Source organism: Pelodiscus sinensis, chromosome 8, assembly GCF_049634645.1.
Source record: "Pelodiscus sinensis isolate JC-2024 chromosome 8, ASM4963464v1, whole genome shotgun sequence".
Classification (NCBI taxonomy): Eukaryota; Metazoa; Chordata; order Testudines; family Trionychidae; genus Pelodiscus; species Pelodiscus sinensis.
In genome coordinates, this window is record NC_134718.1 from 13,989,501 (window position 1) to 14,061,007 (window position 71,507).

At 44.4% G+C, this 71,507-nt stretch overlaps 2 protein-coding genes across 3 annotated transcripts; both read left to right on the plus strand.

Moving 5' to 3' along the window:
• Positions 1-30,404: 30,404 nt before the first annotated feature.
• On the plus strand, positions 30,405-40,604 carry LOC102456804 (pulmonary surfactant-associated protein A-like). 2 transcript variants are annotated; one of them, XM_025188140.2, is made up of 5 exons: positions 30,405-30,424; positions 33,559-33,774; positions 36,182-36,301; positions 38,095-38,172; positions 40,017-40,604. In XM_025188140.2, the coding sequence occupies exons 2-5, from the start codon at positions 33,603-33,605 to the stop codon at positions 40,391-40,393; spliced, it is 747 nt and encodes a 248-aa protein (XP_025043925.2). In that variant the 5' UTR covers positions 30,405-30,424; positions 33,559-33,602; the 3' UTR covers positions 40,394-40,604. The 2 variants fall into 2 exon arrangements, with proteins under 2 accessions (XP_025043925.2, XP_075790902.1); XM_075934787.1 differs by lacking the exon at positions 30,405-30,424 and adding an exon at positions 31,785-31,928.
• A 5,052-nt stretch (positions 40,605-45,656) lies between these two features.
• Positions 45,657-58,226, plus strand: LOC102456554 (uncharacterized). The gene is made up of 8 exons (XM_006129929.4): positions 45,657-45,764; positions 46,742-46,917; positions 50,109-50,180; positions 51,673-51,744; positions 53,764-53,838; positions 55,280-55,363; positions 56,652-56,726; positions 57,709-58,226. Exons 2-8 carry the CDS (start codon positions 46,755-46,757, stop codon positions 58,086-58,088), a joined length of 921 nt encoding a protein of 306 aa, XP_006129991.2. The 5' UTR covers positions 45,657-45,764; positions 46,742-46,754; the 3' UTR covers positions 58,089-58,226.
• Positions 58,227-71,507: the final 13,281 nt, after the last annotated feature.

Consider the following 71,507-nt stretch of genomic DNA (forward strand, 5'->3'; position numbering starts at 1 on the left):
CCAACCATCAGTTCTTATTGGCCAGAAACAATCAGCCAATAAGAACGGACTTCCACCAATCTCTCAGCTCCTATTAGCTGAAAACAGCCAGCCAATTGGACCTGAGTGATTGAGGCAGTGCAAGTCTCTTTCCCATGCCAAGTTGAGAGCCACATGGTGGGAGCAGCCTGTATTTTCAAGTGGGCTAGGGCTGCAGCAGGCAGGGAGCCCAGCCTGCCTTGGGGGTGCAGCAGCCTTCTGGCCAGGAGACACTTAGATAAACTCCTCCCAGCCAGCACCTGCCTCTGGCACCCCAACCCCTCCTGCACCCCAACTTCCTCCCCCAAATCACCATCCAAACCCTCTGCACCCCCTGCCCCAGGTGACAACTCCCTCCCAAACTCTGTACTCCCTCCTATACCCCCAGAGCTCTCCTGCACTCACACTCCCTCCCTGATCCTACACACCGATCTCCTGACCCAGGTCACAACTCCCTCCTCCACCCAAACACCCTCTCGGACCCTACACCATCTCCTGAACCCCAGTCCCTTTCTGTGGCCAGACAGCCTGCCTCCATATTATCCATCTTATTTGCCTCTCTGAAGCACAGGACAGAGAAGGAGCAATAATATCAGCATAGTCTATGCTGGCTCATCTGATCCTGAGAAGCTGAAACATAGATATGAGGAGAGATCAGGATATGTGAGACTGCCACCGGCTGGCATCTATGTTGATTCGAACACACACAGTCCCAGGAAGAGGAATTTCCCACTGAGAAAACAATGTCCTGTACTTCAAAATTTAATCATCTCAAATCTCTCTTACAAGTGTAAATTAAGTTCACAACTCCCTTGTAAGAACTGGTCTCACAGCAGACAGACCAGCATCAATTGGCAATTAAGATAAGAAAGAGAAATACGTGACCCCATGATTATAAAAGTTGGGCCCAGCACACACTCACTTTGAGTGTCATTCTACCCTCTACCTGCTGGTCGGGTTAGGTGTTTGACCTCCCGAGGTTCTATGGGGACGCCCACCTCGTATTTTCGTCTTTCCTAGGAATTGAGGGACCGGCCCTGGCCTGACATGCTGGAGTCGAGAGGCACAGAAGGGGGTAAAAATGGTACCTGGATGTGGTCCTCTGTCTTAAGTGTACACATAGAAAGAGTAAGCTGTTACTTGGTACCATTATTTCTATTTTTCTATCTTTATCTTCTTTGTAACCATTTTAAGACCTATATTTTGCTAATAGTTAAGAAATAGAACAATAGCCATTGCAACCATATGATTTATAAGCTTCCTCAATAAACCTGTAACTGTTTAAGCTTTAACCTGCCTCCTTCAGTTGCTGTAACAGAACCAAGCACAATTTAAAAGAACTTCAGCCGGTCTAAAGGGACAGTTATAGGAAGAGCTTGGGCGTTTGGATCTGTGTCACTCCCAGGTGACAGGACCCACTGGGGCATCTTTCAGTCTTTCCTTAAGGCTGCCCGCTGCGAAGGAATTATGAAATTCTAGCAGCTGAAATCTAAGATGTAATAAGCTCTTCCTATATAACGGGGCGTCTGTTGGCCTGCTGGCCACCCTCTGCGATGGGACCCCGGTCCTAGCAGTAAAGGCACGGACGTTAAACCTTTTCTCGGAAACATACACACACACACTGCCCTGACCGTCGGCTGACACTTTCCCTGTGCATCCTTCTGCACCCAACCTCCAATCTAGACCCCTCTCCCCCTCCACAGAAAAATGCAGCCCTTGACCACTTTCTAAAACTTTGGAATGCCCCCCCACCACCAAAAATTATTGCCCACCCCTGGTTTATTCTGAACTGTTCTGTGCACATCCTGCTAAAGAGAGTACCAAATAACCAAAACCAGCAGCTTGATAGTTATTTTCTCCATGCCATCTGGAGAGTCAGCCTAGAATTCCCTAATGAAAACTTAAAGCTAATTGTTCTTACATTAGGAATTAAGTTGCATTACGTATAAAAACACTAATGCTAATGAGCTGCTTTGCTGCTGGTTGATGTTACCTTTATCAGGGCATCTGTGTAAATCAGCATAATAATGAGCCAACATCCCTTGGTTGTTCTCTCTAGGAACAGTCACAGTCCCTAGCATAGAGTTAAGATGCAAGCTTGGTGCAGTCTCACTACATCTTGCTATTAGTACATTCTTGTCCCTTTGGTGTGCAAACAACTGGCAGTGCATAATGTCCATGGGCCTATGTGATTTCAGCCTGCAGTGATAACATGGCTCCTAATGTGTGTTTACTCTATTATTAAAATGAACTGCATTAATTGTCAGATAGAAGCTTGAATGCTGTTATGGCCTATGGACATTTGTGCTCCATGAAAAAAAAAATTAACATGCACAGCATTCCTGGAGAATTAGCCATTTTCATAATTTACCATGCAGCTAGAGAAAACTGCAACATGCTATAAGATAGATATTAAGCGGTGTGGCTGATTAACATGCACAGCATTCCTGGAGAATTAGCCATTTTCATAATTTACCATGCAGCTAGAGAAAACTGCAACATGCTATAAGATAGATATTAAGCGGTGTGGCTGATTAAAAGAATAAACTATTAAACTATATTTAACCGTGTCCTATGTATAATCAGAATTACAATCCAAAAAGAAAATGCTTTTTTTAATCATCTATAGCTTAACAAGCATTCGAATGCAACAGGCTCTCAATGTTTGATAAATTATATCCAAATGCATGTCTCCCTCATAATCTCTCAAAATGGGCCTAAACATGACTTAAGTGACTCATGGATTATTGCTGGTTCTCTGTAAAGAGGAAACTTTCACCCCGTATGCACTGTAACAAGGTGACCACATCTCACACTGGATTACACAGAGCAGAAGTTATTTTCCTGAAAAGGGCGCCACACTGAAGACTTTGTCACTCCCTATCAAACTTCCTAGGTTTGGTAATTAAGGAAAATGTTTCCATCTGGGCATGAAAATGGACCAGCTTTTGGTCTTGACCAGAGAAAAGCAGGAATTGTCCAGCTCTTTCTCCCTCTAGTCTGAGGACACATCAGAGCTAAGCAAACCTCAGAACTGAGAGCTCACGGGGGCTGGAATGCAGACTACTGCAGTCCTGTCAAGGGACTGTACCATTGGACTGAGTCTCACAGCTATGGTGTTAGGTTTTTCATTATTTGTCTTAGGAACAGACAAGCCAACTTGTGTAGGAAGGGTGAAGAGCATGTTTGGATCTGGAGCATGTGACTGCTTCACAGCATGTAGTTAGATGAAGAGCACATGCTCTCCTATGTATTAGTGGTTCTTCTTGAAAGTGAAGAATGGGCACCCTTGCAGCCATAATGGAAAGACTTGCTGAAGCCTCGCACTGTGTTTGACTGGTGTGGTTTTCTGTTTGGACTCGTGCGCCCTGGAAGGGGGTACACTTTACTTTGGCTTGAGAGAATGGTCCTTCCAGCGGAAGAAGACTGTACCATCAGCAACAGGACACTGAGGAGATCCGGCTGTTGAAGAGATAAGACAAACCTGTACCGCTCAAAATGCCATTCTTATCTCTTGACTTATCGTACAATAGTTCTGAATGTACAACTGTCCAAGCTACATCATTAGCCTGACAGCCAACACTGAAATCCCCCACACCATGAAGAAATTCAGATGGCACCTACTATATTCCTTTCCCTGATCCTGATTCTCCAAGGTGCTGAAAACCTGTATTTCCAACAGAAATCAGTAGGAGATATGGGTGCTCAGGCACTCAGAAAATCAAGCTCTAGGTCGCCTATTCAGCAAAGCACTGAAGCAACTGCTTAAGTGTTTTTCTGAATCAGGGTCACATCCTAACAAACAGAAATAGCCCCCCTGACTTCTCTTATCCTTTCAACAGGCCTACTCCCAATCACTTGATAGTGTTTATAAGACTCGACCCTTAATTTTTCCCTCTTCTTCAGGCAAAATCCTCTAGTAAAATCCTTCTGGGAATCTGGATACATACACTTGTACCAATTCATGCCAACCAACTTCACTCCACTCCTGTTGTCCCCTTACCACTAGGTGGCACTAAAACACATACCATGTACATGCAAAACCATGTAAGAACTCCTTGTCCCAAACCAGTCCACCAGAAAGGAAAGGCCAACTAGACTTTTCTGTCAGGAAGAAATTTGAATTTGAATTATCTTTTCATTTGTTCTGCCAATTGGCAGATAATCAGCCCTTTGGAAGCCTAAGAGTTTATTAACCACTCAAAATGTATAAGTGTTTGAGTTACAAAACTCATTGAAATGTACAAAGCCTGTTCCCCTCAAAAGCAGTATTACTCACCCCAAGCTTTCAAAAATCATGAGTCGGGAACCAAAAATGTATCAAATTAGCTTTAAAATTAGTTTTTTACACATTTCTTTGAGGGTTGTCTTTATTTGCCTCCTGGGTTATGAGCCTTTCAGATTAATATTTTCAACCTTTTCTCTGTAGACCATGAGGGCGAGAGAACCTTTTTCTACTTTAAGAGATGAGCCTCACATCATTGTCTGGGGCAAGAGTTGTCAACTTTCTAATCTCACAAACCTGAATGCCCTTCCACTGCCCTCTGACCCGTCCCCTCTGGAAGGCCACACACTGCTTTGCCCCTTCTTCGAGGTCCCACCCCCTCAATATCTCTCCCCTCCCTCCATCACTCATTCTTCCCCACACTCATTCACTTTCACTGGATTGGAGCATGAAGCTGGGGTGTGGACAATGGTGAGGACTCTTGCTGAGGGTGCAGGCTCCAGGTTAGGTCCAGAAATGAGAGTTTCGGGAGGTGGGAGAGGACAGGGGGTTCAGGAAGGGGTCAGGGCTGCATCTGAGGCTGCAGATTATGGGGTGGGCCTGGGGATGAGGAGTTTGGAGTGCAAGAGAAGGCTACGGGCTGGGGCAGGGAGTTGAAATACAAGACAGAGTGAGGGATGTGGGCTTCGGTTGGGTGGTGCTGACAGTGAGCAGATTCCTGAAAGGAGCAGTATGTCCCTCCAGCTCTTACGCTGAGGGATGGCCAGGTGTCTCTCTGTGTTGACCCTGTCTGCAGGCACTGTCCCTGCAGCTCTCCCATTGGCTGGGACCTGTGGCCAATGGGAGTTGCAGACTCATTGCTCAACTCGGGGCAACACACAGACCCAATGGCTTCCTCTATGTCTAAAAAACGGCCATGACAGCTGCTTCCAGGAGTCACATGTAGCCAAGGCAGGTAGGGAGCCCAGATTAACCCCGCTGCCCTGCCGACCAGATAGTTATTAGCTATCAATGCTGATTCAGGAGTCGGGAAGGGTCGGCAACCTTAGCTGGGACCTTAGGAAAAACTTAAAATAGCATGAGACGGAGCAATACTGCGTAGTGTAACACTCTTTTTTTCCAGGATGACACAGTAGGAAAAATGAAGGACACGTGTGTTCCCAGCTGAAACAATCCTTATATCACACTTAAGGAACAGAATCAAAACCCAACAATTAACCTGATACAAGCTGGCCCTTGTCAGTTGATTTCCATGTAAAAGGTGTCCTATTAGAGTTACATTAAGATACAAATGTATATCTGTCCAATTTAATAAATAGGCACATTTGTATGTTTTTCCCCTAATGCTGTTTTAGAATATGCATTGTGTCTAGACCACTCCACTCCGGGCCTTTTGGTATATTCGATAGACTAGAAAGAGAATGAGAGAATACTAGATTTCCTCGCTGCAAATGCTGGGTCCAAAAAACAGAGGTAGAGAGGCCAGGCATGAAAGAGAAAGAGACAGAGAATGAAAATGCAAATTATTGCTAAAAATTTGTGTTGTGTCAGGGAAACAAAATTGACTAATGCGGGCAAAATAAAGTTGTTGAAAATGTTGAGCAACATTTTTTTTAGCAGTAACCTACTTTCCCTGACGTCTAAATTCACTGTTCTGGGGCAATCCTATCTTCTTCCAGGATACAGTAACATGTGGTAGTCATGTTATATCCTCCGTACTATGACTAGTGATTTTTTTTCTCACAGACTAGGCCACAAGGAGTCACATTACAGCAGTAGAAAGGCAATTATTGGAACTGGAGAAGGATTTGCATTTTCTAGAACATACAGCAGATCTGCAGTATATTTTCCTTGTCTTCACTGCCAACACATCTCTGTAATTTTCAAGTGAAATGTGTTCCTTTTCTTTGTTAATTGGTGTCCTGCAATTATGAAAATGAGGGCTTTTAAAACTTGTGTGTGCGTTTTTAGTTTATATTTATGATATGGAAATGAAGGAAATACTTCTGTTCCTAAAAGGCAGGCCTCAGATATTTATAACAAGACATTCCACTGGACAAGAAAATCCTGTTGTTCTTCCAGCTATAGGGCGCAGAGAGTAATTCAGTCTCCATACTTATTCAGGCTTTGGCCTCTTGTCTGAGACTGACTCCAGAGCATTATGGTGAGTTTTGTGACCTATATATTTGGCGTTTAACAAAGATGATGCACATATTATATATCCAGTAGGCTTTTGTCACCAATTAGCACCAACTCTTAGTTACTGCTCAGTGCTATATTTGGACAAGTATCTTGCAGAAAACATGAATGGTTCCATCTCTAGTGGCCAGTCATCTGAACCATACAGTTTCCCACAATGAGCACCAAAGATAATCTAAGATATGCCACACACACGTGACAGACTGAGAAATCTCTTTTTTGGCTATGTCTAAACTACATCCCTCTTTCAAAAGAGGGATGTAAATTAGATCAAAAGTGCAAATGAAGCAGGGATTTAAATATCCCATGCTTCAGTTGCATAATTGCATCACAGTGTTCTTTCGAAAAAGGGTATTTCGAAAGTGAAACAACTGTCTAGACACGGTCCTTTCGAAAAAAAACCCCTTTTTCAAAAGATCCTGTACTCCTCATTTTTACAGGATCTTTTGAAAAAGGGGTTGTTGTTTTTTTGACTGAACCGCGTCTAGACAGCGGTTTCACTTTCAAAATACCCTTTTTCGAAAGAATGCTGTGATACAATTATGCAAATGCAGTGCAGGATATTTAAATCCCCACTTTATTTGCATTTTTGATCTGCCTAATTTATATCTTTATCGAAAGAGGGATGTAGTTTAGACATGCCCTTCAAGTGTGAGCAAGATTCATGCCTGCAAATTATAGAGACCAGCTATATTTGTTTACATGTCTCTCTTTTTTTAATTCATACTTTGTTTAAAAAGAGTTTGATTTGAGAGTCTAAAAGTAAGCAGCAAAAACCTTAAATAGAGGAATAATTTCAGAATTCTCTGCCTCCCATCCATTTTTTGTAATTCATTTATATTTGCAATTATTTTTACTGAAAACAATGTGATAGAATCATATATAAGGTTTTGTGATTTTGAATAATTAGGAGACAATAAATATGGAAATTAAATATCCTTCTGGGAAATGTAAAAATTTTAAAATGCAATTTTGTATTTAAAATAGGATGCTCCATTTTTTAATCCCATCTCACCCCTAATTACATTTAGACGTTGCTGGTTTAATAATGAGGGTATTTATTTCACTGACTGATACCAAGAAAAAACACTAAGGAGTGGTATAAAAAGAGTGGTATAAAAGTTGTGTAACTGAAGGCTGACCCAGACAACTATTTTGCCTCTTTAAAGTGCATGGTCTGTGAAATACATTTTGAAATTAAATACCCCCTGATTGCAATGTAAATGAAAATGTGCCTGGAGAATTCTATATGAATATGGAATGCAGATTAAATTTAGTGAGGTTTTGGGATGATTTGCACAAACAATGAAATATTCAGTATTGTTAGAAACATGTTGAGCTTCTTGTAACCATAAGGTGAAATTGCAGCTGTACCAAACACTTCACACATTGTGCATTAGCAAAAGAATAAGATGTTGTCAACACAAACGGATGGATATGGACTGCAGCCAGCTACAAAAACACTGCAGTTGCAAACCGTGTCAGAGGAAAAATTTGTTAAACCCATCAGCTGCACTACTCTTTAAGTAGAGCTAGGCAGAAATATTTTAGCAGATAGTAAACTTGCCCCCAAAAAATCATTTCTCAGAGCACCAAAACAATTAGCAAATTTGACTAATAACATCCATTGGAAAAACAATTTGAAAACAGCCATTTCAGAAATGTTGAAATAATGTCAAAAATGACCAAATGAACAGCTTTGACAGTTCACTTGAAAATGAAATGATTCTTTGTCTCAGGTGACAGAGCCAACATATGAGACATACCTACAGTTTTTGGAACTGAACAAAAGAAATACATACAAAGGTTATTTTCTAATCACCTGATTCTCCCCCTCCCCCCTTCCTGTTTTTTTCTTGATGAATTGGAAAACCAATAAAAATAAAAAATAATTATTCTGCTAGAATCCAACATTTAAAAAATATCGATTCAATCCTTCCATCAGTTTCCCTCTCAGGGTATGTCTACACTACAAAGTTAGTTCGAACTAACGGACGTTAGTTCGAACTAACTTTCCTATGCGCTACACTAGCGCTCCGCTAGTTCGAATTTGAATCGAACTAGCGGAGCGCTTAGTTCGAACTAGGTAAACCTCATTTTACGAGGACTAACGCCTAGTTCGAACTAGCTAGTTCGAACTAAGGGCTGTGTAGCCCTTTAGTTCGAACTAGTGGGAGGCTAGCCCTCCCCAGGTTTCCCTGGTGGCCACTCTGGCCAACACCAGGGAAACTCTATTGCCCCCCTCCCGGCCCCGGACCTCTTAAAGGGGCACGGGCTGGCTACGGTGCCCGTGCCAGGTGCAAGCCTGCCAGCACCCAGCTAGCAGACCCTGCACCTGGCACGGCATAGAGCCACCCACCCGATGCCCCCCAGCCCACCCCCTCTTGCCGGGACCAGGCTGGCGGCTCCCGGGAGCTTGCCCTGGACCGCAAGAGGCGGGCACCTTCCTGGGCTAGTGCGGACATCGTGGACCTCGTCCACGATCTCCGCACTAGGCACAGGAAAGTGGCCGTCTAGGGCAGGAGAGCTGCCAGCCTGGCCACCCAGGACCAGGTGTGCATGAAAATCAAGGGGGTCCACTGAGACCCCCGACACTGAGCCCTGAGCTTACAATGGCCGTCCTGGGTCAGACCAAAGGTCCATCTAGCCCAGTAGCCTGTCTGCCCACAGCGGCCAACCCTAGGGACCCTGGAGGGGATGGACCGAAGACAATGACCAAGCCATTTGTCTCGTGCCATCCCTCTCCAGCCTTCCACAAACTTTGGGCAGGGACACCACTCCTACCCTCTGGCTAATAGGACTCCATGGACCCAACCTCCATGACTTGATCTCACTTCCCTTTAAACTCTGTTCTAGTTGTAGCCTTCACAGCCTCCTGCAGCAAGGAGTTCCACAGGTTAACTATTTGCTTTGTCAAGAACAACTTTCTCTTACTAGTTTCAAGCCTGCTACCCATTCCTTTCCTTTGGTGTCCTCTAGTCCTTCTTTATGGGAACTCATGAAGAACTTTTCTGAATGCACCCTCTCCACCCAACCCCTGCTTTTAGAGACCTCTATCCTGTCCCCCCTCCGTCTCCTCTTTTCTAAGCTGAACAGTCCCAGTCTCTGTAGCCTCTCTTCATCTGGGACCTGTTCCCAACCCCTGATCATGTTAGTTGCCCTCCCCTCTCCCAGCCTTTCTCTTCCCCTCTCCCACCTCCTTTTCCCAGTCTCCCCCAGTTTTTTTCAATAAAGACAGAGTCAATGTTGGAAGAAACGTTATCTTTATTTTGTACATCAATAAGAAGGGGGGCTAGGGAAGGGCAAGTGGAAGGAGGTGAGGGAGGAATGGGGTACGAGCCCCCGATGGGGAGGACTGGGCTGGCTCTGCGGGCTTCTGGGGGTGGAAGCTCTCCTGCAGCCCCCCAATTACTCCCTCTCCCCAGATGGCAGCCTGCGGCAAGTGCAGCCGGGCTGATGGCCGAGTGGTGTGTTGTGCCCAGTGTGGGCACTCAGGGCACTCCAAGCCAGAACTTCTTTGCAAGCGGGGCACCCCTTAGAACTGTGTGTCCGGGGTGGGGGTCGGGACCCTTTAAGCGCAGCCCTCGGCTAGCCTGAGACAGTATCTCCATGCTCTAAGTCCTCCTTTTATGCCCTGCCGGCACTGCTTCCGGCCATCATTAAGCCCTGTTCAGAGTCCACTCAATGTGGACTTACTAGTTCGAACTAGCAAAACGCTAGTTCGAACTAGTTTTTAGTTCTAGATGCGTTAGTTCGAACTAGCTTAGTTCGAATTAACTAATTCGAACTAAGTTAGTTCGAACTAGCGCTGTAGTGTAGACGTACCCTCAGAGAGTGCTAAAATCTGATTTCTTAGGCCTGGATTTGATCCCATTCTCTTGTTCTGAAGCTTCAGAGGGGTTGCCGAGTTACTCTGTAAAAGGAAAAACTAAAAAAAAAAATAATAATCTAGTAGCAAATTTAAAGACTAACAAAACATGTAGTTGGTATCATGAGCTTTCATGTGCACAGCCCACTTCTTCAGATGACCCTGGACAGTCCCTTAGGCCATGTCTTCACTACGCAGAAGATTGACATTGCTGTGATTGATCTTCTGGAGTTTGATTTAGTGGTTCTAGTTAAGACCCTATAAATCAAATTCAGAGGTACACCCTGTCAGCAGCCAGTACTTCTAACCCTATAAGAAGTAAAGGAATCCAACAGCAGTGTTTGCTCCCATCGGCCTCCTGCTACTAATTAACAGAGCTGGGGTTGTGTATCTTGATTCAACCTTCCTGTACAGTATAGACCTGACCATAGTGTTCCCATGTGTTCTGCTTGAAATTATCTCCTCTAGAAACAGCAGCTCCTTATCTCAGCTGTGCCAAAGCCATCCTTCTCTGGTCTGCAGTGTTGCCCTTGCTAATAAGAGGCCCAGCTCTGGTATAAATCTAAAGCCGTGGTGTCCAACCAGTTCTGAAGCAGTAGCCACTATAGCAAACTAGCCACACTCAACCAGCCAAATAGCCACATTGTTCAAGCCAACTAGCCACACTCAATTGGCCAGATAGCCATATTTGGCTAGTGGCTAGCATGTTAGACACCATGGGTCTAGAGCATCTCAAATGGCTTTAATGGAATTTCTCTGGCTATACACAGATATTAGTGAGCATAATTTGGCCCAAACGATCTGTGGACTTGCCACTAAATTATGCTGTCTAATCAACTATACACAAAAGGAATCCGATAGCTGCAGTGATGAATTCAGTGAACCTCTGTCATGTTGTAGATTGATAGCTGGCTGTCCTCAGACACAATCCCTTCAGGGTTATGGAGGGTATGGAAAATAGTAACCAGTGTGTTCATTAAGAGTAATTACTTGAAACTCCTTAGCCACTAACTGCAAGAGTTCACTCACTATCCTGACCTTTTCACTGCACCCTGTAGAGTTGCTTTTTATTTTTCAGCAGATCCTAAATGGCGGGGGGGGCGGGGAGGTAGGAGAGGAGGAAAGAAGGGGAAAGTGTGTTTTCTACTAAGCGGGAGGAAGCTAAATGTAGAATCCCTGGTGACCACTTAATTGTTCATTAATTATAAAAGAATGTGTATTTGCTATAATAGCACTTAATGAGGTGGCTCTAATTAGTGACAATATGAATGGCTGAGGATGTTTCTGCTCAGGAATTCCTGTGTAATACAGCCAGAGAGCAGAATTTGTGGCTGGCTTTCTAAGGAGGGTGTATCGTATGAAGCGGAATGCAGCTTTGGAGGAAAGCTTATCTTGCCGCATGTGGAAAAGCACCTGCAAAAGCTCTTTCCTTTCACTGTATTTTCCAAATGTTTGTTCTAAGTTAAAACTTCAAGACAACTAGAAAATTGTTTTGTTTGCAAATAGCAAACACCATCCACACCAGCTAATGAAAGCCACCAAATATTGCTCCTATTGCTCCCATTTCAAAACATAAACAATTGACAGAAAAAGTTGATTGGGGCATCAAGAAAGTTAATCGTTCTGTTATGGCACGTTTCCTTTATGAAGGAGAATGAAGCATCATCCATGGGGACCCTCTACTGCTGCTCCATCTGAAAACACATGGAAGGAGAAAACATACTCTCAAAACTCCCTGGCTTTACTGCATGGTCGTTTGCACTGGGTCAGAGCAGCAGCAGTGCACAAGGAAGGATTGGCCAATGGTTCCTTTCACATCCCCCAAGCTGCTCTCTGCCGCTTTGCTTGTGTTTGAACTCCTGTTGTATAGGTGCTTTAGCAAATGAAGGAGCTACAGTCCTTGACTAGTCCTGTTTGTTTACATCTCTGAAACTCCTTCCTCTACCTTCTGGTTTGTGCTTGAAAAAATCCCAGAAAAGCTCCTTGAAGAGACAATCCAGAAGGGAGGAAGACTGAGCTATTCAGTCCTGCTGTCCAGCTCTATATTGTCTGCCATCAAAAATCCAAATACTGTGCACAATCCCTATCCAAGCTCTGCCCTCCCTGACTGGATGTAATGTACACCGCTGGAGATGCACTGCTAAACACAATCCCTTCTCACCCTAAAGGGCTGGAAAATATTATTGACCTCTGGCTTTAGCATGAAGCATGCAAGGGGGAAAGCTCCCTTTGCCCTGCACTTCCCTTCACACACACACCCTGAGAACTTGCTATACAGCCAGCTGCACTCTAGCCCTGGGCTTTGCCTACAGAGGTTACCAGTTCAAGGTAGTTACCCCACTGCAAGATCCTTTAAGATAAACAGCCCAAGTTCTTGTCCATATTTTTATCTTCAATCTCAAAATTCGTAGCTCCTTAATCCTGAGAAGTTTTAAGGAACACTTTGGGCTTGATTCTCTCCTACCTTGTGAGGTCAGTCATAACTAGGCACAGTGGTGTAACCCACAGGCTGGTGAGAAAACCCACAGGCTTTCCATTGCAGATTTTCTTTTTCTACAGAAAAAGGGGGAAAGTAGAGGGGAACAGGAACAGATTTGCTTGAATTGCACACACAGTTAGCAGGGCAAGGTGTTGCAGAACATGGGCTAGCTCTTCTATGGCACTGTTTTGCAGTGGTTCTCCAAGCACTTTACACAGCAGGTCAGTACACTACCGTAGGGACACTGAGGCATGGGGCAGTGAGGTGAGTTGCCCAATATCACCCAGGAGCAGTCAAGCCTAGAATGCAGGTCTGAGTCCTACTCCGGTGCTTGATTCTCTCAGCCACTGTGACTACTCTAAGCAAACTGAAGAAGGGTACGGTTCTTAGTGGGCATGCTCACTAGTTTTGATACCTATGTGCTAAAGTCTAGAAGTGTTCATGTTATGCTGCAACTTTTGACTGTAATGTGTGGTTAATATTTGGCATTTGAGTCACATCCACAAGGGCAATGGTGAGAATCTCAGTTTTCAATTTGGAGTAAAGTACATTTCCAGGCCTTGTGCTTGCGGGGAATGAGTTTACAAACATAGCCCAAAAAAAGGCTCAAAAGGAAGAACCTAAATGCAACGACCCCCCAATATATTTTAAAATAGACTTTTGTGAATTGCAAACTACTCTCATGATCTGGGGGATGGAGCTTTTGAACGCTTGGGGTTGGCTATATCAGGAAAAGCAGCAGAGTCATAAGACTCCGTCGAGGAAGAAACACAGGCAGGCTTACATTCCCAATGGCTTTAGGTTTTAAAAGCTATTTAAGAACTATTTCAAACACTGTGTAAAGTGTTTTTGTGCAGGCTATGGGCGCGCTTATGAAGAGTTGTGCAATCTCCTTTCTTTAAAGTTGACTGGGTGCTGTTACTAACGCCTGCATTCAGGGCTCTGGATAACATTGCCTTGATGTTTGGCTGTGAGCATTGCTCTCTGAAAAGTTCAGAATCAGGCCTGGGACTCATCTGTGATGCAGAGATGCAGGAAAGTGGGGGAATAATAACGTGCCTCCATCACAGTAGCATTTTACACTCCCTTGCTGGAGGGGTAAGTGACTAAACAAGGCAGAGGCTAGCAGAGAATTGGGCCTCTTCTTCGTGTGGCTGCATCTGAAAATGAAAGCCAAAGCAACAGACTGACAGGGGTGATGAAGACATGAGCGAGGCAAAGGGAGAGAACAAGAACACTCTGCATTAAAGCCTTTGGTGCAATTAGCCCAGCAACACAATATTTGCTCACCAACCCCGACGCTGTAACATTCATAAGTGCAACCCTCTTCTGAAGGTTTTGCAAATGAATAAGAAAGCCCATACTCGTAATCCACTTAAGCTCTAGATTAGTGCCATGTTGCGAAAGAGAGATCAGCCAACAGGGGAGCCTCAGTCTGTTCAGCAGGCTGGCTCGACACTGGGCCGTGTTGTTTGGAGGCAGTAGCACTCAGGAAAAGTGGCTATTAAAACATAATGTTCACAAATGGCACCTGCCCTTCTCTTTTGAGGGGTTTCTCCTATGGTGCAAAGCGTCTGTACTGCCTGGCTTTGCGGGCTGGGGTGGGAGCTCCTAAGAGGGCATACTTGGCAAAAATCTACATTGGGCTTATTCTCTGATTTAGATGAGTAGATCATGCCGATTAAAGCAGCTGGAATCAAGCAAAGTGCTCCATAAGTGTAATGCTCCTCTACAAGAAACATCATTCCATAGCAATATCGAACAATGCCACGTTCCCAGTTTCTCTTGTGGCTGTCCCCTGAGGAGACATATCTTTTTTTTTTTTTTTTACATTTCTCTCCCCGAACAAACCCAGGCTGTATAAGACTATTGTGTAGACCCCACGCAGCAATCGGTTTCGCTTTGTGGAGGATCAGCCTCAGAAAAAGGCTGGCATGCCAGGCTGCAGGTGCAGAAAGACTCTGGGGACTCATGCAGACCCAAGATATAGAACAGAGGAGAAGGCAGTAGAGCAGAGGAACAGATTATTACCTGGGAAAATAGGTACCTGAAACTGATATGTGGCTACTGCTCTAGCACAGACTTTGGGTGCCTTAATGGGTATGTCTAGACTACATGCCTCTGCCGACAGAGGCATGTAAATAAACTAGGCTACCCAACATAGTCAAAGAAGCCGGGATTTATATATCCCCGGCTTCATTAAAATAAACATGGCTGTCGCGCTGTGCCTGCTCAGCTGATCATCGGCATGTGAGTCAATGCGCGGATCGGTCAACAAGGGACGCCTTTGTCGACTGCTCCCTTATGCCTCATGAAACCAGGTTTACAGGAGCGGTCGACAAAGGCTTCCCTTGTCGACTGATCCGTGTCTTGACTTGAGCACTGTGCCAACGATCAGCTGAGCCAGCACAGCGCGGCGGCCATGTTTATTTTAATAAAGACGGGGATATTTAAATCCCAGCTTCTTTGACTACGTCAGGTAGCCTAATTTACATGCCTCTGTCAGCAGAGGTATGTACTCTAGACATACCCCAAGGGGGCTAACAGGATCAGTGAGGAGGGCGGGTGGCTTTCTACATTCATTCAGGAACCTACAGATACTGCCCCCAGCAGCTCCGCTCAGTGCCAGAGCCTGACAGGAAGTGTGGAGCTGTCAGGGAGGGTTCAGGGTTTATGTTGGGCTCGGGAAGCAAGCCAGGCTGCTGTCGTTTGGCTTGGTGGGGAAATGTAGGGGTGGGGAGGTCTTGTCCATGCACTCCTAAAGCTACACTTCCCCCTTACCCACCACGTAAGCCCACAGGCTGCTCTGGTATTAGTGACAATTTCCATTATAACTAGCACCCTCTCTCTCACTCCTCCCCTCAGTGCCTTGCTCCAGCAGCACAGCATTGCAATAAATGATGCATACTAGCCCCTCCAATACACGTGCTCCCCTTTCCTTTATTCGCCCACATGGGGATAGAGCCCAGGCCCTGATCTCCTCAGAGCACAATCGTTCTGTGAACGTCCTGAAACCAACCCTCCTCACCTCAGCTCACCTACACACCTCTGCCAAGGCGCGCCACCTCCTGCTTCCACCATTCAATGCTGCTCACGCACGCAATGCAGCTGCCGTGCGTATGGAGAATCAACTCCTCCCGCACAGGTGGGGGAGCAGAAAGGTGAGTCCCAGTTCATGTTTTTATCATGGACCCCGTCCCTCAGATTCAAATGGGGATAACATTTATACACATCAAATCTGCCAGGCGTCAATTCAGTACTTCCCAGCCCCCGAATGATAGCGTCTACAAAACAGCGTACAACAACGTATCATGGTAACGATTTTCTACTCGCCTCTTTGAATACTGCATCTTAACTTGCCCTGCCTTCAGCCTGAATAGCATCCAAATGGGAAATGTCAAAGTCAGACATGGACCCTTTTTTCCATTTATGTTGCATTGAAAAGAATTACACAGCGCAAGCTTCTAATGCTACACCTTTCTGTACCAAAGGATGTATTTAAACTGCATTCACTAAAGATGTGTTATTAATGCCTTTTAGGAACACGATACTAGAATCTTATGTGAGAAGAGCTAAGTGCCGGGGATATATATGGTTCTGAGAGGGGTTTCAGCATTATTTGAGAGAGGGAATTGGGTATAACATCTTGTCACAGATCTACATACAAATGTGGCACTGTATGACTAAGGGTATGTCTACACTGCAAAGTTATTTCAGAATAACGACCGTTATTCCAAAATAACTATGCAAGCATCTACACAGCCATTCCCTTATTTCAAAATAATGGACGGCTTATTCCAAAATCTGTAAACCTCATTCTATGAGGAATAATGCCTATTCTGGAATAGATATTTCGAAATAAAGCATGTGTAGACACTCCACTTTTGCTATTTCAAAATAGCCATTTTAAGTTATTCACCAGAGCCATTCTAAGTTATTCCTGCCCAGTGCCTCCTGGGGCTCTAAATCGAGATAGCACATCTACATTAGGGAAGCCTGCCTCAGGCTAATTTTGAGGCTTCCCTGCAGAGTAGACGTGCTATTTTGAAATAATGTATTTCAGAATAACTATTCCAGAATAGCTTATTTCAAAATTGATGCTCAGTGTAGACATAGCCTAAGAAAAAACTGTTTTAAAATGGAATGGTCTATAAAAGAAACAAGGTGCTTTACTGTAGCACAGTGAATTTAATGAATACAGATACACTGACTTCTTAGTGCCCCTGAACAATTAAGCAGTTTAATTTACAGACAAAAGTAAGAAAAACGTGTACAAAGCACATCAAGCATCATAACTTGGCTATAAATAATACAGCTTAGTAATTTCAAGGCTGTTTATTTTTATAGCCAAATGGCATTTTAGCTTTTTTTTTTATCTCTTCCTCTCAGTGGTTGCGTTACTGAAACATAATTATATAAGACATAGTGTACATAATGACAGTAACAAGTAGAAATGGTACAACTAAAACAAGCTTAAGAAAGCAGTTACTCAAAAAGGAGTCAAATACATTCTCCCAGATGTATATGTCAATACAGTTTTTACCTTCTTGCTAATCTCTTTTTCAATGTTTTTACCAACACTTAACACAGCAAATTACAGTCACAACAGTGACTTTTAGTAAAGACCATTTGCAGTTTCCAACAATTTAGAGATACTTAAGGGCAACCAAATTGAAACTGATATGAAGGATGGGCTGATCCGCTGATCTCACACCACTGACGTGACTCGTTAATTGCAGAGAAGCAGGTGCACCATAGAATTTAGCAGAATGACAATGAGCCAGGTTAAATGTCCTCACTGTACATTTTAAAAAATAGGGAGAGAAGATAAACGTTAATTATAAACTGTCAGCTGAGGAAAACTATCAGTTACTAAAAAACCTGACAAAGGCGCTACATGCATCCTATAAAACTCATCTAAACGAAAGCTAAGAGCATTAAATTCTCATTTCATATGCAATTAAAGAATATATAAGTCCGATCAAATCTGCTACCAAAAAATAGCGCAATATTCAAGGAGCCTGATAGCCATAGAAAACAAACAATAATAAGCTTACAAAGAAATCAATGATAGAGATGTAGCCGTGTTAGTCTGGTGTAGCTGAAACAAAATACAGGACTATGTAGCACTTTAAAGACTAACAAGATGGTTTATTAGATGATGAGCTTTCGTGGGCTCATCATCTAATAAACCAAAGAAATCAATGTTCTCTAAAACAGACTGAAAACCTAAAGCTCAGTTCACTTTGGTGGCTAATACTGAGACTGAATATTTAGGTAGAAATTATATTTGATATAGGAATAGCAACACTGCAGCACTCTCAGTGGTGCAGGAAACATACTCACTCGCTGCTAAAACGTTTGGTCTAGGCCAGGGGTGCGGAACCTAAGGCCCAGTGGCCAGATGTGGCCCCCAGCTTGTCTGGATCCCGCCCCCAAGGCTCAGGGCTTCTCCTGCCCCCGCAATAGGGAACCCGCTGGTGCTTCAGAACACAGCCCTTCCCTCCCCCTCCCCCCACCCCCAATCTCCCCACACGGCTGGAGCACACAGTTCACTAGCCTGAGCCACACTACGCTCTGGTGTGTGAGGGGAATGTGTGTGTGGGGGGGGGGGGCTGTTTTTCCTTCTCAAGCAGGGGCCACATCAGTAAGGGTGGGTTTTTTTATTTTTTGCTTCACACTAGTGTGTGATCCCTGACTGATTTCCCTGTGTGTCAGCAGCCTCCAACTGAAGAATGGTTCCCCACGCCTGGTCTAGGCCAGAGCTGCATCAAATACAGGTTCCCCCAACAATTCAAAAAAAAGAGCAAGAGTCACCAGGATGGGCAGCTTTCTTAATAACACAGGGGTAAGGCAGGAGGCGCTAGTCTGCATCATTTATTGCAGACAGATATTGAGCTTTGATACAGGCTGAGTTTTGGTACCTGATTAGCATACCGAAGCTGTAATGTCATAGGTCAGAAGCAGAGCTGGAGAGGGTGACACCAAAGATTGGTAAGTTTATATACCTGAAGAGTCATTCACCCGACCTCTGTGCCCCACATCCAGGCCTGCTCCCCACCTCCGGCAACCCCCAGAAGGGAGTTACCCTCATAGCCTGGAGAGAGTCAGGCTCAAAAGACTACTGGTTATCTTCTTGAGTTATCCAGCCAGTGTGAAGCTTTGAAGACTAACAATTCTGGTTAACTCCTCTGTCCGTCCATGCTCCTGGCAGTCGATTACACACTAGACTAGGCTTATAAGCCTAAGGCTGTATCTGCTTTTGTCCGTAAAGCTTATGTCACTCAGGGGTGTGAAAAAACACACCCCTGACCAACATGAGTGACACTGACAGAAGTGTTGGTGTTGTCAGCACTATGTTGGTGGGAGACATTTTCCCACTGACAGCTACCACCGCTCCCTGGGGGTGGTTTAATTATGCCATTGGAAGAGCTCTCTCTTTCCAGCACAGAGCAGGTCTACAGGAGACCTTAGAGTGGGGCAACTGAATGACGCGGCTGTGCCACCGTGAGGTCTGTAGCGCAGACACGGCCTAAATGCACTTGCGCAGAAAAGCAAAATCTTGTAAAAGGAATGTTTTAATTTGCTCTTCCTGAAAGGCTGGTGAGTGAACATTACTCATGTTAAGAACAAAAGAACAGCCGTACTGAGTCAGACGAAAGGTCCATCTAGCCCAGTATCCCGTCTGCCGACAGTGGCCTAAACCAGATGCCCCAGAGGAAGGGATAACAACAGGTAAACCTCATATAATCCCTCCCCTGTCACCCATGTCCAGAGAAACAGAGGCTAGGGATACCATTTCTACCTATCCTGGCTAACAGCCATTGATGGACCTAGCCTCCATGAATCTATCTAGCTCTTTTCTGAACCCTGTTAAAGTTCTAGCTTCACAGCATCCTCTGGCAAGGAGTTCCACAGGTTGACTGTGCACCGAGTGAAGAAAAACTTCCTTTTGTTTGTTTTAAACCTGCTGCCTATTCATTTCTTTTGGTGACCCCTAGTTCTTTTATTGTGGGAATACGTAAATAACTTTTCCTTATTCACTTTTTCCATACCAGTCATGATTTTAGAGACCTCTATCATATCCCAGCTTAGTCTCCTCTTTTCTGAAATGAAAAGACCAAGCCTTTTTAATCTCTCTTCATGCCATGCCATGCACTCTGATGGGGGTGACCCTCCAATGGCTGAGATCCCGGTGTGAGGCTCTGAGGCCTGATTTGATCTTTATCTAGGAGCAAAATAGTATTGCCAAAATGTGCCCATTTAAGAAAAGCTTTTTCCGGATGGCAGTAATTTGGGAATCCTTGGAGAAATGTCCCCATGTTTTGATCACTGGCCATATCTCAGGCCCACACAAGAGATCATAGCCTACTGGCAGCTAATGTTATTAATAATCTTTTAGAGCTTCTCTTTCCGGATAATGAGAACTTCATACGCTTCAAAACTACTCATGGAATCAGTAAAAAGAATGTAGAAACAGAACCCCTGGAATAATGAGAAGCACAGAGTTGCCGTCTGTGGTAATCAGACATTCCAAGGTTACTAAATACTCTCTGATACATTATGTAACCAAGAGCTTTAGTGTGTGTTAGCAAGCTATCTCCAAGTTTCTTTTTGAACCGTGCTAGCCTCCTGCATTTACCAAGATGTCTTAAAAGGGAGTGGATAGACCCATAGAACTTCCCTTGTTTTCTTTCTGTTTCTCAGGGGCTTCATCTATCTCTTGTCTTTCTGTGGTTGATGAGCTCCAGGGCATTTTAATCAGCGAACTTAAAATAAAAATATTCAGACCAGTTAAAAGAAAATAGCCCAGAGCTAATTTCTACAGCTATAGCTGTCAGCCTATGCTACAACATCCCCAGTGCAGCAATATAAGGGAAAATATACTCACCAGCTACACATCATCTGCCATTCTATTAAGGGGTCCCTGTGTGACCATAGGTGCAATACTCCACCATTGGCATCATTATTCCATCTTCTGCTCCAGATCATGCTAATTTCCAGCAAAATTTCAGCCCTAATGAAGTCAATGACAAAATTCCCATTCGCTTTAATGGAGTCAGGAGAATGTACAGGAGGTTTTACCATTTATTTTAAAGGAATAGGTATGGACTCTTTAGGGATGCTTCTGGATCATTTTTTCTTTCCCCACTTAAACATGGGGTATTTTTAAAAAAATCTCTCCCTCAATCTATGCCTCATGTCTTCCTCTTTTCAGTTACTCCATTTGTTTTTCACCTTCCTCCTTTTGGATACAAGAGGAGATTTTCAAAGATGCAAAGGGCAGTTTAGGTGCCCCATGTCCACTGCAAGTTTGTAACCAAACTCCTATTTGTGCCTTGTGACTTTGAACATCTTACCTTTGATCCTTTTCTACTGTCCAGATTCACAGATGAGAATTTACACTCAATATCTGAAGAGTATATTGTGATATTTGATGATACATTTGCTGACATCACTTGCAATGTGTACTTTCTTCTTCTCAGATTCGTCACAGGGTAAAAAGCCAAATATGACCCTGTGCAAATGTAGGATAGCTAATAAAGACAACTGAAATGTTAGTTACTCTTTCCTGGCCTATTAGCATGGTATTCTCTGGCTTTGTCTACACTACACGTTTTTGTGGCAGAAAATATGCTAATGAGGGACTCATTAGCATGAGTTGCATCATAATTAGCATATTTTCTGCCACAAAAACATGTAGTGTAGACGGAGCCTCTGAATATTTTGTATTCAGCCCAATAACATTCTATCAAAAACCAAAAAGAGAACATCCTAGAGAATAAGTCAGGACTTTGTTCTCTGTATTTCCTGTGGGTATTTCTTTCTGAAAGAAAAAAAAAAAGGCAAGGGGATGATAAAAAAAAAAGTTGCTACTGTAAGTATCCTTTGAAGTAAAGTAGTCTGAGAGGATGAAAAGAAATGCTTAAAGTAAGTAGTGGCAAAATTGCAGCTCCAAGAAGCAAGCCTAAATACATAGTTACCTAGCACTAATTTTCTCAACTCTGGGATTCTGATTTTCAGTCATCATATTTTATTATCTGGATGGGAAATCTTGCAATAACAATAAGAAAAATGATGAAGTTTGATGAAAGATTAAGGAGACCTGATATAGTAAACTTTACAAACAAGTACACATCCATATAAGATGAGCCACATTTCTTTTCAGAAAAGTCCCTTAATTATTTTAACCTATTAATAGACCAGATTTCCAATAATGAAATTAAACTAAGCTTATTTTTGTTTTAACTGCCCCTTACCTATTGTCTCAGTTAGAAGATCAGTAACTTTGACTAAAACACTCAATCAACTATACATGGAAATACAAATAGTTTTGCATCTGATGAGAATTTGCATGCAAACTGTAGCACGGTAATCCTTGCAAAAAGTGTGGTATGGGGAGCAGCTGGAGGCACGGCAATTAAGTGATAAAGCTGTGACCACTAAAAATTGCATTTCACACAATGACACGGCCTGTTTTTTCAGCAGATACCGAAAACTCAATGTGTCACAGTTGGCTGACCAGGCAAAAACTAGAAAATCATTTACTCTGGCAACATCCGTATGTTGCACTTATTCGTGTGTGGCCGCCAGGATTCTCAGCTGTGACCGGCAAGGACTCACTCAGTGAAATTCGTGCAAAGGATGTGTAAAAATGCTGACTTTTTCACTGCCCCAATTCCCTGGGCTAGTTGCATGACAGGCCACTGCTAAGTAACAACTTAGAGGAACCTTTTAAATTACTCCAGCTGCCCACAACCCCCAAAGGCAGCTAGGGATCAGTAAGAGAAGGAAATCCTGGCCACTACTGCATGCAAGCTTTATGCTATTGCTAGAACCCTTCTGAACAGGGCAGCTTGCTACTTTAAGAGCTCAGAGGCCTTAGACCAGTCAGCTCCTGTTCAGTCAGCCCTGCCTCGCTACAACTGTGCAGCGTGTGAGACTTAAAAAGAGGCTGGGTGCCAACTGTGGAGAAGAGTGGGCAGGCTACCCAGTATGGGATAAGACATTGGGCTTGTGCTAGACTGACAAACAGGTAAATCTGAGGGTATGTCTACACGCCACACTTTGTCCAAGGTGTGACGCAGAAATAAATCCGCCTTCTGTTCACACACAAATCAGTCTGACTTGGGTCCTGGGCCCCTTCTAGAGGGGTTGGTCAGAGACTATGGGTGTGTCTAGACTACATACCTCTGGCATCAGAGGCATGTAGATTAGGCTATCCGGCATAGGGAAATGAAGCAGCGATTAAAATAATCGCAGCTTCATTTAAATTAAAATGTGCCGATCAGCTGTTTGTCAGTTCAGCGTGGTAGTCCGGACGCTCCACGGTTGACATCAAAGGAATTTGTCGACCTCCCCGGTATGCCTCGTGGGATGAGGTTTACCGGGGAGATCGACAAATACTTTTGATGTCGACCGCGGAGCGTCCAGACTACCGCGCTGAGCCGACAAACAGCTGATCAGCCCAGTGCGGCAGCCATTTTAATTTAAATGAAGCGGCGATTATTTAAATCGCCGCTTTATTTCCCTATGCCGAGTAAACAAATCTACATGCCTCTGTCACTCGAGGCATGTAGTCTAGACATACCTTCAGTGTCCTGCTATGTACCAGGCCCAAGCCCTGTCATTTTGCTGTGTGGCAGCAGACCTCAATGTGCATAGTGCAATACTGATGAGTTAGCATGGCTGTAAAACCCAGGTCCAGCAATTCTCAAACCAGATTTACAATGGGCTTGGAACCACCGAGTCCACATGCCTGGGAAGCCAAAGCCTGAAGCCAGGAGGAAACTGGTGAGGAAATAGGGAGATACATTGGGGAGATTGTGATGGCACGTTGGGAGTCCCCCGTCTCCTGCACCCCCGGAATGGCACGAACAGACTCCACCAGCCAGTAGAATAGAGGTGGTTTATTGCTTCTCCAGGATACAGCACAGCACAGATGTCATCAGGTTACAGGGCAGGCCTAGGATGCCTCAGCCCCCCTTGATATGGGGGGGGTCTTGGCTTCTAAACCCCCCAGTCTGTTGCTGAGGCTGCTTCCTCCATGCTCCCAGACCGAAACGAAACTAACTCTCCTCCAGCCCTGCCCCCCAGCCAGGGCAGCATTCCACCTTCCTTTGTTTCTCCCCATGGGGGGTAGCTGGTCAGACAGATTTGGAGCCCCCTTTGCATAATGACCAGACAGCAGAGGTCGCCACAGCCCTAGCAAGGCACCCCCACTACGTCACAGAGATGTATAAAGACTTGAACCCAAGAAGAGGCTGAAAGTGGTGAGCTGGACTAGAACCTGGGAGAAAAGCCCAACAGTCAAGGGCTGGTTGTGGGGAGAACAAACAGGCTGCTCCAATGTGAGGCAAGAGACAGGCCTCAAGCTAGGAACTAGCCAGCGGTGCTAGTAGGATGGTAGGCCTGACCTGGAGGGTTGGTTTGATTGGAACCCAAGAGAATAGACCAAGGAGCTCCTGGGTGCCTGCGTATAAGGATGCTTGAGCCAGTGGGCTTGTTTGATATTGGTTTTGGACTAAGGGGCTGTCAGCTCAATGAAGTCTAATGCTCTGAAGTAGCTGTGCCAAAGGGCCAAATCACCGCTGTGGGGCTGCTGGGCAGAGATAGTTGTGGGGAAATTGAAGCAGAAGGTCTGCAGCCCAAGTCTTGCTGTGAAGGGAGGCTCTCAGACAGAACGTCTGTTATACCCCTCTAGTAGGGTCACCTTTCCACAGCTATTGAAATCCAGGGTAGGGCTAGAATCCATCAGAGGCGCAGGGCCGCACAACCCTCCAGGAACCGGGTCAGTATTTTTACTTAATGTTTTAATCACAGTGTGACTGGAGTTCTGTCTGCCACGGAGAAGAGCATGTGATGTCGGGTTCAACCTCGTTGAAACTGGTGAGGTGAAAAGCTCCGCTTCATTCAGATTAAATGAGAGAAACTCTAGGCGGCCTATACCCAAAACACAAGTGCATGTCATAGCCCTCAACTAAGGCATATGCAAGTCTGCCCAAGAAATAGAACGATGTGGGTGGAGGACTTGGCTAATCATTGTTTGGGCAGAGGTGGGAGAGCAAGAGAGCCAGTACAGAGACAGCCACAGAAGAAGCAAAAGCCACACACAGCCTGACCCAGGACTGAGTGTGTGGTCCTGCAAAAACCTAGAGAAAGGGCTGTTGGGGGCTGGCAAAAGGAGACATGGAGCTGTGAGCCCCTGTTCAGCTCCTCCCGATTCAGGGAAATGAGTCCATGCAAGATCATGTCAAAAGTGCCAGACTCCATAACCAGTGTCCCCTTGTAACTGAAACAACTTGCGAGACCCTGAATTTTTGGTTAACCGCTCAGGCCAATGCAAATTTTAACAGCAAAGCCTGTCAGTCTCAAAGACAAGTTAGATGCAAGGCTTTCTGTGGTACACTGGTCACAATCCATTCACGAAGAGTGCGCAGGCATTGCAACAGAAGCAGCATATATGAACAGCTGCAACAGCCCAATTAGCTATAATGCACAGCATTCAGCATTCATTCCCTAGAAACTCCCTGTGCTGACTGAAAATCCATACCCCCTATTTCATCTTCATTTTCAGCTTATAAGATCAATAATCATCCCTACGCAGGACATTGCTTGGTAATTGCCAGATGAGGCCCCTTAGTGGAGATTGTAGAACAGCTTCTTGTTATGATAATCAGGCTTGAAGAGCAACATGGTGAACTTACTTTACCACGGAATTGATATTTATGGCCATGTGCTTTCAGTGAGGAACATTTCCCCAGTTCCTCGATTTCCTACACAAACAAAACAACTGTTGACAGTGTCTTCAGACATACTTTGTACCAATCGCTACTGAAACATTAGAGGGCTCAGCATTACCCATGCAACAGGCTACACAAGGAACTGGTGTCATGGGTTAAATTGCCATTAGTGGACTTGATTATCTTTATTGTACACTGACAACAAGTAGTAGGTGGCTGTTAATGGGGCAAAATATTAAACACAAACACATGGTCCCAGGCAGTTTTGCCTGAACAAACACTTCATTCTTCATTCTTGCCTCCTTTGATAAGATAGTGAGAGACTCTGTAAAGGTCACCGCTTTAGGAGTATGATCTGCTGGGACGCCCCAGTGATTACTCATGCACAGTATTTTCCATTAGCAAGGCAGCATTACTCAAGTATGTCACTGTGATCACTGAGCCATTGTAAGTAATTTCCTCTCTTTGGAAAATGAGTATCTTCGATACTGCCCTGTAGCAATGCTGAGCAGGGAGAAGTGAGTCAGGATGGGCCAGGAGGCTCAGGGATGGCTAAGTTTCAGGTTCAGTTTTATTCAAACCAAGTATGGAGGACAGAGTTTGGAATAAAAATTATCTCATCTCTAAATTCTCTATTTTCTCAGTCTATCCAGTTCATTGCCAGGCCACTGACGTAATCAATGATCTCACATAATTAAGGTGATAGAGATGCGGCCGTGTTACTCTGGTCTAGCTGAAACAAAAGACAGAACTATGTAGCACTTTAAAGACATGGTTTATTAGATGATGATCTTTCGTGGGCCAGACCCACTTCCTCAGATCAAATCAAGTGGGTCTGGCCCAAAAGATTTTTTGGGCTTAGAAAGGGTTCAGAAAAGGGCAACTAAAATGATTAGGGGTTTGGAACGGGTCCCATATGAGGAGAGGTTAAAGCGACTGGGACTTTTTAGTTTAGAAAGAGGAGACTGAGGGGGGATATGATAGAGGTATATAAAATTATGAGTGGTGTGGAGAGGGCAGATAAAGAAAAGTTATTTATTAGTTCCCTAAATAGAAGAACTAGAGGACACCAAATGAAATGAATAGGTAGCAGGTTTAAAACTAATAAAAGAAAGTTCTTCTTCACACAGCGTGTAGTCAACCTGTGGAACTCCTTGCCAGAGAAGGCTGTGAAGGCTAGGACTATAATAGATTTTAAAGAGAAGCTAGATAATTTCATGGAGGATAGGTCCATAAAAAAGGGATAAAATGGTGTCCTTGGCCTGTGTTTGTCAGAGGCTGGAGAGGGATGGCAGGAGACAAATAGCTTGATCATTGTCTTCGGTCCACCCTCTCTGGGGCACCTGGTGCTGGCCACTGTCGGCAGACAGGATACTGGGCTAGACGGACCTTTGGTCTGACCCAGTACGGCCGTTCTTATGTTCTTATGAAAGCTCATCACCTAATAAACCATCTTGTTAGTCTTTAAAGTGCTACATAGTTCTGTACGTAATTAAGGTGAGGCTGTGGGTGGGAAGATTAACAATGGCTGTGGTGGGGGATTTTTACCTGCAGGGAGGGGTTATTTCATTGTACTCTAATTGTGTAACTCGAGTGAAAGTACATGACGTTGCAAAGTTCTATCCTATTCCTCTTTTAAAATACATTGCCATATATTCTGCCTAGTTTCCTAATAACACTTAGACACTTATGTGTCTAAGTGTTATTACTAGACCCTTTCTTCTGTAGCTGTTGAAAGGTTTATTTAAACACCACTTTCATGAGAAATCTTTCGGGAATTCAAATACATTCTTAGCTACCCTGCAGTGCCAGGTAAACATAAGTCTCCACAGCTATCGGTCAAGTAATGGCTCTGGGGATTATTATGCTTGAATCATAAGCAGGGAGAGCAGTATGCCATCATCTGGATGACTGAACGATATGTTCTTTTTTCCTCCACAAAATTTTTTTTAGCTTAATCTTTACTTGAAATTTTATTCTATATTAACACTTTATATTTCTTCAAAAGTGGGAAACATCCATTGGTATGATTTGGAACATGGAATTATCTTATGCAGAAATGAGTCCTGCCTGCTTTGAACCCACAAAAGCAAGGAACATTCAGGCTTTGTCTACACTGCCAGCTTTTGCCAGCAGAGAGTATGCAAATGAAGGGCTGATTAGCATTTTGTCCCACTTCATTTGCATAACGTATTTGAGCTGTTTTTGCGTAAAACCAAGCAGTGTGGATGTTTCCTTTTTGTGCAAAAAACCCTTTTTGTGCAACATCCTTATCCCTCACACACAGCCCCCAGGAAGGCAGAGGGACCAGAGAGGGGAAAAAGTGGCTACCCTGCAGGGAGACAGAACAGTCAGAGAGATTAGGGGTCATCTTCCCCCAACCATGGTGAGTCAGGAGCTCTGCCTCTTCCCCTTCCTGAAGGGCAGCTGCTTATTCCTTATTCACCTTCCACCACCACCACCACCCACCCACACACAAACACACACTAGCCTTTCCTCCTGGCCCTCCCAGTGCTCCCTGGGGCTGCACGTGCTGGGTGTAATGCACCCAGGGGCAGCCCGTGACTATAGGCTGATTCAGCCATATCCTAGGGCGCCGCCTTCAATGGCACCCAATGATGACATCACGGGGTACCCAGGATACCCGATGATGACATCACTCCATTGACGGCCATGCAGGCGGGGGTGCCAGCTGCCGCAGCCCGCCTCGGGTCACTCCTGAATGCACCAAAATCTGGCTGTGGGCTTGTGACCAGGAAGTAGTTCTCCTGTCACAAAAAAGCTTCTTCTTACAGGTCCCCATTGCAAACCTTGCAGGCTGTCTGACAGGGAGGTTTACAAACTGGTATTCAGCAGACAACGGGTGTGCTGGTGTTCGCTGCTGCAAGTTTGCAAAGGGAGGCATGGGGGTTCTCTTGCCACGAGAGTGCAATAGACTGTGCCATAGACGGGTTGCATAGCGAGGTCTAAGCAAGTTGTCTGAAGGAACAATCCAGAGGCTTTCCTGGGCCCAAGTCAAGCCAGACTGTGTGGATGCAGGAAAAATACAAGGCTTGAACCACTGGCTTGGACCCTCCAGCCCTGCAAGGTGCTGGAACCCCAGGTTAAAAGCCCTAGGATAACACAATTGGTGTGTAGATGCAAAGGAGCTTACATTGAGGGCTCACAGTGTGTAGACATACCCGATGGGATCATCTCAGGTCTCCAAAAGCTAATGTCTGCAATGGTCCTGTGGTAAGTTTAATGAACCAATAAACAAAGAAAAAAATCCTCACACAGACATTATCAAGGAAGCACATCTCAGTATAAAGAATAAGAGCGACTGAAGAGAATGTGCATAATGAAGCACTCGGTTACCATGGTGATGAGTGCCGCATTTGGACATGGATGGCTACGTAGAGAATGGAATTGTGTGTAAGCTATCACTGAGGTGGGAAACAAATTTGAGGTCTAAATTCAAAACCATGGGTCAATAGGAGTCTTCCTATGGACTTCAGTCACCTTTGGATCACATCTGACATGTCATCCCACTTACTACTAGCAAGAGCCAAGGTGGCATAGATACAGCATGTTTGAGGATACTCTCCCTAAGAGCCTTTCTGAAATATGGATTGCACCACCACCACCTCCTCTGAAAAAGGCAGGCCAGAAGAGTCTCAAAAAGAAGTGTGATAAAGGCAACTTTTCCATATAATCTAGGTGTATGCTATACATGCACACGCCATATTAGAGGAAGTGGAAATCCCACCAGTTGAATTTTTGGCAAGGTAGCTAGATTTATGAATTAATCCATCATTTATCTTGTGCAGTGACAAGTAGTACATGTGACATATATGCAAGTAAAGTCCATCACATAAACTCCCTCATTGCCTCTGAAGTAACAGATCTACAAATTCATGTATTCTTTACATAAACGTGGCCTTTAAACGTGTTCTGCGTAGAACCCTGGTTTAATTAATTATTTCCCACCTCACAATCTAAGAAATGAGTTATGGTAAGCCAATGGTCCCCACCTCTTCTAGACCATTCTTCATTCAATGGTTCTAATGTCATATAATTCCCTGAGACAATGAACTCTTTTGTTATGCCGCATGCAGGCCACTTGAATTTGTGGTTTTAGTATGGAACTTCATGGAAATAAGAAAGCAGGAAAAATATTTAAGCTGAAAGCAAAGGACAAGTAGCTCTTCTGTTAATTTGGTTAATAAGGTTATATATTTCCTACAGTTAAGAAACCACACCTGCCTCTTCCCACAGAAGTTGAAAAAAACCACATGCTCTTTTTTTGCATTCTATCATTGGCATTTGCTTTTCCTAGAAGAGCAAATAGATGAAAGGGGCTGAATTTTATAAGGGTGTCTACCTGCTTGAAGATTTTAATTTTTACAGTTAACTTAGATGTTATGCAGTTTATTTTTACAAATGTGATCCTGCGACAGAAAGCTCCTGTGTTCACACTCTTCACACTGTTCTGTGATCGTTGTACAAAGTATGCCTTGTAAAGTATCATTTGAAAACTATGCTCATCAGTACTATCCTGGTAAATTATGTGGGGCAACAGTGTGTGTGATGTTATAAGATTCCCCTGTTTGATGGTGTAACACATGTTCTAAACCCTGCAGCCCTGCCCAAATAATGTTGGTAAACAGACCAAGCTGACATATCTGGGTGCTCTATATGGGGCAACACGTTACATGCATATTACTCCCTTAAAGGAATAACGGGCTTCATGTTTTCATACTGTTGAGGAGAGGACTGGACAGTACAGGATGTACATTTCTGGAGGCATGCTAGGTGTTGTGCTGGTATGAAGCCACCTGGGGCCATGGTGGCTCAGCACCTCTGCATCTGACCTGAATGAGTTCTTGGTGATTTTCCTGAATTCCCACTAGGTAAGAATGATTTTGTTTTTATTGTTAGCAGTGAGACTGTGTCTTGTGCAATACTGGACAAATCTGACGCCTTCTCTGTATTAACATAAAATATGGACTGTGCTTGTAACAAAGAACCTGTCGATGTAGATACTGTCTCCAGTGATTCACTCCAGCAGCGCAGCTGTGCCTCACTAGCAGTTAAAGTGTAGCAATACTCTTTGGCCCCTCCTCGACCTGTGTGCTACAAAGTTTCTCACATTCCAAAACTAGAAGCCGTAAAATAGACAATACATTCTGTAATTTGGGGAAAAGACACAAATTAATTCAGGCATCTTTCACACATAGGAGGTCATTGTGGTTCACTGTTTGTTACTCTTTCCGCAGGCTACATTTCACCAATACAGAAATTGGGTTGCATGGTAGATTGCAAGTCTTTCTTAACCTTGATTGTTTCCTTAGGATTTAGTGTTTGTCCTAGTTGCTATTTGACATCAGCTATGTGGGGCTGGCTTTTTTAAATGACCATTTGGTGGTGGTGGTGGTTTGGGATATAAACTCTTTTAAGGGGGGAAATTATGTAAATCTCTAATAAGTGTTACAAAGATGTACACATATCTGATTTCTGTTTCATGTGTATTCTGACTTGTGTGTGATTCGTGAGCTACTCACAGTCACGGTACTGCTTATTACTACTGTTACAGAAGCACCTAGAATACCTGGCCTAGATTGGGGGCCCATTCTGCTAGCTGATCTATTTACACACAGTGAGAGACTATCCCAGTCCTGGTGATACAGCTAAACAAGTAGACACTAGACAGAGGACAGAAAGTGGTATTAACATCATTTTACAGATGGGAAACTGAAGCACCGAAAGATTAAGTGACTTGCCCAAGTTGACAGTGGAAGTCTATAGCAGAGCCTGAAACTAACCTGAACCTGGTCCAGAGCCTTAGAAGTAACACCAAGTGCTTAATGGTTGCCTTCAGTAGGTTTCAAAGGAAATCATTGTCATTATCCCTTTTTTATAGTTTGGGGAAACTGAGGCACAGAGATGAGAGGTGATTTGCCCAACCTCACCTAACAGACCATTTGCAAAGTTGGGACTAGAACCTTGGGCCTGGGAGTTACAGTTCAGTACCGTATCCAATAAGTCACAGGCTGCCTCACCTATCTCCAAGATGATTCTGCTTTGTAACAAAGATTTAATCTTTCAATTATAACAAAGATTTGTTTTCAAAATTAGATTAACTGAAAGCTCCATAAAATTTTGCATGCTTTAAATTACCTCCCAAAATTTCTTGAAGACTCTCTGTTCTACTTATGAGCTTTTTTTCTCTGTTAAAACATAACTTATTATAATTGAGAAATTCAGCATCACACAGTTCCTGAAACTTTTCTAAGTATTTGTACAACAAAGTAGGTATGTGAACAAAATAAAAAAAGAATCATGTGAATCATGCTTATCAAGCTATATAAATGACACTTTTGAGGACTCTTTTTCAGTCTACTTCAGAGCAGAAGGGTGAGTAGAACTCTTTATAAAACTACAAAGAAGCTCACTTAGACCATGTGTAATCCTTTCCCTTTCCCTTTTCAATTTGTTTTTCAAATGTTGGGTTATATATTTACTTGCCTTGTTACTAGTCTAGACTACTTATAGTAGTGATTTCATCAGATGTGGAATTGCTTGAAAAATGCTGAGATTTTAGGAGTGAAGTGAGAGTAAGGGCAACAATTGGGGTATATTTATACTGTAGTTGGGACACCCCATGTAGGCTTGCCATAGCTACCTTTGAGAAAGCTTGTGCACTAAAAATAACATGGTAGCCACAGCAGCTTGGACTAGCCACCTTAATATGTACCAAGGATATGGGTGGGATTGTACTCGGGTGGGTATCCTGAGCCATTGCAGGTGCACAGCTCTCTTTAGTGAGTAGCTTGATTGAAGCTAGGTCAGGTATGCCTCAAAATTGCTGAGTCAACAAGCCCTTAGAGTTGAATACAGCTGCTTTTCCATCCTAACATCGAAAGAATCAGAAACCCGACACTACATCAAGATCCACTAGTTTGGAGTCAGTAGGACTCTAAGGGTACGTCTAGACTACAGGCTTTTGTCAACAGAGGCTTGGACTAGACTACATCCAGTTCTGTCCACAAAGCAAGCCGCTTTGTCAACATGAGAGTGTAGATGCAAAGGTTAGTGTAGATGCAATAATGCTTTCTGTTGACAAAAGGCGTTATTCCTCGTAGAATGAGGTTTACTGCTGTTGACAAAACTGCTGAGTTCTGTCGACGTTATGTCGCCAGAACTCGGCGGTAGTGTAGATACAGGTATAGTTTTGTCGACAAAAGTCCACTTTTGTCGACAAAACCCTGTAGTCTAGACACACCCTAAATGGATGCAGAAGTCTAACATATTATATGAAATTGAACCTATCAAAGACATGGTCACACAAGGTAGGATGGGAGAGCCACACCGACAGCCTGAATCCATCTCCATCACTCATACTATTTTAGCTGAATGATGCTAATAAACCAAATAAGAATTCAGGCTCTAATGGCATCCACTTATGTCTCATTAATTTCTAACTCGATTGTAATGACAGTGAGCCAGAAAACATTTAGATTTGTTTTAATTGTCCACAATTTGAAAATTTGAAAATTTTCAACCAGTTGCATAGTTGGTCAAAAACTGGGAAGAAAGTTCTGTCCAAAATGTCCTGTTTAGTTTTCTCCTCTTGAATCATTTTAAGCTCTGGATTATAATATTATTTTGTAAATGCAACCACTCATCCATAACACGGGAATCCTTCCTTGCTTGCAAGTTAATATTTGGAACTGTGCGTTTTTCAAGAACTGCCATGTAATATATTACATTTGATTTACACATGCCAGTTTTAAAAAGAAGATAATTTATTACCATTGCCACCAATGAATGGCTGGTTGGTCATTTTTAATATTATCTCACAAGCTTGGGTCATTTTACATATACATTCATAACCTCAGTGTAAATAAGGGGGGCAAAGAGACAACCCAAAAAGTTTAATCCCAAATTGAACATTTCATTCAAGGTCAAATGTGTAATTAATAATGACGCCTTCATAAGCATGTTCAGTTAGAATAAATCAGCTCCTTTTTTTTCCTCAATGCAGCATTGCCTGGTAAATGCACCTGGCTTTTGTGGCTGGCCTGTACCATGCTGTCGCCCCAGTCTCTTCACATACTAGCAGCAGCAGCTGTTTTTTTGGTGATGTGCCATGGTGAGGAGAAGTGTGCAGGAGCTCCTGGAATCCCTGGTACCCCCGGAGCCAATGGATTGCCTGGGAGAGATGGAAGGGATGGTATGAAAGGCGACCCAGGCCCACCAGGTACCATGAGTTATTGTCTCCCGTTACATAGATGTATTAAGGTTGCCAGGTATCTGGTTTTTTACCAGAAGGCTTGCTCAAAAAAGTACTCTGGCAGCTCTGGTCAGCACCACTGACTGGGCTATTAAAAGTCTGGTTGGCAGCGCAGCGGGGCGGCCCGGCGTGGTTCCACGCACCTCCAATAAACAGCAGCATGTCCACCCTCTGGCACCTATGCGTAGGAGCAACCAGGAGGCTCCACACATGCCCCATCACAAACACCAGTTCTGCCAGGAACCACAGCCAATGGGAGCTGTCAGGGCAGCCCCGGTGAACAGGACAGCGCAGAGAGCTGCCTGGTCACACTGCTGCCTAGGAGCTGGAGGGGTTGCATGCTGATGCTTCTGCGATTTGCTTGAGGTAAGTGCCACCTGGCACCTGACCTCCTTCCATGCCCCAAACTTCTGCCCCCATCCTGATCCCCTTCCCACTATCCAAACACTTCAATCCCAGCCCTCCTGTACCCCAAGTTCCTCATCGGCAGCCCCACTACAGAGCTCACACCCCTATCCATAGCTCTCACTCTCCCCAGTATCCCAACCTCTTCCCCTAGTCTGATGAAAATGAGGGAGGGTGGAAGGAAAGAAGAGAGGGAGAGGGCTCAAAACTGTCAAATACCCAATTCTGATATTTTCTAAAAGAAAAGTTGGGGTTGTGGATCAAATTCAGTTTTTATTTCATTTTTTTCTAGTTGAGTTGTAGTGTTAAGAAAAAGAAGGGTGCATAAAAAGGACAAAAGCAAAAAGTTTTGAAATTATAGAAATAAACACTTCAGTTGATGTGCCTCACTTTTTTCTGGCTTATCAGTTCATGATTTCTGCTTTTTATCCTGATTTGGGACTGCAAAGAAAACTGATCTCTCAAAGACTCTTCTGAAAATTTCCCACTCGGCTTCCAGCTGTTAATTTGCCTCCCTTCCAGTAACAAGCTTCCAGAACAATTTTGTGACTCCTTAAGCTATTTTTAAACCCACTCTCCATAGTAAAAGTTAAGTGGAGAGCTGGTCTATAGTCCACATTCATTTTTGCAAGAAAAGGAGATGAAAGCAGCTGTTGGACACAATGCAACAGCTGATCTCTTGGGCATAGGAGGAGAAGGCAACAGGGCAGGGTATTTTTGAATAAGAGAGGATTTGGGCAGAAATTCACTCACAAACACAGCTTTCCTCATCTCTTTTCTATCACTTTTTCAGTGGGAACTACTTTTCATGTGGAAGGATATAGTCTATCATGCTCAGCAACACTGGATTTTAAAATAAATGAGTGATCATGCAATGCCAGTAAGCTATAACATGTCAGTGTAATAGGCAGGATTCTGGTGCACTTCTCAGGCTATTGAAGCCAAGAGTCTGTATGCACCATTGGTCTATTCAGGTACCACCTGCAGAGGCTGACTGTTGCAATATGCAATAGTCCTTCCATGCATGAGGGCTGGCCAGAAACTTGCTGCAGCTCCATTACTAAAGCTGCTCAAAGTAGCTGCGGTGCTAACATGCATTTGGTTACTCATTCCAGTGGGGTCAGTGCTTTGCCTCTGTTATGAAACAGACAGTCACCTGAGGCTTGTGCATTTAGGAAGTGATTCAGCAGCACAATCCAGTTTGTTGTTTGCAGGCCAGCAGCTGTTAAACCTGGGCTTATTCTGAATTTTCCAAAAAATGCATCAGGTGAAAAGAAGTGTTGTACAAAACTATGGTATGCCCATATCTTGAATACTGTGTACAGATGTGGTCTCCACACCTCAAAAAAGATATTTTGGCCTTGGAAAGGGTTCAGAAAAAGGCAACTAAAATGATTAGGGGTTTGGAATGGGTCCCATATGAGGAGAGGTTAAAGAGACTGGAACTTTTCAGTTTAGAAAAGAGGAGACTGAGGGGGGATACGATAGAGGTATATAAAATCATGAGTGGTGTGGAGAGGGCCGATAAAGAAAAGTTATTTATTAGTTCCCTAAATAGAAGAACAAGAGGACACCAAATGAAATTAATGGGTAGCAGGTTTAAAACTAATAAAAAAAAGTTCTTCTTCACACAGCGTGTAGTCAACCTGTGGAACTCCTTGCCGGAGGAGGCTGTGAAGGCTAGGACTATAATAGAGTTTAAAGAGAAGCTAGATAATTTCATGGAGGTTAGGTCCATAAAAGGCTATTAGCCAAGGGATAAAATGGTGTCCTTGGCCTCTGTTTGTCAGAGGCTGGAGAGGGAGGGCAGGAGACAAATCGCTTGATCATTGTCTTCGGTCCAACCTCTCTGGGGCACCTGGTGCTGGCCACTGTCGGCAGACAGAATACTGGGCTAGATGGATCTTTGGTCTGACCCAGTACAGCCGTTCTTATGTACATTTTTCCTTTGTATGTTTCTCTTCTCCAGGTCCGCAGGGACCACCCGCTGGCATTCCAGGTCTTCCTGGAAGAGATGGGCTTCCTGGGGCACCAGGACTCCAGGGTGAAAAAGGGAACCCAGGAGAAAGAGGAGAGCCTGGACCACAAGGTGAAGAAGACTTATCTTTGTTTAGTCCAAAAACTACATAATTGTGCTATGTGTAAAGCATTCCAGGGAAAAGTAATTGTGTCTATTAAAGTGAAGTTTGGCTATTAAAAACCGACTATGTGAAAATGGTGCCTTTATCATTCAGATGATCTGTTCCCTGGCTGTGTCAATCAGATCTGCTGACTGTATTGACTACAATAGGTTTTACTCCCTGTAACTCATTTTACACATGCAGCAGCAGCTTAGCTCTGAGATAGCAAGAAGGAATCATCGACTCCTTGTGCAACAGAATTCTGTATTGACTTCCCATCAGTTACAGTGATTCTATCCACTAATAGCATAATTTAGCCTATAGAAGCTTTATTACTGGTGATGATTTGTATGAAAGAAAATAGCCAGCTAGATTCTCAGATCCCATGCTAAACTTGCATGCTGGGAGGTTTTGTTCTTGTTTTAAATCTCTTTGCCTATAAGCGATGGATATTTCTTGGAGAAAACCTACACAGAATCTGTAACACAGTGTGACTCGCCGCCATGGTGCCTCCATGGGGAATTAGCTCGATTCAGCCCTGGAGCGCCCCCCTCTGGCTGGTGTCTCACCTGCTTTTCCTGTTTGTTCTACACCTTGTATCAGGACCCATGTCCCTCACAGACTACAGTGCCTTCCCTCTGGGCACTGCACTGCTCCAGTGCCAGCACTCTGGGGACTTCCCCTTCAGGGAACCCCCCTTTTCCCCTTTGCCTCAGTGACCCACTGCCAGTCATCATCTAGCCCCTGCCTCAGGGGCAAACTGCCATCTGAAATGGCTTCTCATCACTGGCAAGGGGGTGTGGACCTGCTGCCATCTTCTATCCTGGCTGCCTCCCTACAGCCCTAGTACCCACAGTCCTTGCCTCAGGCCCTGCAGCCTGGGAGTGAGGTCAGGCCCAAACTCCCCAGCACAGCTCTGTGTCAGGAAGCCTCCAGCTTCCCTGGCAGCAGGGTCCTTCCTGCTGCATAGCTAGCATGTGAGTGAGTGGGGGGGGGGTTTCTCCTCTCAAGATCCCTTATTTATACGGCCCTCAGCTGGGCTCTAATTGGCTGTATCTGCCACAGCTGCTTGCTCCACAGCCCCAGCCCTCTCCCAGGACTGGATTTAACCCTTCTAAGGCCAGTGCAGGGCTGACGTCATTAGACCTTACAATAACTTTTGTGCAGAAGCACGCTGTAAACTTATAAGAGTTTAACTGACCATAAAGGAAACTGTCTGAGCAGAAAAGAGTCTACTGTCTACTGTTACTGTTTCAAAAATATTAACCCTTTCACAGGTATCACAGACACAAAAGACTTCTGATTAGAACAATGCATCTTATGTCACATGTAACATGCTTTAAGTAACTACTCTCCAGAGCTGGAGTTTCAATAGGCATTAATTTTATATATTATATACAGGAATAATCAGTATGAACAAGGAAACACAATTTTCTACCACAGAAAATGAAACTGGCTTAAATTAAGTACAAGCCAATTTTAGAAAATTGTTATTAATTGTATATAGGCCTGCCAACAGGCCGTCAAAGGAGGCAGCTGCAGCAGGGCCTGGCATTTTAAAAGGGCCCAAGACTGCAGCCACTGCTGGTTCTGGGAAGCTAGCCCCCAGCTCTGCCTCTTCCGCCCAAGGGGACCACCTCCCACCTCCATCTTGCCCAGGTGCTTGGCAAGTCTCTTGGCCACCCCGATTGCATAAAATGAATTTTTCATATCTGTGAAGTCCAGTTTAAATCAACTGTACAATTATTATTTTTATCTCTAGGTCATCCTGCTTCTGCTGATCCTGAATTACAAGAAATCTTCCAGTTTTTAAAACATCGAATTACAAGTCTGGAAGGAGGTAATCTTTCTGCTTTTCCTCTTTTCCCACAACTTGTGTAAAATTCAACGTACAAAGTTAACCAACTTAAAGTAAGGCACATTTCAAAACTTGTATTCTAAAACTTTCCTTGAAGCACTTCTTTTCAAACACCAGTTAAGGTAGCTGCGGTCTTTGTTGCACATTGGAAGAAGAGAAAAGATGATTCAGCAGCCCATCCCGAGCTGTAGTAAAGCAGGGTTCAATTCCTGCCCTGCCACAAACATCTTGTGTGACCCTGGGAAAGTCATTCAGTCTTTTTGTACCATAAGAAAATATTAGCACTTCCCTCTCACAAGAGTGTTGTGAAGAGAATCTGTGAGGCATTTAGACACTACTACAGTACTACGGGCCATGTATGTACCCAAGAAATATTAGTCAGTGTATGTGTCAATGACACTTGGGTAATGCAAAGGGCTGAGCATATGGGGCATAGGCAGGTGTTTACATACATGCAACATACTACAAGGTGAGAGAAGTATAAGAACTCACACAGAAAAGATTCAAAAGGGACTAGGCTCCACATAGTGCAAAGGGCTGTGCTGTGCATGTTCAGCATGGAGGGCAGCGCATTCAGGAAAGATGTGAACAAACTGGAGAAGGTTCAGAGTAGAGCAACAAAAATGATTAAAGCTCTAGAAAACATGAACTAAGAAGGAAGATTAAAAGAACTGGGTTTGTGTAGTTTGGAAACGAGAAGATGGAAAGGGAACATGTTAACAGCTTCCAAGTCTCTACAATGAGGAGAGTGAAAATTATTCTACTTAACATTCGATGATAGGACAAGAAGCAATGGGCTCAAATTCTAGCCAGGGTTGGACATTAGGAAAAACTTCTTAATTTGTCAAGGTGGTTAAGCACTAGAATAAATTGCCTAGGGAGGAATCTCCATCATTGGAGATGTTTAAGAACAGGTTAGGCAAACACCTGTCAGAGATGGTCTAGATGGTGCTTGATCTCGTCATGAGTGCGGGGGACTGGACTTGATGACCTCTCAAGGTCCCTTCCAGTTGCATGACTCTCTGATTCTATATCTTCAGTAGGCCACAGCCATTCTAGGACATTACAGATGATGGGGAAAATTGAGGAGATTTTGTTAAAATTACTTTCCTTTTCTGTTGTTAAAATGTTCAGGATCCATAGGTGAAAAATTATACAAACTAGCTAGTGGGATTGTGACTGGGGTTGTTCTTCCTTTTCTCCTCCTCTTCCCTTTTTTTCCTCTGTCTCTTTTTACTCCTTTTTCCTTTCTCCCTGGCTGCATCTAGAATGGCATGATTTTCCACAAATGCTTTTAACGGAAAAGTTTTCAGTTATAAGCATTTGCAGAAAAGAGCATCTAGATTGTCATGGACGCTTTTCCGCAAAAGCACTTTTTGCGGAAAAGCGTCTGTGCCAATCTAGACGCACTTTTGCACAAAAAAAGCCCCGATCGCCATTTTCGCGATCGGGGCTTTTTTGCGCAAAACAAATCTGATCTGTCTACACTGGCCCTTTTGCGCAAAAGGACTTTTGCCCAAACGGGAGCAGCATAGTATTTCCTCAAGAAGCACTGATTTCTTACATGAGATCGTCAGTGTTCTTGCGGAAATTCAAGCGGCCAATGTAGACAGCTGGCAAGTTTTTCCACAAAAGCAGCTGCTTTTGCATAAAAACTTGCCAGTCTAGACACAACCCCTGTATTTTCTCTTGCTTTCCCCTTTCTATTTTTGTCTTTTCTTCTTTTCCACTTTCTCTTTTCCTCGTGGCTTTTCTGCCTTCCCAGGAATATAGTAGTCTGAAATAAGTCAAAAGTACTAACCAGACCATTTCAATTTCCTTTTTAGTCCTTACTTTGGAAGGAACAATAACAGAAATCGGGAGAAAAATACTCGCTACCAATGGGAAAGAAGTCAATTTTGAGAGCGCATTAGAGTCATGCAAAAATGCTGGTGGCTCCATTGCCATCCCCAGGAACAAGGAGGAGAATGATGCAATCTGGTCCATCGTGAAACGGTTTAACAGATATGCATATCTGGGCATAAGAGAGGGTGATGTGCCAGGTGAATTCCATGATCTAGAGGGAAACCCACTCAATTATACCAATTGGCGCAGTTATGAGCCAAATGGAAAAGGAGGGGAAAACTGTGTGGAAATGTACACCGATGGGGGCTGGAATGACAAAAAATGCAACCAGTACCGCCTCACGATCTGTGAATTTTAAATCATATCCTTGCAGGTGATTTCCTAGTGCAGAGTCCAGGCAATATTCTCTGTCAAATGTAAACAGGAGCATGTTCTTTCAGTAACATAGCTAATGTCTTCTGTGATTATTGTATCTTGTCCAATTCCTTTTTGCACCTCCCCATGTGAGGTTTCGTGAGCCCTAGAATGAACCTGGATAAACAATAAACCAAATCTGGCTAAACCACTGAGAGGCCTGTTCCAAACCTTTTTTCAGAATCATCAGTCATTCGTGATTACCTTCTCCTAACCACGGTGGGAATGGCTGTTACGTGTACTGAGGTAGCAAAGTTTATGAAAACTGATATTTGCCCTGTAATTTTGGAGACAAAAGCACACAAAGAAAGCTTGGTGTCTGTACTCAGCTGTGTGAAGTTAATTAAATGTTCCAGGTAGCACCAGCAAACAGTATTTATTCAGAAAATGATTTTTTTTTTCAGAAAGACATTTGAGAACCAGGAAGTGAAGTGTAGTTTACTCCTAACAGGAAGTCTGTCCAGCTCAGGTTGCCTCTCATGGTTGGAAAAGGCTTAACTCCACATTGATCTTTGAATGTCAAAAGGTGCCTCTATAGCATGAGCTTAGTTTCTGAAGCTTTCATACTCTAAGATAAATAGTAATCAAATAGGCAACATCAAGTCCTGTGGCCAGGGGATTAGGACAAGTATTTCTTATATTGTGTTCACCAGTCATTTCTAAACCCATTTGAAATATCAGAATCAATGGGGCCTCCACTTCCCTTGGGAGCCCATACACATTCAAATAGATTTCATCATTAATGAATGTTCCCTGATATTTAGCCTAAATTTCCTCCCTGTTCTAGACTCCATCCCATTACTTCCAGCTGGACCAGTGCTAAACAACTCTTCTTCCTCTTTGGGATAAACACCCCATCACTGATGTGATTGGAGGTCTGGGATGGGCCACTCTGAAAATGCCACATTCGGGGGAGACACTCCCCCCAAACTGGTGGTTTATTCTATTATTAGATCCATCAAACCAACACAACACATCAAACCAACAAGCTGCTTTGTCGACATGGTAGTGTAGATGCAAAGGACAGTTTACATGCAATAACACCTTCTGTCGACAGAAACTCTGTCGACAGAAGGCATTATGCCTCGTAAAATGAGGTTTACCAGCGTCGACAAAACTGCTGAGTTCTGTCGACGTTATGTCGACAGAACTCAGCGGTAGTGTAGACGCAGGTATAGTTTTGTCGACAAAAGTGGACTTTTGTCGACAAAACTCTGTAGTCTAGACACACCCGTGGTTAGGGAAATCAAATGACTCTGCCACTCTGTTCTTCCCTCTGCCAATGGTACTGAGCAAGTCACTTACATTTAGTGGACAGCTATGAAAAGTTTAGTTTGTGTGCCTTTTGGTGTGTCCAATGGGGGATGTTTGCAGCCAGAATTGCTGAGTGATCAAAACTGCAACCAGGAGTCAATTGATACTGTGCTTTCAGCATATAAAGTTCTATAAAATCATGGCCTACTTGCACCAAGCTGGGCACTCAAATTTGACAAGCCCTTTGGAAAAGTTTAGCTTTAGTCACTCAGCATTTCATGTCCCCATCTGTAAAATAGGGAGAGCGCCAACACTTCAAGTCCATAGATGTTTGTAATAAGAGCCCCACTACAGTTTATGAAGTGCCTATATACTGTGGTGAGAGCACCATAGAAATGCCCAGTTGAAAATTAGAGGGACAAGCATAGTTCCTGTTAAGGTGCGTGCCTGTGCAGCCATGGCACAAAAAGAAATCGTCCCTGGCTCACCTCCTCTGCAGAGCTGTGCAGCAGCACTCACGCAGCAGGTGGCTGCTCTGGTGGGTGGGGCCGAGACATGCCAGATGGCCAGAGTTGGGAGGTAGGGTCAGCTCTGGCAGCTGTGAATGGGATATGCTGCATGGCAGGGGACAGGGGGCATCTGCTCCAGTGTCTGGGATGTGTGTGGGGGGGGGCACACATCCAAACCAGCACACATGACCTCAATATTGGTACATAAGCCAAAACGCACTCCACTCATGGTTGGAAAATCTTAAGCTACGTCTACACTGCAGCATTTGGCGCAAGACCATATGAAAATGAAGCGCGGATTAGCATATTGCCATGCTTCATTTGCATAACTTATTAAAGCCGTTTTGAGCAAAAAATGGCTTGATTAAATTATGCAAATGAAGCATGGCAATATGCTAATCCATACTTCATTTGCATATGTTCTTGCGGCAAATGCCGCAGCGTAGTTGTAGCCTTAGAGGGAACACTGGAGACAAAGTGGGTGAGGTAATATCTTTTACTGGAGCAACTTTCAATTTGAAGAAGCATTCTGTGGCACTCAAAAGTTTGCTCGCTCACCAACAGAAGGTGGCCCAGTAAAAGAGATTACCTCACCTATGTTTTGTGTCTCACACTCTGCGACTCAGATGGCTATAAGAACACTGCAAATGGGAAATGTAACACACTTAGACCTCTTTAATCCAGCAACCTTGGGGAATACACTATACTGGATTATGAAGTTTTCTGGAAAAGCCGCGTTCTTTCGATTTAATTTCGAAAGAACGCGGCTTGAGTCTGGACGCAGGTGAGGTTTTTTCAAAAAAAGGCTACTTTTTTCGAAAAAAACGCTGAGTCTGGACACAGCCCTAGAGAGAACCGACCGCTATTTGAACAGCTGATGGTTCCCTCTAGGAGGTGCGTACTCCTGGCAGTGGGAAGACACTTCACGTGCTTTAGGCCTGGGGGCAGGAGAGCAGAAGGGTGGCCACAGGCCAAATCAACCAGTTTGGTGGGCCAGATCCAGCCCATGGAGGCTCCCTTGCAGAGCCCTGTCCTAACTTGTGAGAGAAGGACTTTTTCTTAACATAAGACTAACCATACAGGACCAGAACAAAAGTCCATCTCTCCCAGTACCCTGTCTTCTGAAAGTGGCCAATGTCAGGTGCCCCAGAGGAAATGAAGAGAACAGGTCATCATCATGTGATCCATCCCCTGTTGAGAAAAGTCAGGGACACCAGTCTTGCCCTTCCTAGGCAGTAGCCATTGATGGATCTATCCTTCATGAATTTATCTAATTCTTATTTGAAGCCTGTTATAGTCTTGACCTTCACAACATAGAATCATAGAACATTAAAACTGGAAGGGACCTTGACAGGTCATCAGTCCCCTACCCCCACAGCAGAACCGAGCACCTTCTAGATCACTCCTGACAAATGTCTGGCTAACCTGCTCTTAAATATCTCCAGAGATGGAGATTCCACAACCTCCCTCAGCAATTTATTCCAGTGTTGAAACACCCTTACAGTTGGTAAGTTTTTCCTAATGTCCAACCTAAACCTTCTTTGCTGCAGTTTAAGCCCATTTCTTCTTGTCCTATCATCAGAGGCCAAGGAGAACAGTTTTTCTCCCCCCTCCTTGTAACATCCTTTTAGATACTTGAAAGCAGCTACATTGTCCTCTCTCAGTCTTCTCTTTTCCAAACTAAACAAGCCCAATTCTTTCAGTCTTCCTTCATAGGTCATGTTCTCTAGACCTTTCATCATTTTTGTCGCTCTTCTCTGGACCTTCTCCAATTTCTCCACATCTTTCTTGAAATGTGGTACCCAGAACTGGACACAGTACTCCAACTGAGGCCTAATCCGCCTAGAGCAGAAGAATGACTTCACGTGTCTTGCTTACAATACACCTGTTAATGCATCCCAGAATCATGATTGCTTTTCTCCTTCAAGTGTCACACTGTGACCCCTAGATCCGTTTCTGCAGCACTCCTTCCTAGACAATAACTTCCCATTCTGTGTGTGTGAAACTGATTGCTCCTTCTTAAGTGGAGGACTTTGCATTTATCTTTATTAACCTTCATCCTATTTACCTCAGACCATTTCTTCAGTTTGTCCAGATCATTTTGAATTATGACCCTATCCTCCAAAGCAATTGCAACCACCTTGGTATCATCCCGAAACTTAATAAGTGTACTCTCTATGCCAATATCTAAATCATTGATGAAGATATTGGACAGAACTGGTTCCAAAACAGACCTCTGTGGAACCCCACTTGTTATGTCTTTCCATCATGACTGCGAACCATTTTTTTATTTTAACTTCTAAACCTACCCCTTTTCCACTAGCATTCACTATGTTGGGCATCCTGTCACCATCAATCTTGTTGACGAATACCAAAACAAAATAGTCATTAAGTACCTCTGCCATTTCCAAGTTTCCTGTTATTGTTTCTCCCTCTTCACTGAGCAATGGGCCTACCCTGTCCTTGGTCTTCTTCTTGCTTCTAATATAGTTGTAGAATGTCTTCTTGTTTCCCTTTATGTTTCTAGCTAGATTGAGCTCATTCTGTACCTTTGCTTTTCTAATCTTGCCCCTGCATACTTGCGTTATTTGCTTATATTCATCCTTTGTAATTTGACTTAGTTTCCACTTTTTATATGACTCCTGGAAAAGAGTTCCACAGGATGACTGGGCAATTGTGAATATATACTTTCTTTTGTTTGCTTTAAATCTACTGCCTGGGGGGTTAAACCTCCTTGTTTCCACCACTTATAAGACCTCTTTAAATTTCTTTTACAAAGCTCTGGCAATGAAATCTCACTGAGAATCTGTCTTATTATTCATGGGTGATATTATCCTCCCCTCATATTTTCATGTTAATTGGGAGATTATGTTCTTAGTTAGATATGGAATTCCCCTTACAATATTTTGAGAAGCATACATTTTTACATTAGTGCATCAGCTAAATTCTTGCCTGGGACTTACTCTGAATAGGGTAGATGTAGAGACAGTGTTTCCTGTTTTGTATGCTTTGTCACAATTATGTAGGATTGTATTTACCCATACGCTTTCAGCTCCAATCACTGATGGGCATATAGTGCTTTTACACTATGGTATGTGAGAAAATAATATGTAGGTAATAAAACCTGTGTTCTGGCTTGTTTGTCTTCTGTGACATTTACAATCACAATGGAGATATAATTATTTAATAGAGCACTATGGACATGTTATATCCTGCAAACAACTCATGATAGGCATCTCTGCAATCATCTATTCTTCTGCACCAAGACTGTTCTACCCAATTAAAATGTAATGTCTTAGTTCAACAAAATGGGAAAGCATCGGCGCATGCGGACTTTTCAAATATTCTTGTGCAATGCTTTCAACATGTAAAGAAAAAAAATGTTTTAAATCATTCAAGATAACTTATCAAATGACTATGATGCTAGCCAAATGTATATCTAATTACACACACAATGCATTTCAATCAACACAAAAATTCATCTCAAATTATACAACCTATAAATTGGACCTGAATCACAGTCCTGTTTTCATTTCCTCTTGGAGCTGACAGGTAAGCTGAATGTCTTTATTAAAAAAAATAAATCTAGCTAAAGTATAACATAAAGTCTCGATGTCAATTTTCCATTTAGGTGTTTTTTCAGAGTTCATTTTTTTCTTCTGTGGCTGATCACCAGTCTATTTTTGCTGAGGAAATCATCACTGAAACAGAGATGTTTATAAAATGCTAAATTTATGACAATGAAGTAGGAACGGAGCAAAGGAAGAATAAAGTCTGGTTGCTTTTTCTTTCAAAATACTGTAAAACCTGTGTTATCCAGCACGCTCGGGTAGTAGGGTGTTCCGGTTATCTAAAAGTTCCAGGTATCGGAGGGTCCATCAACCTAGGAAAAACCAATGGACAATAATAGTAAAACTCAAGTTTTTAATATTGATAGTTTTGTAGTGTGAGGCAGTTGGTCTCACATTTCTATTTTGAGTTAAAGATGATTAGTACTTCTTAAATAAAAAATTGTTAAGCCAATCATGGCAAACCAAGACAGGCCTGTGCGCCTGAAGATGTGACAGTATTGTGGCTGGGGGCAATGCCGGTTAACAAAGTTTTCTGGTCAACAGAGTGCCAGATAACAAAGGTTTCACTGTAGATTGATGGTGTACCCAGTGGATTTGTGATTGTTTTTTTCTCACTGTAGTGGATCTGCCTACCCATTGCCGCATAAGTAATACAGGAGTTACACTTGCCATGCAAGAAAAAATGAGATCAGTCAATCAAAAGCCTTATAAAAAGTTTTTTCTCTCTCTCTAGGCAGACGAGTATATTGTAAAACATGAATGTTTTGGTTTTGGTGCGGTCATTCAGAATCCAACCACTTTATAGCTACACTAATCATGTTAGTATCAAGGAAGCCGAAGAGATTAAGTTAAAAAGATTTTAATCCCAAGCAAAACATAAAGAATTAACAATTATCAATTGATTTTTATGTTGAAAAAAGCACTCAGCACTGGGTAGTAAATATCTTTGTTTTACAGCTGGCCTCCAACGATGTTGTCGCCCAAACAGTTCCACATTGCTGCAGCAATAGCCTTTTTGCTGGTGGTATGCTATGCTGAGCACCATACTGAAAGCAACACTGGCAAACCTGGAGTCACTGAATTTCCTGCTAACGGAGCAAAGCCTACTGCTAAAGCAGGCCCAGGACCTCAAGGTAACTATGACATTTAACCACCCAGATTTGTCAGATGTTTGTGGCGTTTGTGGCTTTTTCATTATTTGTATCTGAAAGACTGAATTCTAATTTGTTACACTTTCTGGCCCATTTTCAGAAGTGACTGACACTTAAAAGCCCAAGTCCCATTAAAAGTTAAGGGTGCTTGGGAATGTAGGTGTTCTTCAGAATGTAAATGATTCCAAAGGAGTCAAACTGTGTCTACAGAGTTGCTGCAGAGAAGGGATTGTTCCAAACATACTGAATTCATTTAAAAAAATCCCACTCCTGTCATTTAGACACAATCTTTGCATATCATACAGAAGAATGATGATCTGGAATTGTTTTCTATGTGATGTGAATCCTATAATTCCAGCTGATAAGCAGTGGTGGAAAAAGTACCCCCAAAAAGTTACTTGAGTAACAGTACTGCTACTTGGAAAAGAATGTAATTAAGTAAAAGTCAAATTATCCTTCTGGAAAACTACTTGAGTAAAAGTACAAAAGTATCTCATCTTAATTGTACTCAGGTATCCAAGAGAAAAAAATAGCTGCCCTATTGAGATCTATGGTTAACCACTCGAATTATCATAGGGCACCATTATTTGAGTCGGAGACCACTGATCTACAGAAAAATCAGTCAGGGGATACACAAGTGAGAGGCATTCCCTCCCCCCCCCAAAAAAAAACCCAATAAACAAACAAAAACCCTCACTGATGTAGCTCCCAACTGAGATACCTCCCTTCCCTTGTTGCTCCAGCCTCATGGAGGGGGAAGGTGGAGAAAGGAGGCAGGAAGGACTAAGCTTCAGAACTTCCCACAGGCCAGATTAACTCTTTTGGGGTCCCAGGATTGGTAGATTTTGTGAGCACCGTTCAGGCTCTGGGTTGAGAAAAAATGAGGGATTCAGTGTGCAGTGGCGAGGGTTTGCCAGGCAGTGGGATAGGGATGGAGGTGAGGTTCTGGTCGGGAGGGAGGTGCAGGAGAGAGCTGAGGGTGGGGTGTCTGGAAGGGTGGAAGGGTACAGAAGTGGACCGGTACTGGGAGAGCTGGGCAGGAGGAGGAGCACAGGAGAGAGATGGGGAAAAGGCTGGCCATGAAGGGAGTGGGGAGGGGCTTACCTAGCTCCATGCTTACTGCCACTCCCCGCTACTCCCACTGGCCGAAATCTGGCCAATGGGAGCAGCAGGGAAACCCTCCCACGAGTGCTTTCTGGCACCGCATTCCCCCCAGACAGGGGGAGGGTGGGCAGCATCGCTCAGCACTGTGCTTCTCCCCAGCATGCCGGATCCGGCCTGAGAGGTGCAGGGCTTCACACCCCTGCATAGATACTGTTTTTAAACTAAAGGTGTTGATGTGGCTATTAAAAGGTTTCTTCATTGGCAGGGTCATTGAGCTTGTTGATTGTTTTTTTAATCCTCATTGCATGATGATTGGATGCTTTGCACATGCAGCTGTGCTTTAGCTAATCAGAATGCTGGCTTGCGCAACTGTCAGTGGGGTGTGGAAAGTAATGAGTAACTAAGCACTTCTGGAAATGGCAGTGGTGTAAAAAGTACAATAGTTTCTTTAAAAAGCACTTGAGTAAAACTCTAAGGGTATGTCTACACTGCCACCCTAGCTCGAACTAGGGTGGCTAATGTAGGCATTCGAAGTTGCAAATGAAGCCCGGGATTTAAATATCCCGGGCTTCATTTGCATCTTGCCGGGCGCCGCCATTTTTAAATCCCTGTTAGTGAGGACTCCGTGCCCGCGGCTACACGTGGCACGGAGTAGGTAGTTCGAATTAGACTCTCTAATTCGAACTACCGTTACTCCTCATGGAACGAGGTATACCAGTAGTTCGAATTAGAGAGCCTAATTCGAACTACCTACTCCGTGCTGTGTGTAGCTGCTGGCACGGAGTCCTCACTAACAGGGATTTAAAAATGGCGGCGCACGGCAAGATGCAATTGAAGCCCGGGATATTTAAATCCCGGGCTTCATTTGCAACTTCGAATGCCTACATTAGCCACCCTAGTTAGAACTAGGGTGGCAGTGTAGACGTACCCTCTGATCACAAAAATAAATTACTTGAGTAAAGTACAAATACCCCCAAAAAAGTATTAGGTAGGATAACCAAGTATTTCTACTTATTTTCCACTTCTGCTTATAGTGAACTGCTACTTGCAATGCCAAATCCAACTTGCCTATAAGTTGATGGGTCTACTAGGAAAAGGGAAGTTGCGCTGTCATGCCTTAATTTCATTATAAAAGCAACTACAAGTTAGAGACTCTAGATGCCTTCTAGCCTGGTCTCTGGTGCTGGAAGTACCCATCACACATGCGTGGGGTTCATTGTTGGGAGTAAATGTTCTACGTATGACATACATCCAATCATGCTTCATCTCAATCATGCTTGGTAAGGAAAAGTTGAGGTCATGCAGTCTGTGGTTATTCTGAATTAAGTGCATCAGTTGCAAAGATGCTCAGGAAGGAGTGCGGCAAATTTTCACTCAGCCTAAGCTGCTGCCCGTGTCACTGCAGCCATACATCTATTTTCAGCACGCTAACTGGAACAGAGCTAGTGTATGCTGTCTGTGTATGCACCTTCCCAGCTGCTGCTAGGCTTACACTGAGATCAAATTATTTCACATGAAAAATGAAACCAATGCAACTCAATCAAAAGCTTTTTTAAAAGCTGCTATGAATGCTACACAATGTTACCCTGATGTGGGTCTCATGTTCAACTCTGCAGGAACTCTGTCAGCGACCACGTCTCTCAGTATGTGTGTTGCCCCTCTTGTGTTCCTTGTGGGGAGTTGAAAAATGGAAGGATTGCTGACAACCTTCCCAGGATCCCTCTCCACTTAGCTCTGTTGGCCTTTGTGCACCATTCCTTTGAAATTAAAGGGCAGAGGACCAACTTCCTCCTATGCAAACTCCAAGGATGCTGCAGCAGGTCAGATTTCTAGGCACTGAAAGTGCATTTGCTCTTTCAATGTAGGCAGTGCATGTTCTGTCTTTGACATGTGCCCAAACGTCATCTCAACCACTTTCAATCATGTCTGGTAAGGAAAAGCCATGGAGCTCAGGAAAGGCAATCTGTGCCTTTGAAGCAGTAGCGGTTATTCTGAATTCAATTGACCATTTGGGAAGAAACTCAGAGACAAGTGTAGCAAGTTTTTACTTGTGTGTTTCCCTTCAACAGCCCCACCAAAACCCATGACAACTCCAGGAAAAAATAAGATTCTTGCGACAGTGAAGCCCGTGGCTGGACAAGGTAAGATTAGACAGCCTGGGAAGTCAAGTAAAAATGAACTATCGGTGTTATTTTTATTGTGCGTGTGCAGGGTCAGCCCACAACATTTTGGCACCTGGGATAGGGAGCTCAAATCATGCTCCCATGTCCCCTTTCTTCTGCCTGCCTGTTATGTCTCTTGTGCCCTCCTTCCTCCAGCACAGCACTCCACCACCTCTGTGCGTCTAGAGCAGAGAGAATACATATGCACCAGCAGCAGACAATTTTCTACACTCTGGGTCCTAGTGGTTCCCCCCTCCTCTCCACAGTCTGGCACCTGAGGCGGCCACCTCAGTTCACCTCATGGTAAGGCCAGCCCTGTGCGCGTGTCTCCCTGCACAGAGATGCACTTTCCCAGCTGCCGGTAGGCTTACACTGAGATCGAATTATTGTCCCTAAAAAATGGAAGCAATGTAACGCAATCAAAAGCCACTACAGGTTGGACCTCTCTGGTGTGGCACCCTTGGGACCTGACCCAGACCCAGATGAGGAGATTTGCCGTACCAAGGGAGATCGCTCTCCCCATAGTCTGTCCTGAACTGCCGCCTTTTCCCACCCCCTTGCCACTTGCTAGGATTCCAGCCTGGCCATGCTACTGTCTGGGCGGCTGTAGCTGCAAGGCTGGAGCTCTGCAGCCAGGGCCAGAGCTCCCTGGCTGCTTCTGGGAGCTGGAGAGCCAGAACTGGGGGCAGACCTGGAGGTCCCTGGCTGGCTCCGGGGGCCAGACTCCACAAACGGAGCCAGAGCTGCCTGGCTGCGGCCTGGGCTTGGGCCAAAGCTCCCAGTTGTGCCACCTATCCCCTCTCCTATCGATGTGAGGCTCCTCGCTGAGTCACCAGCCCCCTCTGCCATGCTCCTGCCCCATCGCCAGACCTCCCTAGATGTGGGCTCTTTGGTCCAGGAAAATCCATGGTCCTCCTGTACCAGGGATGTTGCCAGATGGGAGAGTCCTGGGTAAGGGAGGCACAACGTACATTAATATTATACCATGTTACCAATCACATGGGTCTGTTCAACTCTTCAGGAATTCTGTCAGTGAACTCTTCTCTCTGTATGTGTATTGCCTCTCTCGTAATCCTTGTGGGGAATTGGGAACTGGCCTTTCTGACAATTTTCCCAGGCTCCCTCTCCGCTTAGCTCTGTTGGCCTTTGGGCACTATTCCTTTGAAATTAAAGGGCAGAGGACCAACTTCCTCCTATGCAAACTCCAAGGATGCTGCAGCGGGCCAGACTTCTCGGCATTGAAAGTGCATTTGCTCTTTCAATGTAGGCAGTGCATGTTCTGTCTATGACATGTGCCCAAACTTCATCTCAACCACTTTCAATCACGTCTGGTAAGGAAAAGCCATGGAGCTCAGGAAAGGCAATCTGTGCCTTTGAAGCAGTAGTGGTTGTTCTGAATTCAATGTACCATTTGGGAAGAAGCTCAGAGACAAGTGTAGCAAGTTTTTACTTGTGTGTTTCCCTTCAACAGGCCCAGCAAAACCCATGACAACTCCAGGAAAAAATAAGATTCTTGCGACAGTGAAGCAAATGGCTGGAGAAGGTGAGAGGCAGGACAGCCTGGGCAACCAAGAAACAGAACAATCAGTGTAGATTTAATCTCTGTCTGTCTGTCTTACCCTAGAGAAAAATGGCCAGAGCTGAATTTGAAAATTTCACTTAAACTCCTAACAGTGACTCAGCTGATCTGATCCCTGGGTCTATTCAGTCGTGGCTGCTGGCTTTACAGAGTAAGATAAGGTTTTGCTGTGGTTTAATCCTGGCATTGCCGCAGAAGCGACATAGAGGAAAATGAGGGAGCTGGGGCACCACTGATGTCTCTGGGTGGGTTTCAAAATCTGCAGCCATGAACCCCAGGTCAATAGACCATTGAGCTCTGACTCTGACGTTGCACGGCCTTTCTTAGCAGGCCTGTCAGAGCCTGAGCTCCAGCCAGAGCCTGAACGTCAACAGAGCTTTTATTAGCACCATAACATGAGACCCACCAGCTTCTGGGCTCTGAGATTTCCTGCTGTAGGTTTTAAAATACGGTGCAGACATATCCAACGCCAGCTACTCAGGGCTGCAGAGCCTTCACACTGAAGACAGGTCTACACCAACTCAGGTAGACAAATGTGACCCCCTCAGAACTCCTACATGCCCCCGAGATGGGTAGCCCAAGCTGCTGCTCATCTCACCACAGCCCTGCTTCTGTTTTCAGCCTGCTGACTTGAAAAGAGCTAAAGAATCTCAGAGCGGTAGCCATGTTAGTCTGTAATTTAAAAACCTTAAATAGATAACAAGTAATCCTGTAGCACCTTAGAGACAAACAACAAATTGTACATAATGCCATGAGCTGTCGTAGGCACAACCCTGAAGAAGTGGGTTGTGTCCACAAAAGCTCGTGATCTTTTATACCTTTTTTGTTAGTCTCTAAGGCGCATCAGGGCTACTTGCTGTTTTTAAAGTTTTTTTCAACAAAGCTAGCGAGTGCTGTCTCCTGCACGGAGATGCACCTTCCCAGCTGCCGGTAGGCTTACACTGAGACTGAATTATTTTCCCTAAAAAATGGAAGCAATGTAACGCAATCAAAAGCCACGACAGGTTGGACCTCCCTGGTGTGGCACCCTCGGATCCTGACCAGTCGCAAATGAGGGGATTTACCGGACCAAGGGAGATCACTCCCCTCATAGCCTGTCATGGACTGCTGGTCTTTCTACTCCTCACCACTTGCTAGGACTCCAGCCTGGCCCTGCTGCTGCCTGGATGACTATGGTTCCAGGCCTGGAGCTCCAGAGCTGGAGCTCCCTGGCTTCCTCCAGGGTTCGGAGCTCCACAAATGGAGCCAGAGCTCCTGGGCTGCAGCCGGGGCCGTAGCTCCCCATTGTTCCACCCACCCCCTCTCCTATAGACACGGGGCTTCTGGCTGAGTCACCAGCCCCCTCTGTCATACTCCTGCCCCGTGGCCAGATCTCCCTATACATGGGCTCTTTTGTCCAGCCACATCCATGGTCCAGCCAGGTCAGGGATGTTGCTGGACCAGAGAGAGTCCTGGTTAAGGAAGGTACAACCTATATTAATTGGTTACACAATGTTACCGATCACATGGGTCTCGGTGTTCAACCCTGCCGGAATTCTGTCAGCGAACCCTTTTCTCTGTATGCGTGTTGACTCTCTCATGATCATTAGGGGAATTGGAAAATGGAAAGTGTGCTGCAGTTCTGACAGTTTTCCCAGGGTCCCTATCCACTTAGTGCTGTTGGCCTTTGTGCACTATTCCCTTGTAATTAAACAGCTATTTCCTCCTGTCCAAACTGCAAGGATGCTGCAGCAGGCCAGGTTTCTATGCACTAAACGTGCATTTGCTCTTTCAATGTAGGCAGTGCATGTTCTGCCTATGACATGCATCCAACCTTCATCTTAGCCATTTTCAGTCGTGACTGGTAAAGAAAAGCTTTGAGCTCAGGAAATGCAATCTGTGCCCTGGAAACAGTAGTGGTTATTCTGAATTCTTTGCATCATTTGGGAAGAAGCTCAGGGAGAAGTGTAGGAAGATTTTTATTCATGTGTTTCTCTTCAACAGGCCCACCAAAACCCATCACAAAACCTGCTGGAAAAAATGAGATGAATGAGCCAATGTGGCCAATGGCTGGACAAGGTGAGATGAGAGAGCCAGAACAGCCTGGACAACCAAGTAAAAAAGAACAATTTGTGTTGATTTAACTGTGCGTGTGTCTGTCTGTCTGTCTGTCTAGCCCTAGAGAAAAATGACCATAGCTGAGTTTGAAAATTTCACTTTTACTCTTGAAAGTGACTCAGATGATCTTGATCGCTGGGTCTATTCGGTCGTGGCAGCTAGCTTTACTGACTAAAATAAGGTTTTGCTGTGGGTTACTCCTGGCCCTACCACAGAAGCGACGGAGAGGAAAATGAGAGACCTGGGGCTGCACTGGTATCACTGGGGGTATGTCTACACTACAAAGTTTTGTTGGAAAAATGGCCGTTTTTCTGACAAGACTTGAGGAACATCCACACTGCCATTGCAGTCTTCCACAAGAAAATTGAAAGAACAGAGGGGCTTTTCCATCACTGGTAAATCTCATTCTACAAGGAAGAAGCCTTTTTGCCAAAGAGCTCTTTCACCAAAAGGCGTGTGTGGATGGGGAAGAGGGAGTTCTTTCAGAAGAAGAGGAAAGAGGAAAAAGTACAGGTGCTCTGGTGTTTATTCCGTCCAATGCAATCACAGCTTACATGCGAGAGAGCGTCCATTCAGTCTGGATCTCTTCCAAAAAACCTTCTTCCGAAACAAGCCTGTAGTCCTGACATAGCTTACTAGGACTGCAGCCTGGCCCTGCTTTCTGCCTGGATGGCTGTGGCTTCCTCCAGGTTCTGGAGCTCCACACACGGAGCAAGAGCTTCCTGGCTGCACTTGGGGCCGGGGCCATAGCTCCCCGTTGTGTCACCCACCCCCTCTCCTACAGACATGGGGCTCCTGGCTGAGTCACCGGCCCCTTCTGCCATGCTCCTGCCCCATGGCCAGACCTCCCTACACATGGGCTCTTTGGTCCAGCAACATCCATGGTCCTGCCAGGCCAGGGATGCTGCCAGACCAGAGAGTCCTGTTAAGGAAGGTACAACCTATATTAATGTTACACGGTGTTACCAATCACATGGGTCTCGGTGTTCACCCCTGCAGGAATTCTGTCAGTGAACCCTTCTCTCTGTATGTGTGTTGACTCTCTAGTGAGCCTTGTGGGGAGTTGGAAAATGGAAGGGGTTCGGCCTTTCTCACAGTCTTCCCAGATTCCTGCACCACACAGCTCTGTTGGCCTTTAAACAACATTCCATTGTACTAAGAGGAATAAAGAGCAGCTTCCTCCTGCCCAAACTCCAAGGATATGACAGGGGGCCAGGTTTCTATGACATGCCCCAACCTTCATCTCTATCATTTCCAATCATTTCTGGCAAGGAAAAGCTATTGAGCTGAGGTAATGCAATCTGTCCCCTAGAAGGCCAGCAGCAGGGGTTATTCTGAGTTAAATACATCTCTTGGGAAGCTCAGAGAGGCAAGTTTTCACTCTTGTATTTCCTTTCCACAGGTCCCCCAGAGATACTAAATTTCCTTAAAAACCTTTTTGGAAAAGACGGGCCTATGGGGCCAATGGGGCCAATGGGTATACCAGGTGAGATAAGAGAGCCAAGGCAGCCTGGACAACCAAGTAAAAAAGAACAATCGGTGTTGATTTAGTTGTGTCTGTCTGTCTGTCTGTCTGTCTCCCTCTAGACAAAATTGACCATAACTGAGTTTTAAGAATTTCGTTCCACTCCAAAAAGTGACTCTGTGAAAAAGGCATCTTCTGGCTCTGCTGATCTGCTCGCTGTGCCTATTCGGTCATGTCTGCTGGCTTTACTGCCCAAGATAAGGTTTTGTTGTGGCTTACTCCTGCCATTGCAGCAGAATCAACAGAGCAGAAAATGAGAGAGCTGGGGTGGCACTAGTGTCCCTGGGTGTGTTTCAAAACCTGTAGCCATGAGGCTCCGAACCCCAGGTCAACAGACATTCGGACCTGGGTTCTGATGCCCAGGAACAGGTCTGAGCTTCAGGGCCTGAACCCCAGCCTGAGCCTGAATCGCTACAAAACTCATTTTAGCAACATAACATGAGCCCCCACAAGCCTTTGTCTGTAGACCAGGGCTCTGAGACTTCCTGCCGTAGGTTTTAAAACACAGTGTAGGCATTCCCATTGCAGGCATCTCTGGGGCTGCAGAACCTTCACGCTGCAGGTATGGCTACACCAATTCGGGTAGATACATCTGAACCCATCTGAGGCCCTAGGAGCCCCCTAGACACATAGCCAAAGCTACTTTCAATGTCACAACAGCCACACTTCTATTTGTAGTGTGCTAACCTGGGCAGAGCTGGTGTGGGTTGTCTGCCTGCATCGAGACGCACCCTCCTAGAGGCTGGTCAGCTCACCTTTAGAGATGATGTACCAGCAGGAAAGAAGGGGGTTGTGCCCACAAAAACCCACGGTATCACTACATGTTTTGTTAGTCTTTAAGGTGCTGCTAGACTATTCATTGTTTTTTAAGTTTTTCCATCAGGAAAGAGTGCAGCTTGACTTTCAGGGCTACATCTAGTTTCCAGCACTGGAAGTGAGAAAAAAAATAGCTCTCTCTCTCTCTCTCTCTTTGAAAACATTTTCAGTTAATACAAACATCCCAGAGAGACTATAAACCTGAATCTCGAAAATGTCTTTGTTACAGAGTCATGAACTGTGATCACAAAAGCTCATGATATCATCTAGAGGTTTTGTTAGTCTTTAAAGGGCTACCAGATTATTTGTTGTTTTTTTAACTTTATCACAATTGTATTATGAAACTGCTGTTAATGTTACACAAATTCCACTTTGTTGGTGAAGCCTGGTTCTAACACTTTAACTCAAGTTCATAATTTTTTGGGGTCCACAGGCCTACCTCTTCCTTGCGTTCAGTTACTAGAAGCCTTCAAACAATCAATAAACAAAACTGACAAAGTGGCAAAAGGTAATCTCTCTGCTTATGCTTTCTGTCCCATTGATAACAAGTGCTGAAAAAAAACCCTGCTCCTTAAGAATACTGTTTGTTCCATTTAGTTTTACATTCTCTTTATGCAAAGGAAAACGGATCTCTGTGGATGGGCAATGATAAATTTTGTGTGGTGGTAAAGAGGATAACCTGGGTATTCTTATCGCCTCTCAATACCTGAGATGTGTTGAAATTGATGAAAACCAAACAGCGCTGGCAAACTGCAGCGACCCCTTTCTGTGCAGAAGTGCTTTCAGGGGTATCTGTCTGGGCCGCCAGTACTATGTGACTGAGATTGTTGGCCTTCAGTTAAACTGTGGCTACAAAAGTATCAGATCAAATAAGACCCACAAAGATTTATGCATATGCTTAACTTTATGCACTGTGAGTTATTCCCTTGAAGTCAGTCCTATTACTCTGTGTGGGCAAAGTGAAGCAGTCTTTAAAAGATAAGAGCCCAAGTAGCAAATTTTTCTCTTCTGTCCTTCATTTCTTCCTTTTCCTTCCACATTCCCTATCTGTCTCCTACATTTTAATTTCTCTTTCCACCTCTCTGCTCTCATCTTCATCTATTTCTCCTCCCTTTTCCATCTCTTTCCCCTTTCTCCTAACCCCTTGCAGTAATATAACAATCTACTGGATAAACATTTCTCCCCCTCACCCTTTCTCTTCCCTTTCAGCTGCCCCCATCCCTCCTTCTCTCTTCTAGAGTTCATATTCTGTTCCTTCTGAGGTCACTGGACAGGAGCAGTAGCCTGCTCAATGTCATTGATGTTCCATCCAGCAGAGGGCAGTGTTTGGAAGGATTGAATAACGTAGCCCAGGCTCATTTTGTTTTGTTGTAATTTGTTTTTCTTCTTTCATTCGGAAGAGTAATACGGGAAGTTCTGGTAGAGTAGCAATCATGAGAGCATAAAATGGTTCAAAATGGTTTAACAAGATCGTTTGCTTTACTTTGTAGCTCTTGCTTTTCTTGGAGTCTTAACAACATCTGGAGGAAAAATTTATTCAACCAATGGAGAAGAAGCTGATTTTATCACCACTGTGGAAGTGTGCAAACAGGCGGGTGGGCACATTGCAACTCCCAAGAGTAAGGGAGAAAATGATGCTATTTTAAAAATTCTGGAGGAGCATGAACAGGAATGTTCCTATCTGGGCTTTCAGGTGGATCCAATTCCAGGCAAAATCACTTGCCTGACGGGAAATCCCCTAAATTATACAAATTGGCTTCCAGATGAGCCCAGCTACAATGAGGAAGAAAAATGTGTGCAGATGTGCACTGGTGGTACCTGGAATACCACAATTTGCAACCAGCACAAATTCGTTATCTGTCAGTTTTAATCCTTGCTCCTCCATTTAATATATCAGAAATCTGTAGAGTCTCTGGAATGCTTTTTTTCATCCACAGACAAGAATCTGTTTTCTCAGCATTGTAATTAGTGGCTTCTATGGTTATTCTGTTGGAGAAAAAAATCAATAAAGTCCTCATGCATTAACTTTGTTCTTGTGTTCATTAAAGCAATGCTAACCTGCTATCCATAAATGGAGAGCTGCTTGCTACAGTGACTAATCTGAGGAATTCTGATCAACCTGGCTGGTTTCATTTGTAAGCAGCATTTACAGTGCTCAGTTACATTTATGACAGCCCTGGCTCTTCTACCAGCTTGGACTCATTTTGAGCACGAAGGAGTAACTCGTGAACCAGAAAAATTGTATTGCTATCATGAGTTAGGCTTATATCTAAGCCTATATCTAAGCTTATATCTAGGCTTATATCTAAGGTCATCATGAAAGTTGATGTCTCTGCTGGAAGTGGTGCCGTTTTTCTATATCACATAATGTTTAAATGTTATTGGGCAGCCAGTCCAAAAATAATAATAAAATCACACAAAGAGCCATCACTCATAGTAATGGTCCCAATTTATAAAGCCAGACAACAGACAGAGATGGAACTTCCTCTTACACAGGAAGTGGGCAAGACAACCTCCAGGGGCCAGATCCGACCTGCCAAGCCAGTTGATTTAGCCCATAGCCACCCTGCTGCTCCCCCGCCTTCAGGCCAGTCAAGATCATCTGGCAGTTCCCTCTAGGCACCACACACCTCTGGCAAGTTGGAGGCAGGGGACGAGAAACTTCACATGCTCCCATGCCCCCAGACCCTGCAGGACCGGATTAAGGAGGGGACTAGGGGGGGGCTAGGCGGGCAGCTGCATGGGGCGCCAACTTAAGGGGGCTCCTGATTGAAATGTTAAGGTGCATGGCACGCCCGGGGATGGGTCTACACATGCGCCACGTGCCCGGGGCTGGGCTGCACATGCGCCACGCGCCTGCTTCCCATGGTGCAACTATGGCTCCATCCGGCACTGGACCCTGATTGACTTGGGGGTGGGGGAGCACGTGAAGTCTCTTCCTGCCACCAGAAGTGCAAGGCACCTAGAGAGAACTGCCAGCTGTTTTGAACATCTGGTGGTTCTCTCTAGGCACAGGAGGCGTGGGGGGCAAAGACTTCATGAGCTCCCTCACCTCCAGGCCAATCAGGGTCTATGGGCAGGCAAGCACAGGAAGTCTCCTGGCTCCGCCCCTTCCGCCTGAGGCCCCGCCCTTTCCAGGATGTCCCAGTACCACTTCAGAAATTTGTGTAGTAGCCCCCCTTCAAAAATTATTGCCCACCCCCATCTTAGACTGTTGGATAGTCATTGCTGTGTGACTAGCTCTGAATGCCTCTGCTCTTTGGACTCAGAATCAATGAGAGCAGGCTTATAAACAACAGCATGTGGTTACTTTACTGACACACCTCGGCTAATAGCTCGTGCTTGTTCTTGTGATGGGAAGCAATCACTTTGCTTTTGCTCCAGGCGAGGGGTGGGGGCAATAAGCAGTATTCACATAGAACATATCACACTGGCTTGCCCCTGATGTGACCAACCGCCAGCCCCCAAAAAGCAATAATCCAGGCAGTATGTCTACCACGTCGGGCTGCTGTGAGCAAGGCATGGGCGCAAAGAGCCACACTCAGGCTGCAGTTATATGGCTGCTTAAAGTGCTCTAAAGTTCCTAGAGTCGCATTGGCTTCGACATGTCTATGCTAGTGGAAGGCTTTGCGTACCATTTGGGATCACAATCAATAGGCACCAGAGACAATTCCCTTCCTTGCCTGTGTTTAATTTTAAAGTGCTTGCCCCTACAAATGTAGGCGTAGATTGGCGTGAGCACTGGAATGCTAGGCAAAGAGGCAGAATAGCATTAGTGGGTACAGTTTGGGGGGTCATTTGGTGAAGGGTACCTCCCCACTCCCATTTGCTTAAATGGGGCTAATGACACAGAGAGTTTTTAGTCAGAAGTACAGCAGGCCCCGATGCAGCAGGCATGCACGGCCGAGCTGGGGCTAAACTGACACTCCATGTCCTCCAGATGCACACGGAGAACCACAAAGGGCCCTGTGAGGCACCGTTGTAAGCCACAAAAAACCCTGCCTCCCAGCTGCCCGGCTCTACGTGAGCCTAACCTCACTTGGCACCTCCGTGTTACCTTACAGCCGATGCTTCTGCATGTGAGCACAGGTATCGCTAGGTGAGACGAGGCATGCGCTTGTGCCTGGACCGTGCTGAGTGCATCACCCACTTGTCCTTACATCTTAATTGGAGCCACAGGAAACATGCAAGGCGTACTTTTGCTCCCCAGGGGCTAGGCTCTTCATCAGGCAGTTGGGCACCCCACTTCAAAGCCTTCCACTGTGCAGGAGTTTGTTAATAAAATGGAACAGCTTTAACAAGCCAGACTGAGGAATACACCCTCCTTCTCTCCTACCCCCCCCCCCCCCAGGCATTTAGCCCACAGTTTAAGGCAAGCACCTGGCACTAAGCGAGCCCCTATTTAAACCCCATCTTACCAGGAATGTGGGGTTAGGGATTTGCCTCAGGCAGGCTGTCTATGCTTCAGGTGAGCAGTTCTTACCCATGATCCATGGATCCTGTGGGGATCCCACCTGCCCATTCGAGGGGGGGAGTGTCACGGAGGTCCTAGAGCTGAAACCCAGAGCCCAAGCCCCATTGGGGCTGAAATTGGAAGCAGCAGGGCTGAATATTAAAACCCCAGTCCCTAGTGCTCCCTGTGGGGCAGAAGCCCTGAGCCTATGGGCAGAGTCGGAAGGCACTGCCCCCCAAACTGCAGTGCAGGAGCAGGGCAATTCTCAGGGCAGCTTCCCACCCTCACCGCCCCAACCCAACCGTCTTCTCTCTGCCACCCTCCCCGCACCCAGCCAGTTGGGAAACCGGACCCTGGCAATGGGGAAGCGGCTCTGGCTGGTGCCATGGGGCAGGCAGTCACAGTGTTCCTGCCTTGCCTGCTGCTTCTAGGGCCCTGGGGGTTGATGATGCTCCTCAGCTCCCAGGCTCTTTGCTCCTGCAACTAGTAAGAGCTGCCCAGGCCACAGAGGGCAAAGCCCTTTGGGAGCAGGCACCACCAGAGAACCCTCCAGGAACACAGCCCCTGGTTACCCTGAGCCCTACACCCTACCTGCACGCAGCCCCTATTTACTCCCTCTCTGCACCCTGAGCTCCCCTCAGCCACCAACAGCCCCTAGCCACGCCCCAGTACCCTGAGGTATCCCCTGTCTGCACCTGCCCCTACCTGCACCCTGAGCTACCTCCTCCCGGCAACCAGAGCTACCCCTTTTCCTGCACATTGCACCCTGTGCCATCACCCGCCACCTCCACACACAGCCCCTACCCACACCTCTCTCTCTGCACCCTCAGTTGTTTTCAAACTATTTGAACTGAGCCTCACACCTTTGAATTGTAATTTGTGGTTGCACCACACACACACACACACACACACACACACACAGCCCAGGGAAGCTGAGTGGGCAGCTGAGGTGAGTCAGGAGGTGGAAGTGGGGCTCCCTCCCTGGACCCTGCTGTGCAGAGCTGACTCAAGCCCTGCTTACCTCTGCATCCTCTCCCCAACACAGGTCAAACATCACCTATGCCCGAGGCCCCACCCACTGGATTCCTCAGGCTCCTCCACACCAGGTCTTGGAGCTTTTATAGCTTGGTGAGGGGGTTAGAAAGAAAGATGTTGGGAATCTCTCCTGTAGGCAAGCAGCCTAACCACTAGAATAGAGCCACTCAGCCTGAGGCTGGTACCAATACTAGTTAATTCGTGTGGAATAGCTTTCACGGGAAGCCAGAGGGCCTGGTAGGATCCGTACTTCAACAATAGCTCGGCAGAGTCTGGTTCAAATCCCTTTTCCACATCAGGCAGAGGAGAAAGGGAGGGAGATATGATGATACTCCCTCTTGCCTAGCCCAGAAGCAGAGGTGTGTGCCCAAACCACTGCCCCCAAGTGTATTCTCTGCATACTAAGGCAGGGAAAAGTTGAGGCTCCGTAGCAGCAAGTGGTGATCCTAAGGCCAGGGGACAACAGCTAGAAATAGCCTCTCTTGGAAAAAAGGTGGAGCGGACTCACAGGCCTGAGGCCAGAACCAGATCCAGAGAGTCCTCAGTCAGGCCAATGCCTGGACCACTGATGCCTGGCACCAGAACTGATGCGGACTGCCTGAGCCAAGAAAAAGCTGACAGTAAAAAAGGTCAATGCAGTGATGGTTAAAGTTTTATGACAGGCTACAGGGAGACACACACACACACTGGGAGGGGGAGTGGTGCTATCCAGCAATACAAAACATACGTAAGATTCAAATATACAACTAATATTCATAGTTTCAGATACAAGGATTGTCCTGGTTAAATTCATGTATCATCATACTTGACGGATTGCAACTTTTCCATTGATACCTCACATGATACTCTTTGTACAAGATTTATGGAAATTGTGAAACAGTGGTTGCAATAGCGATATGAATGATTGTCTTTCTTATACACCGCATTACATTGAGCATTGGTCTGAAACAGATTGTTCAACAGGCCTCATGGTAAACAGGCAAGCAAAAGACTTTTAAGCAAATGATCACTTTGTGTTTGAAATCTTCCACTGAATGCACAAGAAAATGATCATCACCAGTCAATATATTTGACAAGGTTTGTGAATTGCAGGTGGAAATCTGGAACCTTAAGAGTCAGATACAGAAAACTAGCGATGTGTCTGGCATCCCCTTGGCTTCAGTGGGACTGGATCAGTCTGCAATAGGGCATATCAAGAAAAGTAAATACATAACTATGTGACTAAAAAGCAATGGTGATGATTATTTATGAGAAAGCCTCCGCATTTCCTTGCCAAGGAGGCCTTAATAATCTGTTACAAGTGACTTAAAATAAAGCTTTTGATGGCATGCAAACCAGCTGCCAATCCTTTCACTGTGTTTCAGAACAAAGCAGAGGCATGTGTGGTGAAGATAAATTAAGCCTGCTTGAATATTACTTTAAAAGGATCATGTCACTTTAAGAACATGAAAGTGGGAGGTGAAAGAGACACCTGAAGTACAAGTAATTCACTGTGTGTACTTCAGTGTCAGCCCTATTTGATCCCTTCTGTCTCACAGGCTAATCATACTCCCAGCCTGCTTCCTCTGCTTCCTCTTCCAATAGGTTGACTTGAACCTTTTAAGAAAATTTTACTCCCTTGCAGGCTGACAAGCAGGAATGGAATCCCATGCAAAGCAACTTGATGGTATCAGTGATATTTGAAAGACAAAAGACTTTAATACAAAGGTAAGATTAGAAAGAAAAGGACAGAATTGCTAATAATGATACCATGCCTCATGTCTTCTAAGCTGCATTTCAGAGTAGAAGAACAGACCTAATCAATTCAATCCAGAAAATTAGTTTATTAGCCAGCTAGCAAAAACAACAGATAGCTAATGTCAATAAGTGACAATTAGTACTGGGGTGTCTAATTTCCTTTTTTTGATCATTTTTAATTGCCAATTTTGTCATAATGCAATGGAATCTATTATAACGAATGCATGTGGAGTAGTGTTTGCAAATATATTGCTCTGATAGTCCTTTAATGTAGGTTACAGGCACTTTGTTTCAGACAAAGACTGTAGATTCGGTAGATTGTCATAGTTTCATACTGTTAACTTCAGTTCTAGACTGATTTACAATACAGCTACTGGTTTCTGTTGCTTTCATTTTAAGTGTTCTCAAGTATATGAACGATTGATTATAGATGTTCCATCATAGAAGGAGTGATGGTCCTAGATACAATACATGGTCCCTAATTACAATAAATACAGGAGACAGGTGGATAAAAGACATATGCCACAAAAATTACAAAATACACATGAAACACACCTGGGTGAAATATTAAGAAAATTTGAATTTTTCATGTTCTACAAGCTACACAAACTTTCACTAAAATGTGGGTTCCCAAATTTTAAATAGTAAGAGAAATCACAGGTCTATTTCAATTAAAACAGAGCTGCTGTTTACTTGAGACACTTGGCTAACTCATATCACAATAACAAAAAAGACATTTGTCAGTGAAGTCTCAGTAGTCGGAAATTGTCTTATTAACAGTAGTCAGTGATAAAATATACTGTGCAAGTGTATTTTTAATAATATATTCTTATATAGTTATTTTCTTTCCTACTCCTTATTTCCATTTTATCAAAATATGTCAACACCCAAACGTCATGTTGTTTAAAGAACCCCATCAAGATAAATGTACATTAGTTTACACTGTGAAATTACCAGCTTTATTATTTAGTTCTGTTCCTAAACAATGAAGTCATTTCCCTTTAACATTAAATTGAAACAATATAATATATTCAAATGGAATTACAGAAGTAGATTGAAATATGTATAAATACTGTAATGACAAAGAGTGTGATCCTATAATTAATACTTTTGCTGGATGGGAATTTTTCCACAACAGTTTTTCAATGAAAAATGCCAGTTTGCTAAAACCAAAACTTTTCATGGGAAAGGATTGTTTTCAATGACACTTTTGTTGGGAATGGTTCCTCATGTCCAGGATAGAAATTCTGGAGAGACAAAGAAAAAGCTCATGTGAGATGCTGAAGAATCAGATCTCTCCCGCACATACCACATCTCTGGGCTACCAGCTAATATGGGTTGGCTTTCTGATTTTCCACAAAAGGGTATCCGTGGTTTTGGGGGAGCTTCCACGCCAACTAGAAATGTTTTGAAATCTCAAATTTTCGCAGGCTGGGGAAACAGTTTCCCATCCAGCTCTTTTATTACCAGATGTAGTGCTTATTATTGCAAGGACAGGTGGAACAATCTGGATTGGCAACATTCCTGGTCCAGCATGATATTAGTTAGCTAGAGATTCACCTATCATGAGGTTGGCCAAGTTTCCCTCGGTCACATAAAGTTTGTTTCCAGCCACCAGTCCTGGCTCTCATTGGTCTGTGCTGTTATTTAGCTCTAATTTACCCCTAAATGTCTAAGAGCCCAGTAAGAAGTGGAAGTGTGGGTAATTCTTCTAGACAATCTTGACCTCCCATGATCTTGCAAATTCTCTGATTCAGCACCAATCAGGTCCTAAGGGTGTTGGAGTAGACAGGTTCAACCTGTAGTCAAAATCACTTTCAAAATAGTGGGATTTCTCATAGCAGCAAGTACTATGTCCAGTAATTAGTATTTTCAGGGTAAGAGGGCTTCTTTTATGGTGGGAGTGGATTGTTTTTGAAGAGAATAAGTTCCATCAAAAAGTTAACAAAGGTATTTAGGAACTCAAGTCTCATAGAAAGTCAGTGAGATGTAGCCACCTCCATCACTTAAGTGGTTTTTGGAAAAAAATATGTTTAGGGCTTAACTCAGTGGTTGAACATTTTGATGTTGGAAAGCGGCCTTTTTAAAAAACAGAAACTGATTACATAAAATCTCAAATCGTCAACATTTCTGGCTCTCACAAAGCTTTGACTGTGATATTTGCCATTTTCTCCCCAGAGAGTTTACTCAAAAGAATTTTAACTTGCTTAATGATACATTCATCTTCCTCAGTGAAGAACCAGAACATTAACGATTTCAAAACATGTTACAAAGGTGTTCCGCTGTGTTGACTGGCTCTTGTTTATGATGTCTTGCTGTTACAGGGACTGACCAGCATCCCATCTTCTCACTGGCATATGCCACAGTGGACTTGCACATGTTCGCATAGGCCGTTTAGGAGTAATAATTTCTTTAGAGGAACAGTATAAATCTATTTGATTGTTTGTAACTGTTAAAATATAGATTTGGGAAATAATAACAAAATGGACATTTTGAACATTAAGTTTAGATAGTTAAATCGAGTGGCAATTGAATGATATGATGCAGAACCAGTACACAATTGCTTTGTTTATCTATTTTGCATTATTTTCCCATAACCTATTTTTGAACACCTATCTCCAAACAAGGAAGGATATGTGTATCCTTGCTATAAGAGACATTTCAAAATGTTACCGTTCTCCAGCTGATATCAGAGCAGAAGTGACAGATGCCAAACAAAATCATATGCATACTGAAATTCAGACTTACATTTGTAAAAAAAAAAAAAAAAAAAGTAATTAGGGGACTTTGATCATTGATGAACATTCACTAAATAAAGCCCCATCTGAGTTGAGTGTCAAAAAATCTTTGCTCTCCTGATTGTTCAGGCTTCAGAAAATGTCACCTTGATGTGAATGCCTTAATTTATTATTTCCCTCTTACTGCAGGCTTTATTATGCTTATGTAGAATTTTATGTAGAATTTTCATGAAATATTCTAATATGATAAAGCAACAATCTACCCTAACTCATGTTTCCCGAAAGGGGATGGCCTAATGGTCTAAGTTTTAGGTTTGCAGTAGTGAGACTATGGTGATCTGTCTCGGTACTCAGGCAAAACTGTCTGCGCTCTTTGATCCCTCCGAAAACTGGCAGAACTGTGTCCCGTTCACTTTATGTGCTCTTCAACTGCCCCAATGAGGGTTTTGTTTCATTTTTTTGTAGGAGCCAGAGTTTGCATAGGTGTCCTGGGATTAAAGTTTCTCTTATTTCGGTGACCGTTTGTCTGGCAATTAGCTTCTGTCTGAACTGGCTACATCTCTCTGGCTGTGTCTAGACTACACCTCTCTGTCGACAGAGAGATTTAGATTAGGCATGTCGAAATTGCTAATGAAGTGGGGACTTAAATATCCCGTGCTTCATTAGCATAAACATGGCCACCACTTTTTTGAAATGGCACTTTTTCGGAAAAAAATGGCAGTCTAGACAGGGATCTTTCAAAAACTAAACTCTTTTTCGAAAGATCCTGTATTCCTCAAAAAATGAGGTTTACAAGATCTTTCAAAAAAGGGTTTATTTTTTGAAAGATCCGCATCTAGACCAGAGCTTTTTCGGAAAAAAATACCAAAAAAAACCTGGCATTTCGAAAAAAAGCAAAGGACATGTTAATGCTCATGAAGTGCGGGATATTTAAATCCTCGCTTCATTAGCAATTTCAACGTGCCTAATCTACATCTTCTTGTTGACAGAGAGGTGTAGTCTAGACACACCCTCTGTGTTCTCAGATTCACTAACCTCTAGGTTGATGCTACTGAGATGGTGAGCAGTGTTCCCTGAAAGCTGTGCTCTTGGGAAGCCCGCCCTGCCATAGATATTCAAATGCTTCCCAGTGGTGCACATCCGCACATGGCTCAGGGCACATATGAAAATTTACACTGCACCTGGATGGAAAAAATTAAAGGGAACATTGCTGGCAACCCCCCAGCTATTACTCTCCGTTACAAAAGCCTCACATGAAGCCACATCAGATGGGAGAGGTGAAATTCTGCCCTTCCACACAAAAAAGAGGAAAGAGCTCCCTAAAAAGCGAACAGCCTCGGCCAGTATTCTTAGTCCAAAAGTCACAACCTAATACAAAATATATTGAATCCATGGTGCTGTCAGCACCACACTTAGGGAAGTGAAGAAAACTCAGGATCTTGGTAAATATTGTAAAGCGTCCAGGGGAAAATCATGGGTATAGTCTGACTTCTCTATTCGGGGTGGAAGGATTCAACCAGGGCCACAGATGGCTACTGCCTAGGACCCTCATCCAGGGGAGGGGAGACTTGGAAACCAGGCGTGGCAATCACACAGGGTGCATCTACACAGCATCCTTAGCTCACAATAAGTTACGCAATTTGTGATATGGAAATTGTGCCATTTATTTTGAGTGTATTTTGAAATAGCTTATTTCCTAATTTAGTGCCGCCTACACAGCACCAAATTTTGAAATAATTTGCTAATCCAAAATGCCCCTTAACCCTCAACCCCTGAGGGTTACTGGGACGTCGGAATAAGCTGCCCATTATTTTGAAATCTATTTCAAAATAACGGGCTGCTTCAATAGACGCGGAATAGCTATTTTGGGATACTTCTGGTATGCCAAAATAGCTCTGTAGTGTCAGTGGCGTAGCAAGGAGGGGGCAGGGCAGTTGCCCCCAGGTGCCACGCTAGGGGGGGGGCATCAATTCAGTCCCCCTCTGCTCCACCTTCATCCCTCAGCTCACCTGCTCCTCCTCTGCCCACTGACGATGACTGGAGCCTCTTCCATGCCTCTCTGTCCCCAGCCTGACCCTCCTTCATCTCCACCAGTGGGTTAGTGCATGCAGGGGCCCGGCCTCAAACTGGAGGGGGTGGGGGAAGACACAGTACAAGTCTCCCCCCAACCAGGGTCGGGCTCAACTGTGCACCAGATTTTGCCTTTGCCCCCAGGCACATAACACCCTCGCTACTCTTCTGTACAGTGTAAACGTCCCCTCAGGCACCAGGGGGAGAGGAAAGAGTAGCCCCCCAACTCCTGCTCATGGGTTGCCAGTTGACTCAGAGCCTGCCCCACTCGGGCACATGGCATGAGAAGCTACATCCAAGCACTCCAGTCACCGCCAAGCTGCGGCCCATGGAGAGAGGAGATTTTATGGATTCTAAGTTAGCAGCTGTTTCCTGTACATTGGTCTTTATTTGTTTCATGGTATTCTCGTCCTGCAGCGTGTGTTTGTGTTGACTGTCGACAGGCCCACTGATGGGAGTGGGGGGAAGAGGGCAACTACGCCAGGGCCTGGTGATTCAAAGGGGTCTGGAGCTCCTGTTGCCAGCAGGGGCCGCCAGAGCTCCGAGCCCTTTAAATACCTGCCAGGGCCCTATGCTACATGCTGCAGAGGCCCAGGTGGCGCACTTTGGCCGACTTGGGGCAGGAATGCAGCCTGGCTAGCACTGAAGCCTGGCAGCCCTGGCTCTGCCCCTTCCACCTGATGTCCTGCCCCTTCCCGGAGCATGGAACCAGCCCTCCCCTTCCTTGCCCCGGAGCCTGGCGATTCTGTCGGCTTGCCTGGCCGTCTGCTGATGGTGTAGGCAATAGGACGTGTTCTGCTTCAGAGGAACATCGGAACAGGTGCTCTCAGTACGTTGTCCCTCACCAGCCAGGCTGCTCTGCCTACTGGCTCCCAAGGAGAGTTGATAAAGCACATTGGTGTAAATTAATCTGAGAGCAAGCATTCACGTGCTGCAAATATTTCCAGCCCAATCCTGCAGCCCCTCACTGAGGGGTAGAGTGGGAGGAGTCCCACTGAGGTCAGTAGGCCGGCCTCAGTTGAGTGTGTAGACTTAGGTTCCTTCTTCTGAGAAGCCACAAACCCTTTGCTGTAAGTTCAGTGAGGAGTCTCCTGTGTGCCGGCTCACCACACAGCATGAGAAGGGGCAATTCTGGCAAGCTGCACATGCCCTATGGGAGCTTAGGACCTGGCAGTTGGAAGGCAACTGCCCCATTCAGCGCACCTGGACTTTGCTCCTATTCTTGTGTCCTGGAGCAACAGCCCCTCATCTTACTGGGGATCTGCCACACCCTACAGCAGCCCAGAGCCACTGAGCAGCGGTGGTGGCTACACAACTGTAAACAGCAAACGCGGCATCAGACAGGGCAAGTGTTGACTCATCTCTGTCCCTGCCTCCTGCCCTTCAGCAAGGGCCCACCCCAGGAAAGGTGTGTTAGGAACTCACCATCCCCCCACAGTGTCTTAGGTTTCCTGGGCCCTAGCTGGGCAGGAGCCAGGGGAAGACGATTTCAACTTTTTTAAACCGCCCTGAGTTTCTGTAGGCTACGAGGAGTCGTTCGCTATAAAAGTAAATAACACTATCGAAAAGAAATCTGTTATAAACAGAATGGCATTAATTGAAATGATCGGAGCAAGATAACAGTCCCATGGTACATGCTGCAGCAAAGCAGCAAAGCAGGCTTTTCCGGTCAGGGCCAACAAATGTTGCGTTCTCGTTCATGAAACGAAAGAGAATCATGCAGAAAATGCAGCTAAGCAATGCAAAATCCTCTTGGATGGGAGTACAATGGTGACAGTGGGCAAGAAATAAGTGCTTCTAAGCTCTTCAGGGGAAGGACCATCCTGTAGTGTGTTTGTACATAATTTAGTAAGTTCAATGGCGTCCCACTCTCAGTTGCCCTTCAGGCACAATCATATTAATGTTTAGACTTGAACGTGAGAGGCCATTCCAAGATAAGGAGTTAAATATTACAGTCAGCTGCTTGGGCATGCTTATGGTAACCAAGGGACTGCTAGTTTCCTTGGTACCTCACTAATTCTCACTGCTAAAAACCAGACACAGGCTTCAAAGTTAAGGTGTGTCCATATTTGCTTCACAAACATTTAACAATTGATTTTCCTTGCTCAATAAAACACAAAGCTAATTCGCTGGCAAGGATTTTCTATTGTTGCAATGTGTTGTGGTCCGCACCCGTCATTAAAGTTATTCAAGGGTAATATTACACTCAATCCATTTCCTCCGCAACAATGCAACTATGGGTATAAACAAAGAAGTGGCAGGTGAAGGAACTGAAGTTCTTTGTCTTAGAATTAAAGAAGAAAAGCAAGCATGTGTTTATCCATATGTTCTATTCATTTCCAGTAGACTGTAAGCTCCTAGGTGCTATTTGAGAGGCATTAGAAACTGGTTGCCAACGAGGATATCCTGGTAGAAATGGGAGCACAAACTCGGTTGTATCTGCTCTTATGAATACTTGAGATCTTACACCTCTATGGATTTTGGAGCCTTTTTTTCATTGTGTCAAGAACTTGACAACTGCCCTAATGAGAACCCTTTGTTGAACTTGCTTTCAACATTTCCAGAGATTTGTACTCTTTCAACACTCCACAAATCAGCCAAATATTTTGAAGTCTAAGGAAGGACAAAATTATGAAGCACATAGCTTGGTTCTGATGATCAGTTCCAATAGTAGGGCACTGTATGTCTACACAGCAAAATTATTTTGAAATAACTAGCGCTATTCCAAAATAACTTAGTCTGCATCTACATAGCAGCCAGTTATTTCAAAATAATGTCAAAGTACTATCAAGCTGGAGGACTGCTTACTCCGACTCCTGTAACCCTCATTGTATGGGGAGTAAGGGAAGTCAAGCTACCTATCCTCTCTATGCACATTCCTTTTTCTCTCTCTCTCCATTTCACTTTCTGTAGCCCTATGAACCCCTTTTCCTTTTTTAAAGACAACCATTCAATTATTAGTGTATTTTTCTGATTGTAAAACAACTTTCATCTTGCTTACTGCTATTTCAACAGCCCTTTCCCACAACTTGTATCTGGTAAAAAGGGGCCTTTTAAGAAATATGGCTGTGTCAGCTAAATACATATTTTTATTTTAAAAAGCCTTTTTTCCTCCTGGCAATTTTCATGATATTTTGGAGGTAGTGGTGATGGTAAATATTTCTACATTTTGGAAGATGTTTTTCCATACGTGAAGGCCAATGTTTTTTAAATAAAAAGTGCCCATCAAAATTGGCATTTTTGACTACCTACAATG

What these genes read in the sequence shown, in the direction of transcription:
- LOC102456804 (XM_075934787.1), top strand. Translation starts at nt 31,883, where the DNA reads ATGACACTTTTGAGGACTCTTTTTCAGTCTACTTCAGAGCAGAAGG. An exon ending in GTCTACTTCAGAGCAGAAGG is followed by an intron (nt 31,929 to 33,558) that starts GTGAGTAGAACT and finishes TCCTCAATGCAG; the next exon opens with CATTGCCTGGTAAATGCACC. An exon ending in AATTACAAGTCTGGAAGGAG is followed by an intron (nt 38,173 to 40,016) that starts GTAATCTTTCTG and finishes TTTCCTTTTTAG; the next exon opens with TCCTTACTTTGGAAGGAACA.
- LOC102456554 (XM_006129929.4), top strand. Translation starts at nt 46,755, where the DNA reads ATGTTGTCGCCCAAACAGTTCCACATTGCTGCAGCAATAGCCTTTTTG. An exon ending in GAAGCAAATGGCTGGAGAAG is followed by an intron (nt 51,745 to 53,763) that starts GTGAGAGGCAGG and finishes TCTCTTCAACAG; the next exon opens with GCCCACCAAAACCCATCACA. An exon ending in GTGGCCAATGGCTGGACAAG is followed by an intron (nt 53,839 to 55,279) that starts GTGAGATGAGAG and finishes TCCTTTCCACAG; the next exon opens with GTCCCCCAGAGATACTAAAT.